This window comes from Gekko japonicus, unplaced genomic scaffold (genome assembly GCF_001447785.1).
Source record: "Gekko japonicus isolate JY-2015 unplaced genomic scaffold, Gekko_japonicus_V1.1 scaffold1595, whole genome shotgun sequence".
Classification (NCBI taxonomy): domain Eukaryota; kingdom Metazoa; phylum Chordata; class Lepidosauria; order Squamata; family Gekkonidae; genus Gekko; species Gekko japonicus.
In genome coordinates, this window is record NW_015165866.1 from 380,509 (window position 1) to 443,519 (window position 63,011).

General features: G+C 46.8%; 2 protein-coding genes across 2 annotated transcripts; both read left to right on the forward strand.

Annotated features, from left to right (window-relative positions):
- Positions 1–1,765: 1,765 nt before the first annotated feature.
- On the forward strand, positions 1,766–23,244 carry LOC107110456 (cytochrome P450 2K4-like). Its single transcript, XM_015411242.1, has 9 exons — positions 1,766–1,948; positions 6,828–6,990; positions 8,832–8,981; positions 10,900–11,060; positions 13,107–13,280; positions 15,749–15,896; positions 19,585–19,769; positions 22,033–22,174; positions 23,057–23,244. The coding sequence occupies exons 1-9, from the start codon at positions 1,766–1,768 to the stop codon at positions 23,242–23,244; spliced, it is 1,494 nt and encodes a 497-aa protein (XP_015266728.1).
- Positions 23,245–30,541: 7,297 nt separating this feature from the next.
- On the forward strand, positions 30,542–53,486 carry LOC107110457 (cytochrome P450 2K4-like). The gene is given in 10 exon segments (XM_015411243.1): positions 30,542–30,664; positions 31,541–31,703; positions 36,932–37,081; positions 41,500–41,565; positions 41,568–41,659; positions 43,264–43,437; positions 46,193–46,340; positions 48,157–48,341; positions 52,652–52,793; positions 53,088–53,486. Coding segments are annotated over 10 exon segments (1,425 nt in total). The 5' UTR covers positions 30,542–30,547; the 3' UTR covers positions 53,276–53,486.
- Positions 53,487–63,011: the final 9,525 nt, after the last annotated feature.

Here is a 63,011-nt window from a genome sequence, read left to right on the forward strand (position 1 = left end):
GTGGCCTAACATGCAAAGGAGTTCCTGCTACAAAAAAGCCCTGGGTTTTGACAACAAACAAGGTAAACAGAATAAGAAGCAAAAGGTGGGTGTGGCTGGATGACCACACTTCTGGTAACATGGGGGTGTGGCCTAATGTGCTAATGAGCTGTGCTGTCAGGGGTGTGGCCTAATATGCTAATATGTTTCTGCTGTTGGGTGTGGCCTATTATGCTAATGAGTTCCTGCTGGGCTTTTTCTACAAAAAGAGCCCTGTTGAACTTTATAAACGTTTCATGCCCTGGGACCAACACATATTTTAAATAATCCTCCACTAGTTCCAATTTTTTTTAAAAAAACCAGGGCCTACTTCATACCCAAACAGTGTACAAGATGAAAACTATGGCAGATAGATGAAGGGTCTTTACAGTGAGGGTGTGAATTGTCCTGCCCCTTGAGGTCTGGTGTTCCACTTCTTTTACTCAGGGTTCTGGTATGCCAGTTACAGGCCAATCACCATACGATTGATTTGACTGCAATAATAACATGCATTGAAAGGGGAAGGGGATGGACAAACTAATCTACTCAACTAATAACTAGTGTTTGGCCCTGTTCATACGAGGCGTTTTGGGCCGGGAGGGGGACGGAACAGGGGCGGAGCAAACGGGCACGATCCCACGGCAACATCCAGGAATCGTTGCCTGCCCGTCCCTGATCCGTCCCTACCGCCGAAAACGCGCACTAAAAAAGAACCACCTACCTAAGTGGTTGTATCCATTAGAGCACCACAAGCTGGGCTGTGGGATTGGCTGGCGCGTCTTTGCGCTGGTGCATCCCGGCCCCCTGCCATACTGCACATGCTCGAGCATGCGCAGTTCGGCAGCCTCCCCCTCCCATCCGACTCTTCCTCCCCGGCATCTGATCGTGCCGGGGAGCGACGTGCCGCGGCTCAGGGGATCCGTGCGATCCCGCCGCGGCATTCCAACTTTGGTGCGGCTCACATTAGCCGCAGATCAGCTGTCCTTTTCTCTGCCGTGTGGCAGGGACCTTTGTATATGTAATCAGCAGAAGCTTTCTGAAAGCACTGCATTTCAAGAGCCTCTTTGTGTGGACTTCATTGTTGTGTACCCTGCCCGCAAATACCTTTCCCCAGCCATTCCCGCCCATCACAGATCAATTTACATAATCCATACAAAAGCATACCATGATTTGCAAGTTAGTCAATTAACACAATGCAGAAACAAGCGAACGCCTTACAATCCCTGAAGGGATTGCAGTGAAGAATTAATAGCAATGAATAGTACCAACAGCAAAATATAGGCAAGGAGTTCAAGGAGAGGAGAATTCAGGCAGTTCTTAACATGCTTACGAAAATTTCGGTTGAGCAGTTGCCCATGAGGATTCGGCAAAGCTACTCTCAGAACTGGTAGAACTAACGAGACGAATCTGCCAGCCAATCCTGAGTGCTAGGTCATCAGAAAGGAGTCCAAAGAGTTAAAACCTGTTCAGCAAAGTTTCCTTCTAAGGAGCTAGATGCCACTCACCCACATAATAAGTAAAGGAAAGACTAAACCATTAAGGATGGATTATATAATTACAGCTAAGAAAGTGGAAGGGGAGGCAGAGGAGATTCTATTACATAGGATAGTAATCATTGATTTACTAGAGGTGTTAACAGGAGGCAAAGCGACTACTTATTCTGCCCCTTTCAGCTGACAGAGACTATCCTAGATCAAATTGTGTTTTATCACATTCGTCGGGATCACTTTAGACCATTTCTCAGGGCATGGATTTATTGGATCCTGTTTCCCTATTCTTGCTGTTTGTCCTTTCCTTGGCATTCTATTTGAAAAGGGGCAATTTCTGGAACACCAGCAAGCCAAATCTCCCACCAGGACCAAGGCCATGGCCCCTCATTGGAAATCTCCACCTCGTGGACCTCAAGAGACCTTACAGAACCATGTCCCAGGTAGACTTTTTTTGTTCTTTCTGTGCCACTCATGGGATTTGTGTGTTAGCTTGATCTTCCTGTGGGCCAGAGAGAACGCAAGTGGGCCCTCCCAAGGGAAGGCAGCTTTGGGTGAAATAAACATAGAAGTCATAGTTGCTTTGTCTTGCTTATTTAATTATTTGGGATTGCTGTGTTTGTATGTTTACTGCTACCTAGTGAGTGTCATGGAAGGAGGAGAGTAGATGGGCTCGCTGGCTGAAGAACAGGAGGTTAAACAGGTCTGTTTATAAGCTGCTCAGAAGCACCTGGTAGACCACTGTTGGACGGAGGCTTCTGCATCTCTCTGTTTAGTACAATAAATACCTTAACTTTTCCTTCCTCCCTTGGACTTCACTCATGTGTTCTTCATTGAGCCCGGGGACACGTGAGCCTCGATTTGCGGAAAAGGATGAATCCTTGATGTGGTCCTTGATCCAGTTCTAGTTCTTCTTTATGCTCTTTAATGTTCTCAGGAGACCCGAAAACTAGGGTCGGGACAGAAGGCACAAGCTCACAGACTGCTGCCAACCAATGCGCCCTCTAAGCTGTGGAGTCCTGTGAGCAAATATTCTACTTTGTGAGCTACTGGCATTAAAGTTCTGAGCGAGCGGTTTGGCTACTGCATGAATCAGTTTGCTCTGGAGCCATCCTTCCTGAGCTGAGACAAAAATGCGTGAGCCAGAGTCTAAAAAACTGTGAGCTATCTCACACTATTTATTTATTTATTTATCTATTTATCTATTTATTATATTTATAACCCACCCTCCCCGCAAGCGGGCTCAGCTTAGAGGGAACATTGCTGCCAACTAATGATAACTGCATTGCTGATCAATGGGGAGTATGAGAAATGATAAAACATTTTAGAAGATGTGCTGAGAGCTTGTTCTTCAGCAGGCATCATGATCCGAAGCAGGGGACAGCTGATTACTCAGGATTATCACCAGATAATTATTACAGTCCCAGAGGACTTCGGAGAGATGTGGAGTATATTGCCCAGCCTCTTCAAATGTTAGCAAAAGTCATTCTCCAGAACAGATGTGACACACGGATGTGACATTCTTAGCAGCACATACCTCACATGAATTCTCGGCACATTACTAACAAGCACTCAGAGGTACCGAACAGGTGTTTGGAGTCAGTAATCACCTGCCCCATTTGGGGAGGAAAGAGTTAAAAGATTCAGCACACCATGCTCAAATTGCTCAAGCTGAACAATGAGGAATGGAAAACAGGACCGTGAAACCGCAGGGAAAATCGGGTGAAGCCGTGGGTCAAAATGCAGCCATGCGGCTTCGAGTGGGAAATTGACCAATAGAACTGGGGCAAAGGGAGGCGCGACCGAGGCGCAGCTCTTGTGTGAAATCGGTCTGTGAGAAGTCTTTATCTTCTTCTATTTTATAAGTTCCAGCAATATTGTGCCCATTTGTCAAGGAGCAATGCTGAGGTAATATCAATGGACAGAGAAAGCAATTAGTGCTTGTGTACAGTTCTGGTCACCACACCTAAAAAAGGATATTATAGCATTGGAAAAAGTGCAGAAAAGGGAACTAGAAGGGTAAAAGGGTTGGAACACTTTCCCTATGAAGAAAGGTTAAAGCGCTTAGGGCTCTTTAGCTTGGAGAAACGACGGCTGAGGGGTGACATGATTGAGGTTTACAAGATTATGCATGGGATAGAGCAGGTTGAGAAAGAAGTCCTTTTCTCCCTTTCTCACAATATAAGAAGTCGTGGGAACTCAATGAAATTGCTGAGCGGTCGGGTTAGAACGGATAAAAGGAAGTACTCCTTCACCCAAAGAGTGATTAACACATGGAATTCACTGCCACAGGAGGTGGCGGCGGCTACTAGAATGGACAGCTTCAAGAGGGAATTAGATAAACATATGGAGCAGAGGTCCATCAGTGGCTATTAGCCATATTAGGAACTCTTGGTCTGGGGCAAGTGATGCACTGTATTCTTGGTGCTTGGGGGGGCAACAGTGCGAGGGCTTTAGTGTCCTGGCCCCACTGCTGGACCTCCTGATGGCCCCTGGTATTTTTGGCCACTGTGTGACACAGAGTGTTGGACTACATGGGCCATTGGCCTGATCCAACATTGGCTTCTCTTATGATCTTATGTTTTTGTTTTTGGTTCTTATGCACATTTGCACACAGCGAATAATGCACTTTCTATCCATTGGACAAAGTAGCTGACTTCATGTAACATCCAGAGACATATTCAGGCTTCTCTAATTTATTGGACAAATGGTCCCCATTTTGTTCCTTCTAAAAGTTATTTTGTTAATTCAAGTTATTATGATTTTATGGCTCATTTGTAATGTCATAGTTATGGATATAGCTTGTCATGGTCTTATATCTTTTTAAAGTGATTGCTTCTCGGTTCCAAGATATACAATTCATGGAAGAGCATTACTTTGTATATGACTACATATGATATTATTTGACTTGATTGTACTATTAATGATTTGTTTTATATTGAGGTTGTTAAGTTTATTGTATATTGGTTATTGCTTTAAAATTCAATAAAAACATTTTTTTTAAATAATGCACTTCCCATCCACTTTCAGTTCACTGTAGCGGTTGTTGTTGTTTTTTTCCTTCTAAAGATCTTAGACCATGCCCATGTAACTGACTCACCGGCCTGCCTGTTTGTTCACACTTGGATTTCAAACTGTGTGTCCAGCAAGAGGATTTAGTTGGGGGCCCGGAGGAGAGGGATAATTTACTCCATGGGCACACATGCATGCAACACCCCACTTTCACTGAGCCAGTCCATGGAAGGGAGTTTTTTTTGGTGGGGAGGGAAGGCAAGTCCAGATGGTGGCAGCAAATTTTAAAGGACAATGGGAGTTGAGGGGGGTAGGATGCCCTGCACATGGGGTCCAACCCATCCATGGACACTGGTCATCCAGCCTCTTGGGGGCTTTCAGCCTAGGAAGGAGACCAGGAGGAGAGGAGAAAGGGATACTGGGTACTTTATGGACTGTCACCTCCTATATGAACCTGGTCTGCCTGATTATTAAGATTTATCTGAAGGGCTGCCAGCCTATAGAGGGGACTACTGACAAAAGACCAGAAACCCGTGAGTATAATAACCAAGAATGTGTAAAAATAACTTGTAAACATTTATCAAATGTTCTAATCTGAATGAAGACGATTATGCAAAATTTATCTGGTGTCAGTTCACTATTGAAAACACCTCCAAGTCCCAACAAATTTCCTATCTCAGTGAAGCAATAAGTTCCCATGTTGATGGAGACAAGGTAATCCTGCTAATGGGGCACCGGTAATATCTTGTTTCCACAGTTCTTCTTCAGGAACAGGTCCCACAACCAAACATAATTAATCCATATTGCATTTAATCTTCCTGCTTCCTAGTTTCTTTGAACATTTTGGAGCTGTTTTATCAGACCAAACTAGGAAGCAGGAAGGTTGGACATCGGACCTTATTGCTTCACTAAGAAGGATGGACTCAATAAGAAATTTGTTGGGACTGGGAGATGTTTTCAATATTGAACTGACACCAGAGATGTATTAGGTATAATACAGATTGGTTGTTCAGTCACACAGTCGAGTCTGACTCTGCGACCCCATGGACCAGATCACGCCAGGCCCTCCTGTCTTCCGCCGTCCTCTGAAGTTTGCTTAATTTCAAGTTGGTTGCCTCGATGACACTGTCCAACCATCTCATCCTTTGCCGTCCTCGTCTTCTTTGACCTTCAATCTTTCCCAGCATCAGGGTCTTCTCCAGTGAGTGCTCCCTTCTCATTTGGTGGCCAAAGTATTTGAGCTTCAGTTTCATTATCTGGCCTTCCAGGGAACAGTCAGGGTTGATTTCTTTTAGGATTGACTGATTTGATCTCCTTGCAGTCCAGGGGACTCTCAAGAGTCTTCTCCGGCACCATAATTCAAAATTGGAACATGTGATAAACATTTACAAGTTATTTTTATACATTCTTCATTATTATATTTATGGGTTTCTGGTCTTTTGTTAGTTTTTCCGTACTGTGAATCCCCAGTTTTTGCTTTGAAACCTTTCGGTGGGGTCTGGAGAGCTCCGAGAATTACAACTGATCCCCAGACAGCACAGATCAGTTCCCCGAGAGAAAATGGCTGCTTTGGAAGGTGGGCTGCTTTGGAGGGAGCTGAAGTCCCTCCCCTGCCCAAACCCCACCCTCCCCAGGCCCCACCCCCCAATTCCCAAGAATTTCCCAGCCGTGACTCGGAAAGCTTACAGAGGCCCCGGTCACACGAAAGGTTTTGGGCCGGGAGAGGGACGGATCGGGGGCGCAGCAAATGGGCGCGATCCCACCGCAACATCTGGGAAACGTTGCACACCCGTCCCCGATCCGGCCCTTCCGGCCAAAAACCCGCATCTAAATTAAACTACCTCCTGAGGAGGTCGTACCTGAATGGCCATGGCAAGCGCGGCCGTGGGATCGCCGGTGCATCCTTCTGCCGGCGCATCCCTGGCTCCTGGCCCAACTGCCCATGCGCATGCATGCACAGCCGGCTGCCTCGGTCTCCCAACCATGGCTTCCTCCCCAGCATCTGATCATGCCGGGAAGCAACGGCACCACAGCTCATGGGATCTGTGGGATCCCGCCACAGCGTGTCCCCCCCTCCCCTTTTGGCAGGGGCCTTAGAAGCCTTGTTGTATGTGCTGATGATGTGATTGGCCACAAAATGCAGTGGTACCATCTCAGATATGGGTACACCTCTGCCTGGCTCTTTTTTGTCAAATGCCAGGTGCCAGTTTTAAACATATCTGTTTACCCAGGCTTATTGTCTTTAAATTCGTACTTAACTGGTGTTTTTCTATGTTCCTGAAGAATTTATCTATCTTTTCCACTTTTCAGTTATCGAGGCAGTATGGTCCTGTCTTCAGCATCCAAATGGGATCCCAGAACATGGTTGTTCTGACGGGCTACGAGACTGTAAAGGAGGCTTTGGTGAACCAGGCAGATGCCTTTGCAGAGAGGCCCATGGTCCCAATGTTTGAAGACTTTGCAAAAGGCTATGGTGAGGACATCTTTGGAATAATAGGCAGTCTTGCTTACCTATGTTTATCCTAGGAGATAAAGCAAAGTATGGTTTTCCCGTCTAACTCTACAGATTAGGCAGGCTTAATCTACAGCTTGAAAGTAGTCTGCCAACTATACAACCCTTATGTATAGATCTTCAGGCATTGGAAGGTTAGAAAGTTTATCACCACGTGTGAAAACATTCACCAGTTGATTTCTGCAGATCAAGCCACTGTTAAGGGAGTAGGCTAAATGGTCACGTGACAGCGCCGCAGCGGGTGTGGTCCCACACCCATGTTGTCACCAATAACACTCCCATTGGTTGCCAGGATGGATTAAAAAGGACAAGTGGTGTGTGGGAGAAGGGAGGATTAGGGAAGTGGTAAGTAAAGGAACGGTGGCAATAGAGAATTGTGGAAAGTTATTAGGAAGGTAGAACCTAGTCAGAAAGGTGTTTGGAGTGTCACTGAGGAATATGAAAACAGAGGCAAAGGTTGTGGTTCGAGGAGGAGGAGAAGAAGAGTTGGATTTATACCCTGCCCTTCATTTGGAGTCTCAGAGCAGCTGACAATCACCTCCCCTTCCTCTCCCCACAACAGACACCCTGTGAGGTAAGTGGGGCTGAGAGAGCTCTGAGAGAGCTGCTCTTGAGAGAACAGCTCTGAGAGAACTGTGACTGGTTGTATGTGGAAGAGTGGGGAAACAAACCCGGTTCTCCAGATTAGACTCCACTGCTCCTAACCACTGCACCAAACTGGCTCGATTAGGCCTATGAGCCTTAGGTGGTAGATCTGGAGGTGGCATCTTCCCATTCTACTGGCCTACCTGTTATATGCCTGCCTCCTTGACCTTGATCTTATTCCCCAGTCTTCTGCTACTACTCTGCCCAGGAGCCATTGTTTATCCTCAACACTCTCCTAAGCCTCTTAAAAAACAGTACAGCACACTGTGTATGCCCTGTAGGGCTTCCCATCCTCTTGTACGAGTTCAGCCATTATTTCTGGTTCTCTGCAGAGAAAAAAGAATGTCAGGAGGGTTCAGAAAGTTCTGTAGTGTACGTGCAGTTTACAAACACAGCTGGGGAGAGGGCAAGGAAGATTAGCTGTCCCACCTCCTGGTTGGAGGCAGAGGTCATGGAAGGAGGAAGAGCAGTGGTGTTGGAGACAGCAAGGTAGAAGTGGTGGCAGCGTTGAGCGTCCTCAGGCAACGCTATGGATGGAGCTGTCAATGTGGCTCTTGATCACATGAAGACCTTTGGCACTCTCCCACATAAAGTCGGGGATGCAGCAAAGGGTGGCAAAACTTCATCCTGGCTTTTTTACTTAGTGGAGGGGGACTCTTGATCCTCGACCCTTAATTATATTCAGGGAATTGCCAAAGGGGGGCGAAAATAAAATGGCACAAATGAAGCTAAGTGTTACAGTGGGGGAAAGCCTGCCCATCCTTTCTGCCATATTGAGGTGGATCCTGCCCCTGCCCTCCTACTCCACAGAACAAAGTTTGAAGCTTTCCTTCTGAGGAACTTTCCTCCAACTTTAGTGTCTCTTCCTCTGGAGCAACAGCCACCTGAGTTGGACAAAGCTTCCTTAGTCTGGAGGAAGACTCCTTGGAGGAGGGTTGGATCCACTCCATTCTGCAGCCCATCTTTCACTGTGGGTGCACAAAGGAGCACACCATGTGTATCAGTAAACAGATCATATTGAGACGCAACAATGCCCATTTTCATCCTGGGTTCCCTCCAGCTTGCAGGACTTCCTTCTACGCACCTCCTGGGTTTCGTGAATACAAACCCATAAGGGTCCTGCCAGTTCTTGAAACAGGCCCTTTGTTTTCTTTCAGGGGTTGTTTTTTCTCATGGTGAGAACTGGAAGGTGATGCGGCGGTTTACATTAACCACGTTGCGTGACTATGGGATGGGCAAGAGGACCATAGAGGACAGGATTGTTGAAGAATGCCATTTCCTACTACAGAAATTTGAATCCTACAAAGGTGGGTTGGTGTTGTCTTCTGCGCTCTGATGGCGTATCTACAAACCAGAGTAGAAGTTGATTGTTGTAATGATTTACTGTCCTGTCTTTACCCAAAGGACTATAATTTGAAAAACACTGACAATTGTTTGTTACATATTGACTTCTAAAACTAGAGTTCCCAGAGTTTCCTGGGGTGTCTCAGTAGCTCAGTGGAAAAGACCCTGTTTTGCATGCAGAAGGTCCAAGGTTCAGTCCCTGGATCTCCTGTTAAAAGAAGCAGGCAGTACATGATGTGAAAGAGCGCTGCCTGAGACTCGGGAGAGCTGCTACCAGTCCGAGGAGATGATCCTGAGCTTGATGGACTGATGGTCTGTTTCAGTATAAGGCCGCTGCGTGTTTATGTCCAGCAGAAGTTCTTATATCATTCTGGTCCTTATTAGCATTGCTGAGTCAAAACAACCCCAACTATAACCTAGTTCTATATAGTACATAGCATCAGCTAGGGATGGGCACAAACCTCAAAAAGGCAGCTCACTTTGGGGGTCGGGGCGGCCCACTAACTAAACTCCAAACCGACCCAAATGAGCCCTGCCTGAACCGAACCTGTCCAGCACGTTCAGTTCCCCCTGAGCCACAGCTGGGAGAAAGGGGGCAGGGACCGCCCTGGAAGGGACTTCCTTTACACCTTTCTCCCTGTTGTGGCTCACTGGGGCCTGGAGAAAGTGGGGGGATTACCCAGGAAAGGACTTCCTTTCCCCCTTTCTCGTGGCCATGGCTCACTACAGCCAGGAAAAAGAGGGTGGTGATAACCCAGGCTGGCAGCCATTTAAACTTTAAGTTTTACTCCTCATTGCTTCAAAGGGGGAGGAGCAAGACTGAAGGGTTAAATGGCTCAAAGCCATTTAAAACTAACAGCTGAGTGGTGGACCCACTGAGCTCTTAGGTTTAAATGCCTGGCCCCAAACAGCCAAAAAGGCAGCTCAGTTCGGGTGTAGGGGCGGCCCATGAACTGAACTCCAAACTGACCCAAATGGGCCCCGCCCAAACCGAATCTGTCCAGCAAGTTCTGTTCCCCATGAGCCACAGCTGGGGGGAAGGTACCTTTCGAACCGGAAGGCGCCTTCCCCAAACATTGGTTCCCGGGCTCTGAACCAACCCAAGTTCGGCCTAAGTTTTGACTCATGGGCCTTTTTGTGCCCATCCCTATCATCAGCAGTGTGAATCCCTTGTGTATACCTCTCCTTTTAGACAGACGTAGATATCTCAAAACTTATTCAATTCCCACGATAGCTGGTTCTTCCTGTTTCAAGTAGATAATTGGCTCTGCAGCATGCAAATTGGCAGGCCCCTGACAATCACAAAAATTGCCTCCCCTCATCTGGCTGCACAAAGGACCAATTGTCTGCACCACAAGACAATGACAAAGGCATCCCCCCTCCCAGTTCACTCTGATCAAAGTTTCAGTTGTCAAAAATTTAGATGGTGTTTAAAAGTAGGCAGGGCTCTTTGTAGCAGGGACTCCTTTGCATATTAGGCAACACACCCCTAATGTAGCCAGTCCTCCAAGAGCTTACAGTAGCCCCCCTGTAAGAAAAGTTCTGTAAGCTCTTGGAGGACTGGCTACATTAGGGGTGTGTTGCCTAATATGCAAAGGAGTTCCTGCTACAAAAAGAGCCCTGATTAAACTGATAGATACGCCAGGCCCTGGGGGTGGTGGGGGTAAACAAATCAAAGGCTTGCCCAAAACATGGGAGGCCTGAAAACCCAAATTAATTTCAAAGCTATGACGGTGTGTCAGGAGAAGAGAAATGACCTGTTGAAGGAGAACTTCCCATGTGCCAAAGAAGACCCCTTCTGTTCTTGGCAAGTTAACATCGAGGCAAAAGCGAAGCCTCTTTCCAAGATAAATGCTAGCTCTTTTTAAAATTTATTTTTAGGAAAACCGTTTGAGACCACTGTAATCATGAACACGGCTGTTGCCAACATTATAGTATCCATATTACTTGGCAAGCGATACGAATACGAAGATCCCACTTTTGAAAGATTACTGAAGTTGGTCAATGAAAATATCCGGCTTGCTGGAAGTCCCTCAGTCACGGTAATTAATTTTTTTGTTTTTTGGGGGAATTTTGCTGCATAAAATGGAGTCAGGGCTATATGTGACTCTACCTTGAATTTGACGGCTCACTAGCCAAAAAGAAAAGAAAATGGTCCGATGGTACTATAGAATCCGTTGTGTTGCTAAGCTGATTCAAAAATATGAAGGAAAAACTACATGGTACAGACATAAGAACGTAAGAGACGCCAATGCGGGATCAGGCCAAAGGCCCACCCAGTGGCCAAAAGACCAGGTGCCATCAGGAGGTCCACCAGTGGGGTCTTCCAGAAGAATTCTGCTTCCATACAGAAGCAGGAGGTCGCACGTGGGATTCATGGCAACTTCTTTAATTGTCAGACCCCATGGTGGCTCAGGCTGGAGACTGGGGGCAGGGACTTGGGGGCAATGTTCCCTCTAAGCTGTGGAGTCTTGTGAGCAAAAATTCTACTTTGTGAGCTCCTGGCATTGAAGTTGTGAGCGAGCAATTTGGCTGCTGCACAATTTAGTTTGCTCTGGAGCCATCCCTCCTGAGCTAAGACAAAAATGTGTGAGCCGGAGGCTAAAAAACTGTGAGCTAGCTCACACTAACTCCGCTTAGAGGGAACACTGCTTGGGGGGGGAGGGCACCATCTCATTAATGGCGTGACACCATTTCTAGGCCAAACTCACCCCAATCATTGATTCAACAGAAACTCTATGCTTTTACCGTCAAATTTATGCTGAGTCGTAGAACAGAGTGATTTAACTGCCAGTTCACCTCAGAAATGACATTGCTCAGTTGACAGGGCAGCAATTTCTGCATTCCCCCCCCCCACCTGCCACTGGCCCACCAAGCAGTGGTGGGGTCACGAACCTCCAGCAGGAGACCTGACAACCCTAGCTCAGACCCAGAACGCAGAGTAATCAGCCTCAAGCCTTGTTCTGTACAGCTGAGAGAGCCGCTAGGCCAATCTACCTTGCACCCCTCTCAAGATGATCGGCTGAGAAAGCACACCTTGGTCGGAGGGATCCTTTGAGTGGCTGGTAGCAGCTCACTGAAGGGTCCAGGAAGGCCTATATGACCCGCAATGCTATGACCCAACTCAGCCTCTGTCAGACTGAGCGAGGAAGGTGGGTCCAGCAGTCACAGGTTCGCCACCCATCTTGTCCCTTTAAATTTTTTGTCAAGAGCTCTGACCCTTACACACCAGGTTCCCACACTTTCTCAGAGACACGCCAGGGAGGGAAGTAATGTTCCCTTTTCAACGGCCCCTTACCCAGATATTTCCCCAAGGTACTGAGTTATGGAATCAAATACCATTTTGTATATATAAAGAGGTGAAGTCCCAGTTGGTTTGCATGTGTAGTGTATTCCCTTGAGACAATTCCCAGTCAGTCAACAAAGATGAACACTGACAATAGCCTCTTGTTGGAAATCACCTCTATCTCCTTCATTATCCGCCTGGCACGAGAAAGTGTGGGAACAATTTGTGATGGCTAAGGTTACTGATAAAGTCTATAGAGCACAACACTCTCAGCCCTCCATTTCCAAATTTGAATCAACCTGGTTCCCATTATTCTCGTTTCTCACTACACATGATATATTACCTGAAAACTCACATTATCATAAATGGTTACTGTTGTGAGGCTCTATCATAACAGTTTGTTGGGAAAGGTCAATATATGTTTTCCTTGCTTAATTAATTCTGTAGACTTAAAGCTGTTGATGTTATACTGAATTGTAGAAGATCTCTTAATTGGAATGTTAAGATTCTCATTGATTCTGATGTAGTCTTTGAACATCGTTGTGATGCATCTCTATGTTACTTTATCTCGATCAATGACTTTTGTGACAAATAATAAATAAATAAAAGTCTAAAAAAGCAAAAAAACCCCCAAAGATGAACAAAAACTTTTATTCAAAACTTTAAAGGACATTGGAGTGTTATAGGCAGAGTAAACAAAGATCTTTCAATTAGAAATGCTTCAAGGTCAGCCTAAAATGCACCATTTAGCTTTGGGGTTTTTTTAAAAAAATCTTTCCCTTCTTTTATGTTATTCTTTTAGCTGTACAACATGTTTCCTGCACTGCGTTTTCTTTCTGGTGGTCGCAAGACTGTCCTTAAGAACAGGGATGAACTGTACGCCTTCATACAGGCCACCTTCATTGAACACCTCAAAGAACTGGATGTGAACGACCAGAGGAGCTTTATTGACGCTTTTCTAATACGACAGGAAGAGGTAACTACGTTTTAAAAAACATGCCGATAATCCAGTAATGCCCCCCCAAGTCCCCCACTGGGGACTTAGAGGGACCTGGCAACCCTAACCTAACATTTGACCAAAAAAAAGTGCCAGGCAGATGTGGTAGAGAGATGTTTCCATAATTATGATCAGGGGTCATTTAATAGAAAAAGAGGTGCAGGAGCTCATTAGCATAACTTATTAGCATAACTTATTTGCATATGCCACACCCCCTGACACCACCGGAAGTGTGTCAGGAGGGAACACCCACCGCTCAGGCTCCACTGGACTGTTTTGGATTGCTAGCTATTGGGGGGGGGGAGACACGCAGATCTGTCCTCACAGGGGAGGGAGAGCTTGTACCTGAAGGCATGCTGGGGGGGGGGCTCTGCAACTTACCTGGCTGCTTCTTGCTCCTCGTGGCCCAACTGAGGGCTGCTTGGAGTAGGGGACAGGCTTGTTGCATGTGCCCGACCCCTGGGCTCCTTACTGCCGGAACTCCGCTCCTGTGCACTCCCGCAGGAAATGACCCTTGATTACAATTGATCTCCAGATGACAGAACATCAATTCCCCTGGAGAAAATGGCTGCTTTGGAGGGTCGAGTCTATTGTATTGCACCCTGCTGAGATCCCTTCCCTCCTCAGCCATGTCCTTCCTTCCAGGTTAGATCACTGTAATGTGCTCTACATGGGGCTGCCCTTGAATCTGACCCAGAAAATGCAGCTAGTGCAAAATGAAGCAGCATGCCTGCTGACTGCGACATCTATTTATTTTTATTTATTTATTTCATTTCATTTATACCCCGCCCTCCCCACACGCAGGCTCAGGGCGGCTTACAAAGGCACAAAGTGCAATAAAGATAGAACAGATGAAAGCAGTTGAAGCTAAAAAATTCACAACTAACAGGATACAGGAAGATTAAAATTACACACTCCCCATTGCATATCAGGAGGAAGTCAGGAGGGGGACTCCATGGGCCACGATGTTCCAGTTGCTCCATCGGCCCAACCCGGTGGTACTGCTCCACAGTTACGCGGTGGTGGTAGTGGCGGCGGTGGCTCCTACTCAAAAGCCTGGCGGAAGAGCTCCGTCTTGCAGGCCCTGCAGAACTGTAAAAGGTCCCGCAGGGCCCTGATCTCTTCCGGGAGCTCATTCCACCAGGTAGGAGCCGCCACCGAAAAGGACCTGGCCCTCATGGTAGCTAGCCTGGCCTCTTTAGGGCCCGGGGTCACTAGACGGTGTTGTGGGCTCACATTCAATTGGTGTTACGCCAGTTGCACTGGCTGCCAATTGAGTACGGGATCCGGTTCAAGGTTATGATACTAACCTGTAAAGCCCTATGCGGTGGAGACTGATATATCTGTGGGACTGCCTCTTCCCCATGTGACCCGTAGACACTTGCGCTCTGCCGAGCAACATCTGCCGGTAGTTCCTGGCCCAAAAGAAGTCTGCTTAGCCTTGACCAGAGCCAATGAACTCTTAGTAGCCTTCCTCCCTAGTTGTGTTCATGTGTTGTTTACATGTCTTCATGTTCTTATTGTATTGCTAGATATTTACATTAAATGCCATTTTAATGTTTTAAACATTTTCATGCCTTGATGTCGACTGTCTTGGAGACCCTATTTTGTGGGAAAGGCAGCATATAAATGTTTTAAATAAAAAATAAATTAAAAAAATAAATATCCCCGTACCTGTTCCAGTATTCTTTCCTTTAATGATACAATTCCAGTATCCCGAACTAGCAGATTAATATGGCAATGGAACTGAAGAGCACTGATGGAATCCAAGCCAGTTTGGTGTAGTGGTTAAGTATGTACACTCTAATCTGGGAGAACCGGGTTTGATTCCCCACTCCTCCACTTGCAGCTGCTGGATGACCTTGGGCAAGCCATAGTTCTGGCAGAGCTGTTCTCTCAAGGACAGTTCTAGAAAGAGTTCTCTCAGCCCCACGTACCTCACAGGGTGTCTGTTTTGGGGAGGGGAAGGGAACACAAACTGACACAAACTGCTCTTTTTCAAGGACAGCTGTGCCAGAGCTTGTGACTGACCCAAGGTCACATCAGCAGGTGCAAGTGGAGGAGTGGGGAATCAAACCCGGTACTCCCAGATTAGAGTCCGCACATTTAACCACTACACCAAACTGGCTTGGATTCATCAGTGTTGTTCAGTTCCATTGCCATAGTAATCTGCTAGTTCAGGATACTGGAATTGTATCACTAAAGGAAAGAACACTGGAACAGGTACGGGGATATTTCTTTTTCATTTTTTAAATTCAATTGCATGATATAGGCCCCAAATAAGCTCCCTCAGGGTCAGTATTGTTTACTTAGCCTAGCAGAGAAACGTAAATTTGACTAAATAAACTGGATCTAATCTGCCTATAGAGACAGAATAAAGAAATCCGATTTTGATTTGATTTTGCTAATCCTTTAGTTTAAATAATTTCTTTCTTCTTATCTCCTAGGAGAAGAACAAGAACCAGACAAATGGATTTTTCCATAACGAAAACCTAAAGTCTGTTGTGGGGAACTTATTCGCCGCTGGCATGGAGACCACTTCGACTACCTTGCGTTGGGGTCTGTTGCTGATGATGAAGTACCCTGAAGTTCAGAGTGAGTGTTTTCCATTGGGTGGTGCCCATTATCCCAAACTATCTGGATTCCAGTTACCCTTAGTGGTGAGAATGTAAAGAACTCTCGGGTTGTCTTTGGAGGCTATCTGGATGAGGGAGAACAGGAAGCACCAGTGAGTTATACTTCCTGTTTTCCCCCAGCTGGTATAATGCTGAAAGCAGAAGGGATTGTGAACTGCTTGAACTTTTCATGTTTTCAGCCTTTGGAGCTCGCACACCTCCCTCCCTGTTTACCTTCCATGCTGTGGTGCTGCTCAGAGTGCATTGCCACATAGCTAAAAGACGGACGACTCTCTCCGCATTGTTTTTATACATGAAATAACGTTTTGGGGATTGATTAATCCTATTGGTTCGGTGCAGTGGTTGGAGTATCAGACCAGGGTCTGGGAGACCCAGGTCTGAATCCCCACTCTGTCCCCGAAGCTTGCTGGGTGCCCTTGGGCCAGTCACAACTTCTCATCCTTACCTACTGCAGAGAATTGTTGTGAGGATAAAATGGAGGAGCTGCTTTCAGTCTCCATTGCGGAGAAAGGCAGTAAATAAACAAGGTAAGCAAACAATAGATAAAATCCTGTTTAATACTTCACGCCTCATTCCAGGTTGCTGTAATCCTATACTGGTTGCATTGGTTTACACTTGGTCAGCTGCCTTGAGTCTCGGTAAAAAAAAAAAAGTCAGACAATGAGTAAATAATTATGCTTGGCGGATGATGGACATGAATACAGATATGCTGACTGTGAGAGGAGTTTGTCTGTTCAATCTTCCTCTCATCCAAGATAAGTGAGAATAAGTTAAGTTAGAGAATAGTGGGTGGAGCACTCCTTGGAGGATGGTTGGAGCCATTCCAATATTCGTAGGGAATAACATCAAATGTATTTTATTATTGATTTCTTAAAAGGTTTAGCATCTGTGATGCCCCGTCTCCACTCAGAAGGAGTGCCTACCACCCTCTGCCCCACTTTCTCTCAGGTTCAGGGTTATCAGTAGGTCAGGCCGTCACATTCACCACCCTTCTTTTTTTTAAAAAAAATATATAGACAGCCTTGACCATTTCCCCTCTCAGGTCTTCTCTCTCACTCACAGAGACATCCGCAGGCAGGGTAGCCCAGCCCCATGTAGTCGCAAGCCCTCACTCACACAGAGTTGTTGGAGTTGGGGGCTGAAAGACTGTTCCATTCACACCCTGCCGCCATTTATTCATATTTTATTACACATGCATACCTACATACCTATAGATAGGCCAAGATATTAAATTGTGTGTTTCTTTCACTTCGACATACAGCCCACAGGGTTAAAGAAAACAAGAAGTTAACTTTGATTTTTGGTATTTGCATAACACTGAAGAAACTAAGGTAGAAGTTACAACACTTCGTCTCCACTGAACTTTTGAACTGTGGACCTGTTCCCACAATTGGCATCCTTTGGTTACAAATTGACTATTTTCACCCGCTCTAAGTAGCTCTTCTCCACAGTTTCACTCAGTCAGACAATCCTCTTTTCCCTCTCAACTTCCCAGCTGCCAACTCCCAACGGCTAACTTAACTGCTGTTTTCTAACTCTCTCTCCCAAACATTTGGTCAGCTCTAATTGGTTGCTCTGAGGGAGAGGTGGAACCTTGCTGGTCTCACAACAGTCTTCAGTTTCTCCCTCATTGTGAGACTAAGTCTGAAACCATTAAGTTTCTTTTGTTAGGTGTGTCATGTGCTATCAAGTTGCTTCTGGGGACCCTAAGAATTCATGATCTCCAAAACGTCATTTCATTGACGGTCTTGCTCAGGTCTTGCAAAACTGAAGGACTGTAGCTTCCTTGATTGAGTTAATCCATCTCCTGTTGGGTCTTCCACTTTTCCTGCTGCCTGCAACTTTCCCAAGCATTATTGGCTTTTCCAGGGAGTCTTGTCTTCTCATTATGTGACCAAAGTATGAGCGCCCCAGTGTCCTTATTTTAGCTTCTAAAGAGAAATCAGGATTGACAAAGAAGAGGAAGAGGAAAAGATATCGGATTTATACCCCACCCTTTACTACCTGAAGGAGTCTCAGGGACTGAGCTCAGACTGGCAGTTTGAAGCGCGAGGGAGTCGTGGCAAAAAATAAGGGGAGCAGTGGCACAGGGGATTTATCCTCTGGTTAAAACATCTGAGCTGAACAGAGCTGCTGTCAGTTCTAGCCCCGTGCTGGTGTGAGCTACCAGCCTTGTCCCCAGCTCGCCGTCCACCCAGCGGTTCGAAAGCTTCGGCGAGTAGATAAAATGGGTACCACTCCTTAGAGGGGGTGGGCACACTAAACCCCCCGGTGGGGGAGGTGTTAGCTGGCGAACGGAAGGTCCAGCACGTAAAAGATCGAAGCCTAGGAAGAACTCTTCGGCATCAAGAAAGCCTGTCTGGCTAGGCGGTGGCAGTGCTGCACTGCAACTGAAGCAGTCCTGGAGAAAGCTGACGACATCAAGCCACGCCGAGGGAAAAATGCCGTTGGAACACGTCTGACCTTACTGCTGAACAAACTCCCCGTCGGCTGTGAACGTGTGTGATTTAAAGATTTATATGTTGTCCTCCCTTACCCCTTTGAATCATTGTTAGTCCCGTGTGTATTTGAGTAACTGTAAATCGCTCAGAGCCAGCAGCTCTGCAGGATTGAGTGATTAATAAATTGAAAGATTGATGATGATGATGATGATGATGATGATGATGATGATGATGATGATGATGATGATTTAAAAGACCTGGAACAACTTGTTCCCCTGGCAGAGGCGCTGCTGTAAGGCGTAGCTTTCTTTTTGGTAATCTGGAGATAAGCGCATAAGTGCACAAGCAGTTGCAGCTTTCGGCGTTCACACTTTGCTGGTGAGGGATGAATGTGGGATGACCGCGCTCTCCGGGGTTTGCTACCACTTTCACCAGGTACTTTTTAAAATCGGGAGGCAAGCGCTACAAGATGTACAGCAGGGCTCTACTGGTAGCAGGAGCTCCTTTGCATATTAGGCCACACCTCCTAGTGTAGCCAATCCTCCAAGAGCTTACAGAGCTCTTCTTACAGGGGCTACTGTAAGCTCTTGGAGGATTGGCTACACTAGGGGTATGTGGCCTAATATGCAAAGGAGCTCCTGCTACCAGTAGAGCCCTGCGTACAAGAGTACGGCTGGGGAACGCCTGACAGATGTGCCTGTGTGAACGGCCCTTTTAATCCGTTGGTGAAACGCTTCTGGCACGTGTCTATCTCGGGCCAAACTGCCAGTCTGAAATCAGCCAGAGTGCTTTACAATCCCTTTCCCTTCCCCTCCCCACAACAGACACCCTGTGAGGGAGGTGGGGATGAGAGAGCTCTCTCAAGAACTGCTGTTGAGAGAACAGCTCTGAATGAACTTATGACTGACCGAAAGTCACACCAGCAGCTGCATCTGAAAAAGTGGGGAATCAAACCAGGTTCTCCCAGATTAGAGTCCCCGCTCCTAACCCCTACACCAAACTGGCTCTCCACAGATTTGATCCAAAACACACTTGTGTGTCTTTTTGGCAGTCCACGGTATCCCTAAAACTCTCCTCCAACATCACATTTCAAATGAATCAAGTTTCTTTCTGTCAGCTTTCTTCAGTGTCCAACTTTTCCATCCAGACGTAGGGACAGGGAATACCATACAATGAATTAAGATTTCTTTTTTAAAATTTTCTCAGATAAAGTCCAACAAGAAATTACGAAGGTGATTGGGTCTGCCCAGCCTCAGATTGAACACCGATCGAAACTGCCATATACAGACGCCGTAATCCATGAAATCCAGAGATTTGCTAATATTCTCCCTATGAATCTGCCACATGCCACCACCGTGGATGTCACTCTGAAAGGATATTTCATTCCAAAGGTGATCAGTGTTCCCTAATTACATAAACTTTGACAGTCTTATGTCATTTCATATCTGTTCATTTGTTGCCTACTACACTTTACAAAGAAGACATTTTTTAGATGCTGAGGAGCTTCAGATAAGCTAGTTTGGTGTAGTGGTTAAGTGTGCAGACTCTAATCTGGGAGAACCGGGTTTGATTCCTCACTCCTCCACTTGCACCTGCTGATGTGACCTTGGGTCAGTCACAAGCTCTGGCACAGCTGTGCTTGAAAAAGAGCAGTTTGTGTCAGAGTTCTCTCAGCCCCACCCACCTCACACGGTGTCTGTTGTGGGGAGGGGGAGGGAAAGGAGTTTGTAAGCCGCTCTGAGACTCCTTTGGGTAGTGAAGGGTGGGGTATAAATCCAATCTCTTCTTCTTCTATTTGTAATCCCCATTCATTTCAATGGGAGATTTCTAAACCCAGAGCTGGTCCACCCATTAGGCACACCCAGGCAACAGGGCTTCAGAGGTGGAGGGGCACCAAATCATCCCTGCTGTCCGCTTGCTCACAGCATCAGGGTCTGCCGTGGCAAGCGGTAGGCCCAGGCGGTGCCTCTGGCCCCAGTGGGCAGCCCACAGAAAGCTTGCTTCTTCCCCATCCCTTCCTTGGGGGGGGATTGAGGGTTGTGGCACCACAGCAAGCCACCGTGTCATCCCCAGACACATCCCGAGTCAGGGCAGTGTCAGTGGGGGATAGCTTCCCCATGGAGCAGGTGGGAAGAAGGAGGGGGTGGCCCTTTCCCCACAATTCAGGGTGGTGGAGGAGGAGGGATTTATACACAACCGTTCACTACCCGAAGGAGTCTCAGAGCAGCTTACAATCTCCTTTACAGTTTGGTGAAGTGGTTAAGTGTGCGGACTCTAATCTGGGAGAACCGGGTTTGATTCCCCACTCCTCCACTTGCACCTGCTGATGTGACCTTGGGTCAGTCACAAGCTCCTCCCATCTGGGGGAGGAAAGAGTTAAAAGAGTTAGTGCACTGAGCTCAAATTGCTCAAACTACAGGCTCAGACTACAGAGCCAGGGACTTAGAATGTTGAGGGAAGTCTTCAACAGTTGTCGTCTGTTTTATAAGTTCCTGCTCTCTTGTGCCCATTTGTCAAGGAGCTATGATGAGGTAATATCACTGCACAGAGAAATCTAGTTAGTGCTTCTTTTTGGCTCTTACGTACATTCGCACATGCTGAACAATCCACTTGCAATTCACTGTAGCAGTTGTTTGCAAGTGGAATTCAGTGTCTCACAGCAAAATTCAGTTCCAGAGTACATTGAAAGTAGATCAAAAATGCCCTTTTTGCCATGTGAGAAGAGGAAATCGTCTGCTATATGTTTCCGACTCTGTATTCTTTCACTGTCAAAAGTGTTTTCTCGTTAAATATTGCCCTTTCATTTTAAAGATTTTAGACTGTGTCCATGTAAGTCACTCACTGGCCTGCCTGTTTGTTCATGCTTGATGTAGTGGTTAAGTGCGTGGACTCTAATCTGGGAGAACCGGGTTTAATTCCCCACTCCTCCACTCGCAGCTTCTGGATGACCTTGGGCAAGTCATAGTTCTGACAAGAGCTGTCCTTGAAAAGAGCAGTTTCTGTCAGAGCTCTCTCAGCCCCACCCACCTCACAGGGTGTCTGTTGTGGGGAGGGGAAGGGAAAGGAGTTTGTAAGCCGCTCTGAGATTCCAAGTGAAGGGCAGGGTATAAATCCAATCTCTTCTTCTTCTTCTTCTTCTTCCCATCCCCACCAATGCTCCCTCTAAGCTGTTGAGTCTTGTGAGCAAAAATTCTACTTTGTGAGCTACTGGCATTAAAGCTGTGAGCGAGTGATTTGGCGACTACATAAATTAGTTTGCTTTGGAGCCATCCCTTCCTGAGCTAAGACAAAAAAGTGTGAGCCAGAGGCTAAAAAAACTGTGAGCTAGCTCACACTCACTCAGTTTAGAGGGAACACTGCTCCCCACCCTGTGAAGTAGGAGGAGCTGAGAGAGCTCTGAGAGAACCACTCCTGAGAGAACAGCTCTGAAAAAACTTGTAACTGACCCAAGGTCACACCAGCCGCTGCCTGTGGAGGGGTGGGGAATTAAACTCGGTTCTCCCAGATTAGAGTCCCTGCTCCTAACCACTACACCAAACTGGCTCTCAGAGGGCAGGCAGCAGCCTAGTCATCGGCCAAGGGCACAAAAAAATGGTTGGGCCGTCTCTGTGGAGTTCAGGATGTCTTCAATTTCTCATTGCTTTGACTTTTCAGGGAACACACATCCTTCCATTGCTGTACTCTGTGCTGTACGATGAAAGTCAGTGGGAAAAACCACTCCAGTTCTATCCGGAGCACTTCCTTGATTCCGAAGGAAGGTTTGTCAAGAGAGACGCCTTCCTGCCTTTCTCTGCAGGTAACTCCTTTTAGATTGAGCACTGTGGGTGTAGTTAATAGGTGAAGTACCCAAGTCCATTGACTTGGAAGACCACTGTCCCAGCTGGCCATTTCTCATTTATTCTTTCCAGATTGCTAATCACTGTGTTATGGTACACTTCCATTTACTTTTGAGTACTTTATGATAAGAGGAGCTGCGGTGGCTCAAGTGGTTAAGATGCTGAACTGCAGGCTGTGGAAGGTCAGTAGTTCAGCAGTTCAAGACCCGAGTGTGCCGCATGACGGAGTGAGCTCCCGTCTCTAGTTCCAACTCCTGCCAACTTAGCAGTTCGAAAGCAAGAAATTGCAAGTAGATAAATAGGTACCACTTTGGTGGGAAGGTAACAGCGTTCCGTGCGTCTTGGTGTTTAGTCATGCCGGCCACATGACCACGGAAAACATATTTGGACAGTGCTGGCTCTTCGGCTTGGAAACAGAGATGAGCACTGCAACCCTAGAGTCGGATTCGACTGGCTTTCGAGCAAGGGAACCTTTACCTTTTTACTTTATGATAAATGAAGTACTTACTTCTCAAGGCCCTTTCTTACACGGCCAGGGAGATGCTGATCACTACTTTGGGGTTAGGAAGCAATTTTTCTCCAGGCCAGTTTAGCCAGGGATCCTGGAGGGGTTTTTTTTGTCATCTTCTGGGCATGGGACAGGGGTCACTGGGGGTGTTGGGGGAGGTAGTTGTGAATTCACTGCACTGTACAGAGGGTTGGACTAGATGACCCTGGAGATCCCTTCAACTCTATGATTCTGTGAAATTGTTTTGGCATCATTTCATGGGGGAAATGGTAAAAAAGTAGTACAAATAACTTCAATAAAAAAGGGCATCCCTGTTCCTTCTGCATTGTCACAGGTCGGCGAATGTGTGCTGGTGAGACCCTGGCCAAAATGGAGCTCTTCCTCTTCTTTGTGAGTCTCCTGCAGAGATTCACTTTCCAGCCAGCCCCTGGGACATCCAAAGAAGACCTGGACCTGACCCCTGAAGTTGGGTTTACTACACCTCCGATGCCCTACCGTTTCTGTGCTTTGCCGCGTTCTTAACATCCAACCATGCTAGCTCCCCCCACTGTGTGCACCACCCTCCTTTTCTACAACTTCTTGCCAGCCAAGGACATTTCAAACTCAATGGAACCAGGCTGCGGTCTTCTCCCAAACCTCAGCACTTCACATAGGAGGAGGAGGAGGAGGAGGAGGAGGAGAAGGAGGAGGAGGAGGAGCAGTAGGAGGAGGAGGAGGAGACTGGATTTATACCCCGCCCTTCACTACCCAAAGGTGTCTCAGAGCGGCTTACAAACTCCTTTCCCTTCCCCTCCCCACAACAGACACCCTGTGAGGTAGGTGGGGCTGAGAGAGCTCTGACAGAAACTGCTCTTTTTCAAGAACAGCTCTTATCAGAACTACAGCTTGTCCAAGGTCATCCAGCCAGGTGCAAGTGAAGGAGTGGGGGATCAAACTCGGTTCTCCCAGATTAGAGTCCGCGCACTTAACCACTACACCAAGCTGGCTCTCTGTGAAAGCCCCATAAGTTAGATCAGAGACTTAGGCTGCGGTCACACTGGAGGCTTGCCGTGATCTGGGCGCACCCCCTAATTGCACTGGTTTAAAGTGTTGTGGGGCAGACCAACCAGACAGCACAACCTGGGGCAGTTTCCCCACGTGCTCGTCTGGTTACCAGATCCAGGTTGGGAAACCCCTGGAGATTTTGGGGATGGCACCTGAGGAGGACAGGATCCTAAGTGATGCACAATGCCATCAGTCCTCCCTCCAAAGCATCCATTTTTCTCCAGGGGAACTGATCTCTGTTGTCTGGAGATGTGCTGTAATTCTGGGGGATCCCCAGGTCCCACCTGGAGGCTGGCATCCCTAGGAGAAAGAGAGCCAAGAATTACAGATACCAACTTGGATCCAATGGGGCATTTCTGTGGGCAGAAGGATTTCCTCTCACAGGGCATGGCTTGGGCTGCATTAGGAGACAAGAAAGGCAAAGTCAGTGGGCAGGAATCACTGGATACCATTGGATACCAGCCATTGACTTGAGCCAATCCACTCAGGCCTATTTCTAGCCTTTTCCCTGGTACAAGATACAAGAAATACAAGTGGAATGTAAATCTTTTCTATAAATACCTGGTTCCGTTGATGCTTTTTCACGGTTTTGACTATTCTCATTAATTGGTCGACTTTCAATCACATTCTTTCTAAGCGACCAACTTAGAGAGCTCATTGAGAGCCAGTTTGGCATAGTGGTTAAGAGTGCGGACTCTAATCTGGGAGAACTGGGTTTGATTCGCCACTCCTCCACAGGCAGCAGCTGGTGTGGCCTTGGGTCACTCACAAGTTCTTTCAGAGCTGTTCTCTCAAGAGCAGTCCTCAAAAGAGGTCTCTCAGCCCCACCTACCTCACAGGGTGTCTGTTGTGGGGAGGGGAAGGGAAAGGAGACTGTAAGTCACTTTGAGACTCCGGGTGAAGGGCAGGCTATAAATCTGATCTCGTCTTCATCTTCTTTTTCTTTGTCTTTCTTTATCCTGTCTTTATTGCAGCTACATTAATGATCCTTGCCACGTAACTGTAATTAGGACTGTCAAACGTTGTGTATATTGAGGCTGTTATTAATGTTCATCTTAATAAGAATAATTCTCAGGATATGACTTTGACTTTGCTTCCCTGTGTTTTATTTATACTAGTAAAATGGCTGCCATAGGTTTATGTGGCTACTGTATTGCTAGTCCTTTACTAACTTCAGACGACAGTTCACGACTTCCACTGACTCTCAGCTAAAAAGGAGAGTTGTGTGTGTCATCTGCCTATTAGTGATATGAAAAGTACTGAGAGTGACGCATCGTTGAGTGATTTTCAGCTCATACTTAGTGATTTCAGGAAAAAAGGAGATACAATGGCTAGCCCACGGGCTGCTTATATGTCCATTCACACCCACACCCATGACACACACCCACACCCATGATAGGCTAAATACAAGAGTTACAACCTTATAGGTCCCCTGTAGAATCCCTACTTGCCGGTTGGTGGGTTTTAAGATCCTAGGGCTCTATCGTTTCTGGTAGCGAAGCTTCGCTAGTTGATCGCGCCACATGGCAGCCTGACCACGTGTGCGGTTCAGCTAGTACACAACATGATACTTATTTGTTCAATTTATATCCTGCCCTCCCCACCGGAGCAGGCTTACATAAATATAAGACACATAGATAATAATTATAAAATTATAAACCCTCTAAAACCATGCAATTTTACACTATTATAAAGTGCTAACAAGATCTATAGTTAGTATTGCTTGAGGAGGATGGTGACGGTTCTATTAGTTTATCCGGGGGTCTGTCGTGTTGGTCAGCTCATTGATCTTTTCCATACAAGCACGGCGGACACAGACTGTAGATGGTGAAACCAGGGAACTGTATCTTCGGGGCTCTATTTCTTCCAGTCGTTGCTGGCGGCAGCTCCTTCATCATCAGGCCACCAAAATCATCAGACCACCTCTTGAAGAATCTTTATGAGCCCATACATAAAACCAGATAAGACAATAAAATCATGAATAATAATAACAGTACAATAATAAAGTGCTTTCTGTAAACAAGATGGTCTTGAGTGGTTTTGATGGTATCCTCAAATCCTCCCCATTGGGGTGACACTGTCCAGTAGATAGTTCAAGCCAATCCCACATTGTCAATGCCATGCAATTTATGGTGGAACTTCCGAGGGCGATTCCTAATCCCGATGGTATCGCCACCATTGGTGGTGGTGGCAGCGGTGGCCCCTATGCGAAAGCCTGGCGGAAGAGCTCCGTCTTGCAGGCCCTGCGGAACTGCATAAGGTCCCGCAGGGCCCTGATCTCCTCTGGGAGCTCATTCCACCAGGTAGGGGCCGCCACTGAGAAGGGTCTGGCCCTGGTCACAGCAAGCTTTACCTCCCGGGGGTCTGGGATCACCAGATGGTGTTGGGTCCCCGACCGAAGTGCTCTTGGGGGTATATGTGGGGAAAGGCGGTCCCTCAGGTAAGTCAGACCCTGGCCATGTAGGGCTTTAAAGGTGAGTACCAGCACTTTGAAGCAGATTCAGTATGCTATTGGCAGCCAGTGCAGCACTTTCAACCCAGGCCGGATGTGCTCCCACTTGGGGAGACCCATCAACAGCCTGGCCGCCACATTCTGCACTAGCTGCAGCTTCCAGATCTGCGACAAAGGCAGCCCCATGTAGAGAGTGTTACAGTAATCTAACCTTGATCACTGTAGCCAGGTCGTCGCAGTCGAGGAAGGGAGCCAACTGCCAAATCTGCCTCAGATGGTAAAAAGCAGATCTGACAGTGGCTGCCACCTGGGCCTCCATAGTTAAGGAGGGATCCAGGAGCACTCCCAAACTCCTAACCTCCAATGCTGGCACCAGAGGCACCCCATCGAAGGTCGGGAGAGGGAGCCCCAACCCCGAACCGTTCCAGCTCAGGCACAGGACCTCTGTCTTCGCTGGGTTTAGTTTCAGCCGGCTCAGCCTGAGCCACCCAGCCACAGCTTGTAATCCCCGGTTCAGATCTTCTGGGTCGGAGCCCGACCGGCCGCCCAACATCAGATAGAGCTGGGTGTCATCTGCATATTGATGACAACCCAGCCCATACCTCTTGGCAAACTGGGCGAGAGGGCGTATGTAGATGTTAAACAACATTGGGGAGAGCACCGCTCCCTGAGGCATGCCACACTCCAGTGGGTGCCCCCGGGACTGCTGTTCCCCTATCGCCACCCTCTGTCCCCGACCTTGGAGAAAAGAAGCAAGCCATTGAACAGCGAGCCCCTGTATCCCCATGTCGGCAAGGCGGTGGGTCAGCAACTGGTGGTCGACCGTATCAAAGGCGGCCGACAGAACTAACAACAACAGTGCCGCCACACAGCCTCGATCCAGATGCCTCCGGAGGTCGTCAGTAAGGGCAACCAGTGCCATCTCCGTCCCATGGCCAGGGTGAAAGCCGGACTGGAGTGGATCCAGGACAGAAGCGTCATCCAGAAAGCTCTGAGGCTCTGTCGCCACCGCCCTCTCAATCAATTTGCCCAAATAGGGCAAATTAGACACCGGCCGATAGTTGGCCAATTCAGCCGGGTCCAAAGTTGTTTTTTTCTGAAGAGGGCAGACCATTGCCTCTTTAAGTGCCTCAGGGAACTGTCCCTCCACAAGGGACTTGTTAACAATCTCCCGTACGGCACCTCGAAACCCCTCATGGCCCGCCTTAATGAGCCAGGAAGGGCATGGATCCAGGCAGCATGTGGTTGGACGCACAGATTCAAGCAATCTGACAACGTCCTCCAGACTGAGTGGGTCAAAACATTCTAAACCCTGCGAGGACATGCAAAGGGCCTCATGTTCACACAGTGTTTCAACTGTGGTGGGGAGATCGCGGCGGAGCGCCAAGACTTTATCAGCGAAATAGCTTGCAAAAGCCTCGCAGCCAATATCCAATTCCCTACTATTTTGTCTGCCTTGTGGCAGAACTGTCAAGGACCGAATTGTTCTAAACAATTGGGCTGGGCGTGAGCTTGTGGACTCAATCGTGGCTGCATAGAATTCTCTCTTAGCAGCTTTGACAGTCATCTCATAGGATCTCATAAACGTCCTATAGGATGTTCTTGATGCTTCATTGCGGGCATGCCGCCACTGTCTCTCTAGCTGTCTTAGTTCCTGCTTCATAAGCCGCAACCCCTGGGTATACCAGGAGGCCAGCCTAGTGCAAGGGCACAGAGGGCGCCGCGGAGTGATCTCATTGATGGCGGTGGAGAGCCGGTCATACCAGTCCCCCACAAGCTCATCTAATGAGCCGCCAGGGGCATCGGAACCCGCAGAGCCATCTGAAGCCTTTCAGGGTCCATTTGGCTCCGCAGGCGAGCTAAAATCTGCTCGCCACCTAAACAGGGTCGGGGTGGGACATTCAGATGGGCCTTCAGGGAGTAGTGGTCCGACCATGGTACTGCCCTTGCAAGTGGGAGCACTGTAATCCCCGCAGCAAAGATCAGATCAAGCGTGTGCTCGGCCTGGTGCATGGGGGTCGATACAAATTGGGAGAGCCTCAGTGACACCATGGACGAAACCAGGTCCGCAGCCCGGCTGGAGGTCGTGTCATCGGCATGGACATTGAAGTCACCCAAGATGAACATGCTTAATGAGAAATTTGACACATTGCACAAGGAACTTCAAATTCTCAAAAAGGTCAACAAGAGACTTAATTCTGAAAGCAACAAGTGGAAATGTTTTCAAAATCCAAAGAGAACAAGTCAAAATCTTAAAAGACATTCCATTTGAGATCAGAAAAAGAAGACAATACAAAGACTTGGCATTGTTCTTGCAAAAGCATAACACCCCTTACAGATGGACAATACCAGAAGGTCTTATTTTCAACTTCAACGGGAAAAGAGAAAAGAGTGACTCTGTTCTAAAAGCAAAAAAAAATTATTGACCAACAACAACAAGCGAAAGATGGACCTGAGAAATTGGAGGATGATAAAGACGCAGAAAAAGAAGAAGACAAAAATGGAGACAGCTCAAAGAACTTCTAACGGATGAATCCTCACACTTTGAAGCAGAATTAGGGACTGCGGCCCCTAAGCCTCCTAAAAATAATAGGGAGCTTGGAAAGAAACGTAGAGGAAGAAAATAAGTATAATAATGTAACTCTGAATGTCTGATACTTATTATTATTTAATAACTTTCAGCTAAAATGCATACACTTCAGTCAATTTTGATTATGAATGCTCATTTATTAATTAATTTATTTAGGACATTTTTACCCCGCCCTCCCCGCAAGCGGGCTCAGGGCGGCTTACAGGGGGCACAAGCCCAGCATAAAACCCACTAAAACAGTAAAATCACAATTGTAATAATAGCAATAACAATAAATAACAATAAAGTGCTTCATTAGACAGATGGTCTTGCATAGTTATCTTCTGGTCGAGATGGTCTTGAGTGGTTATCTTCAGTCAGCCCCATTTGGGTACCACTGTCCAGTTGATCACTCATACCAATACCATGTTGTTAATATCACATCGTGTATGGCTGAGCTTCCCAGGGCAATCCCACGGTCAGATGGTATTGACCATCGTTGGTGGTGGTGGCAGCGGCAGCCCCTATGTGAACGCCTGGCGGAAGAGCTTGTGCAGGCCCTGCGGAACTGCCCAAGGTCCCGCAGGGCCCTGATCTCCTCCAGGAGCCCGTTCCACCAGGTAGGGGCCGCCACTGAAAAGGATTTAGCCCTGGTTGCAATTTTATTGTAATAACTCTCGTGTATTACTACTTTGCTATTAAGGGAATATCGACTATTTTATAATATGTACCAATGATCTCTTGTTACTTGTAGTTTTAGGTTGTTCCCTTCCCCTGATCCTGTAGATGTCTAGTTTAGAAAATGCAAGGAAAATCTTTATATATATATATTAAAAATCTTGGCAACAGGATTGTTTGTGGTCCTTCACAGAGGAACAGTGGACAAGAATATGGAGTTCTATTACACTTCAATTGAAGTGTGTAAATATCAGAGTTCAATCAATAAAAGTTTTCATGACTCAAGGTTTCAGATATTACTCAACAGCAGACTGAGGTCTTCAAGGTTCCAAGCTTCAAAGTCCAAGACAAGGTTTCCAGTCAGCAAGACCCACCAAACAAGACAGCAACCAGGCCTGATGCAATGGTCAACACAGTACCTTTTAGCAACGGCTTTACCACAGCTCTCCTAGCTAGTAACCTTTCACACACTGACACATAGCCTAATGGCTTTACATAACAAGCTACAATGAAAACCTTTTCTTTATGGCCCAGGGCTGGTGTTGCTCTAATTCTAATTAGCCAATCAGGTGTAGAGCAAACGATGTCACCTAACCACCAGACCTGTTGCAAAGGAGATGATCTGGCCAATCAAAGGGGCTTGTCAATTAACCCGATGTTCTGCAGGTGCATTTGGTTCAAATGAAGAGTTTTCAAAGAGGATTAAGCAAAGCCACTCCCTGAACTGGCAGAACTAACCTTCAGAAAGGAGTGCCAAGAGTTAAAACCTGTTCAGCAAAGTGTTCTCTTATGGAGCTAGAAAGATTAAATAATCAGGTATGGTTTAAATAGTTACAGAAAAGAACGGGGGAGGGCAGCTTCTATTGCCCAACAGGATAGTTCTCATTGATTCACTAGAGTTTTCACAGTAGGAAGGACAAATATTTATACTGCTTCTTTTGGCTAACGGAGACTGCCCCAGACCAAATTGAGTGCTACCACTTTGGTCCAAATCACTTTAGACGGTTACTCAGAGCATGGATTTAATGGGTCCTGTTTCCTTGCTGTTCCTATTTGTCCTTACAATAGTATTCTTTTTGAAAATGGGCAGTTTCTGGAAGACTAGTGGCCAGGATCTTCCCCCGGGACCAAGGCCATGGCCACTCATTGGAAATCTTCACCTCTTGGATCTGAAGAGGCCTTACAGAACCTTGTCCCAGGTAAGCATTTTTTTTTTTGCTCTTTCCATGCCACTTGCGGATTTGTGTGTTACTCTGATCATCCTGTGAGCCAGAGAGAACTCAAGCTACCCCTTCCCAAGTGGAGACATCAACATATGAAATCAAACACGTAGAAGACATAGCTGTTTTGCTCTGATTTCTTATTAGTGTTGCGATGGCTGTGTTTGTCTGCTTACTGCTCCTTGATGAGTGCGAAGAGGAAAGGGCAGAGGGGCTGGCGGAAGAACAGGCTTCTGGATTGAACTTTGATCTGATCCTTGCTCTTGTTTATGTTCTTAAACGGTCCAAAGAGAGGGAGAACAAGGATTGGGAAAGAACGCCCAGGGCCCACAGACCCCTGCCAGCGAGTTATGATTGTGCAGCTCAGGGGGGTCAAACTCATTTCTTACGAGGGCTGGATCTGACATAAATGTCACTTTGCTGGGCCGGGCAACAAGAGGCAGGCTCTTCTCTGTGCACCGTTATGGAAACATCTCTCTATCACAACTGCCGGGCACTCTTTCGTAGGGCTGCCAAGCCGTGGCGGGGGATCCGTGCATCTTCACAGGAGCCCTGCCGCGGGGGGACAGCGATACGTGTTGCACCGCCGTCGCCAGGATGTGACGCTATGGCGACGGCGGTGCAATGTGTATCGTTGTCCCCCCACGGCAGGACTCCTGTGAAGACGCATGGATCCCTCGCCGCGGCTTGGCAGCCCTACTTCGGTCAAATGGCAGGTGCCAGTTTTAAATATCTCTATTCAAGCAGGCATTTTGTTTATAAATGGGTACTTACACTGGTGTTTTTCAGTAAGCTGGCCACTGTCCTAAAGACCTGAACTGTTTTTTCCCCCCACTTTGTAAAATTACATGTCAGTTATCCAAGCGGTATGGTCCTGTCTTCCGCTTACAACTGGGATTTCAGAAAATGGTCATTCTTACGGGTTATGAGACTGTAAAGGAGGCTTTGGTGAACCAAGCAGAGGCCTTTGCGGAGAGGCCCAGGGTCCCAATCTTTGAAAAACTTGCAGAAGGCCACGGTAAGTACATTTTTTAAAAAACTAGGCTGGCTTAATCTACAGACTGAGGTCCCGGTCTCATAGGCCAGATAACGCGGGGGGGAGGCATGGCTATTTGCGCTGTCGTTATCAGACTCGGCGGCAGCGAACCGGGGTTGTTTTCGACGGCACGTGTTCCCAGCGTGCTTCAACGCGAGAGGAGCGCGCTGGGGCGATCAGACTTAGGCAGTCCATCTGCTGCCCGTGGCAAACCGTTTGATAGTAGCTTTTGAGAGGCACTTTCTAACTCTGGGTCTTCAACGGTACGCCATGGGCTGGAGACAGGCAGGCAACACTTCCCAGATGTTTCCGTACGATCGCGTCTGTTTAATCCGCCTGGCAGTCGTGCCTCTCGCGTGGCAAATTCTCCATGTGACCAGGACCCGAGAGTAGTTTCCTGATTTTTCCACCCTCATGTATAGATCTGCAGGCATTAGAAAGAGACAACCTTTATCTACATGGAAAACATCCCCCTGTTGATTTCTGCCGATGAAATAACTGTTAAAGGAGTAGCCTAAATCAAGGTTTTTTTTAATTTTGCAGGATTATTTATTTGTTATTTTAAAACGGTGTTTTCTTGTATCATAAAACTCAAGCCTGACGTTGCTTTCGCAGGAGATCTCCCACCTTGTCCTAACAATAATAATAATAATAATAATAATTTCAATTTATTAATCGCTTTCCCTAGTGGGCTCAAAGCGATGTACAGTTACACATTTTAGACAGGGGACTAACAATGTTCATGGGGGATAGGGAAGACAACATATATTCATTTAATTGCACACGCTGTCACTGCACGGTGTAAATGTCTTCTGGCTTGGCTCAGTCATTTTCCGAACGGCTGCTTGTCGACTCTGCAGTACCAGAGAGGAATTTCAGACAGGCGATATATTCCGGAAGAGGAACGGTTCCCAACCGGTTTCTGGTCTGTCATTTCAGACAGAACCATTTGAGAACCAGTTCCCTTCCAGAATATATTTGTCATTTCATACACAATCACTTTTGTCCCGTTTAGGAAACGGGGCTGAAGCGTTTTACCTGTCAACTGCTTCAAAGTACTCCTCAGTTTCCTTTCCCAGTTCCGATGTACTTTTTCCCGCCGTTTTTCGCTTGCGCGGGCAATCTCCAGCTTTTTTTTAACGTTTGCTTTATAGCATTATAGCGCTATAGCGCTATAGCACTATAACAGCATACCATTATATCAATCCCATTGGAGTGCATGGAATGTTTTGTTATACTGCTATAGCGCTCTAAAGCAAACGTTTTTTTAAAAAAGCCGGAGATCGCCCGCACGGGCAAAAAACGGCGGGGAAAAGCGGGAAAAAGCGGTGCAGTCTGAAATGGCAAACCGCTTCAGATCCAGCTCTTTACCAGAAGGGGAAAGCCATGTGTGAAATGGCAGCCCTATACTGGTTCACTTCAAAACTAATCATTACCGGCTTGAAACTGGGTGAAACTGGGTAATGTGAAATTCCCCAGTGTGTTCCCCTGGAGAAAATGGCTGGTATGGATGGTGGACTCTATGGAATTAACACCCTGCTGAGGTTCTTCCCTTCCCCCAAACCCACCACCCCAAGGCTCCATCCCCCAAATCTCCACGTATTTCCCAATGGGGAGTCAGCAATCCTAGTTATGACCCCCCCACCTCCTCTACATCAAGCTTCTTCCCCACTCTTCTGCCGGTGTGGGATAGTGGTACAAATCTGCACTTGTCCCATGGGAACTCTCTGGGTGACTTTGGGTTCAGTCACACTCTCTCAGCCTTCCTTACCTCACAGGTTTGCTGTGAGGATAAAATGGGATGGAGGATAACAATGTAAGCTGCCATGGGTACAAAGAAATTAATTAAATAAATAAATAATCCAGCCACAAAGAAATTAAATAAATAAATAAATAATCCGGCCAGGAGCCACTTTGCTGCGTCCCTCTCCTAAGCCTCTTAATTTTATTTATTTATTATTTATTTATTTTATGAGATTTCTGTCCCACCCTCCCCTGCAAGCTGAGGCTGATTTTACCATAGAGTTTTGCCCCAGAACCAGAGTGTTGCCCGTGACCTCACCAATGTGTCTACATCACTTTCGGGTAGGCTTACCGAGTACCTACCTCGAATCGGCGAGGGACACATACTTCTTGTCAGGAGAATTCCCGCGTGGAAAACAAATGCGCTGCACCATGCTGTCGCCCAGACGTGACGCCAGCACGCTGAGCACGTAGCTGGGCGACGCTCTGGCGACGGAGCTGGAAACTCGATGGTACCATTGCCCAGCTACCATATTGAGGAGCTGGAAACTCGATGGTACCATTGCCCAGCTACGTGCCCAGCATGCTGGCGTCACATCTGGGCGACGCCATGGTGCGGTAGGGGTGCATTACACCGAGGGATGTTCCGGCCGAGAACCATGTGTCCCCCGCCAATTTGAAGGTAGGTACTTGGTAACCCTATTTCCGAGTGATGTAGGCATGTCACGTGACATCACTTCCCACTCCTGGAACATCCCCCATCCCCTCACCGGCATTTCTGACAGACCTGGCAACCTTACCCCTAGGGCTTCCCAGCCATTTGTACGAGTTCAGCCATTATTTCTGGTTGCCTGTAGAGAAAAAAGAATGCCAGGAGAGTTCAGAAAGCTCTGTAGTGCATGTGCTGTTTATAAGCATGGCTGAGAGGGCAAGGAAGAATAGCTGTTCCACCTCCTGGTTGGAGGAGAAAGAAAAGGAGGAGGAGGAGAAGGGTTGTTTTAAACCCCCACTCTTCACTTCCCCAAAGGAAGCTCAGATCACACTACAATCTGTGGTGTCGCAGGGTTCACAAAAAGACAAGACACACGGTTGCTGGAAACTCTGAACTCTCGCCAGGCTGAGCAGAGATATTTATTCAAAATAATTCCTCCATCCCCTCCTTTATTCCTCCCTGCGTAAGGGAATTTTACAGGCATACGTTCATGGCATGGAATGTGTTGATCTCGAAACCTTACATCTTCTTATCTCTTGTCTCTCTGCCAAGGTAGCTTCTCACGATGAACTCAGCAGATGTTTTCTGCCTTGTGCAATTAGTGGGTTCCCAATTTCAAGCTAGGATACCAGGGATCCCAATGCAGGAACAATGTTAACACTCCCGGGCCTGCCTCGCAAGAGCGGACAACATTGCTCCTACAACAATCTCCTTTCCCTTCCTCTCCCCACAACAGACACCCTGTGAGGTAGGTGGGGCTGAGAGAGCTCTTTTGAGGACTGCCCTTGAGAGAACAGCTCTGAAAGAACTTGTGACTGACCCAAGGTCGCCCAGCTGGATGCATGTGAAGGAGCAGTGGGGGAATCAAACTCGGTTCTTCAGATTAGAGTCCACTGCTCTTAACCACCACACCATAGCTGGCTCTTGTAACGGAAGGAGGAAGAGCAGTGGCTTCGGAGTGGAGAAGGCAAGGTAGAAGTGGTGGCAGAGGTGAGAGTCCTCCGGCAACGCAATGGATTGAGCTGGCAATGTGACTCTTGATCACATGAAGACCCCAGGCTCTCTCCCACATGGAACCTAGAACACAGCAAAGAGCGGCAAATCTTCATCCTGCCCTTTTTCTCTAGCTATAGAGGGAAAACTCTCGATCCTCGACCCTTAATTTTAGGCTGCGGTCACACACACGGAATAATCCACTTCCAATCCATTTTTAGTACACTTTCGGAGTCCAGTGTTCCCTCTAAGCTGAGTTAGTGTGACCTAGCTCACAGTTTTTTAGTCTCCGGCTCACACATTTTTGTCTTGGCTCAGGAAGGGACGGCTCCAGAGCAAACTAATTTATGCAGCAGCCAAGTCGCTCGCTCACAACTTTAATGCCAGTAGCTCACAAAGTAGAATTTTTGCTCACAAGACTCCACCGCTTAGAGGGAACATTGTTTCTGACTGGATTTTACTGGGCTAATTGGCAAAATCCAGTTGGAAAGTACATTGAAAGTGGACTATTTGGTGTGTGTGACCACAGCCTTATTCCGGGAGTTGCCAAAGGGGGGGGGGGAGAATGAAATGGTACAAACGAAGCTAAGGCTGCGATCACGCACACAAAATAATCCAGTTTCAATCCACTTTCAGTGCCCTTTCAGACTGGATTTTGCCAGTTCACACAATATAAATCCTGTTGTGAGGTGGACTGAAAGTGGACTATTGAGTGTATGTGATCGCAGCCTGTCGGAGTAGGGGAAAGCCTGCCCATCCTTTCTGCTGTATTGAGGTGGATCCTACCCCTGTCCTCCCACTCCACTGAACAAAGTTTGAGGCTTTTCTCCTAAGGAACTTTCCTCCAACTGAAGTGTCTCTTCCTCTGGAGCAACGGCCACCTGAGTTGGACAAAGCCTCCTGAGGCTGGAGGAAGGCTCCTTGGAGGAGGGTTGGATCCACCCCATTCTGTAGCCCTTCCTTCACTCAAAGGAGTACACCATGTACATCCGTAAACAGATCACATAGAGATGCAATCCACGTCTTCTTACACACCCTGGGGAATGTTGAATCACCACTTTGGGGCAGCCCCGTAGCGAAGGACTTTTTAGGGAGGGGGCCTTGGGAGCCCCCGCCTGCTAATCCAATCAAAGGCTCCAGGGCAAGGGCTGCAGCGGCCGCAGCTTCCCTGCCTCTCCCCCCTCCCCTCCCGCAAGGGCAGGCCTTCCCTGTGGAGCGTCCGGGTCCAGCTCCCTCTCTCCCCTAGGAGCCCCAGTGCCTCTTCCCGCGGCACAGCACCAGGGGCAGCCTCTGGAATCACTGCCCTTGTCCTCCCTGTCAACAGGCTGACCCGCAATCAGGGGGAGTTGGGGTAGGGGAGCCAAGGCTTAGGAAGGGCCCCCATAAAAACTGCTAGGGGGCTGGGCCCCGTGGGCCCCACAGCTACAGGCCTGTTTTGGGGTCAGGAAGCAATTATTTCTCCGGGCAAGTTTGGCTGGAGATCCTGGAGGGGTTTTTTGGTCACCTTCTGGGTGTGGAACAGGGGCCACTGGGTGTGTGTGCGGATGGAGGTATTTGTGAATCTCCTGCATTGTGCAGAGGGTTGGACTAGGTGACCCTGGCGGTCCCTTCCAACTCTATGATTCTATGCTGGGTTCCCTCCCCCTTGCAGGACCGCCTTCTATGTCCCTCCTGGGTTTTGTGAATGTAACCATAAGGGTTTTGCCAGCTCCTGAAACCAGCCCTTTGCTTCTGTTCAGGTGTTATTATTTGTTCCTTTCAGGAGTTATTTTTTCTCACGGTGAGAACTGGAAAGTGATGCGTCGGTTTACGTTAACCACGTTGCGTGACTACGGAATGGGCAAGAGGACCATAGAGGATAGGATTGTTGAAGAATGCCACTTCCTAATACAGAAATTTGAATCTTACAAAGGTGGGTTGGTGTCGCCTTCTGCCAGCGTATCTGCAAGCCATAGCAGAAACTGATTTCTTGTTATAGATCCAGGTGGGGTAGCCATGTTGGTCTGAAGCAGCAAGACAAAGTTCGAGTCCACTGGCACCTTTAAGGCCAACAAAGTTTTATTCAAGGTGTAAGCTTTCGTGAGCATGCACACTTGTCTCCTAAGAAGGGTGCCTGCACATGAAAGCTTATACCATGAATAAAACTTTGTCAGTCTTAAAGGTGCCACCGGACTCGAACTTTATATTGATTTTTGTAACGAGCTACTTGCATGTTGACAATTGTTTGTTACATATTGACTTCTAAAGCTATCATTCCCAGAATTCCCTGGGCAGACACAATTCATATTAACTTGTTTAAGCCTTTAGTGTAGAGGGGCTATGGCTCAGTGGAAAAGCCACTGCTTTGCATGCAGAAGGTCCGGGTTCAATCTTGGGCATCTCCAGTTAAAAGAACTAGGCAATAGGTGATGTGAAAGACCTCTGCCTGAGACCCTGGAGAGCTGCTCAAAGTCTGAATCCTGATCTTGAGGGACCAAAGGGACATTTCAATAAAAGACAGCTGCATGTATATGCCCAGTATAATTCATGTTAGAAAGTATCTCTCCCTTATAATAATTGAATAGCAACGTTCTATTTCGCAACGTTCTAAATTTGGCCCCTTTAGTGTTAGGCCGGAAGAACTGCCACTCAGAAGACACTGGCTGGGTTGACTGGCTGCTTTGTGCAGTCCCGCCCAGCGTTCCAAGGTCATTTGCATGTGGAAGCTGATTGGACTTCACTCCATTCCACACCTCAAACTCACCCCTAACCCCCGGCAAGGCAGTTGGAATTTTCAGTTGCATAATATACCTCATAGGGGAGAGGAGAATGATGTCAGCTGCCCTTTCCCTAGGCAGAGGCTGTGGGGGTGTGTGTGTAAAACTTAAGACGGACAGGCAGATTAAGGTTGGCTGATGGTTGCCAGGAAAGGACATAGGGTTGCCAACTCCAGGTTGGAAACTTCCAGGATATTTTAGGGATGAAGCCTGTTGAGGGTGGGGTCTGAGGAGGAGGAGGAAGAGGGGGACCTCAGACAGATACAATGCCATACTGCCCACACTCCAGACAAGCTGTTGCCAGTCTCCAGCAGTGTTCCCTCTAAGCTGAGTTAGTGTGAGCTAGCTGACAGTTTTTTAGCCTTTGGCTCACACAGTTTTGTCTTGGCTCAGGAAGGATGGCTCCAGAGCCAACTAATTTATGCAGTGGCCAAATTGAGCTGGAGTGGCCGCGGGGGGGTCTGGAGTCGGGCGGCCGCTGGCGGGGGACGCAGTCGCCCGGGCCGAGATTGGGGGGGCAAGGCGGGCGACAGAAGGCCGAGGCCTCCGTCGGCCGGCCCTCTACAGAATCCACCCCCCAAACCTCCAGGTATTTCCCTCCTTAGAGCTGGCAACCCTACATTCCCCTCAGTGCCTGTTGGTAGGCAACTAAGCTTGGTCCTGTCACCTACTTTGGCCTTTGGGAGAAAACACATTGGGGCCAGTCCTGATAGGGTTGCCAACTCCAGATGGGAAATTCCTGGAGACTTGAGGGATGGAGCCTGAAGAGGGTGAGGTTTGAGGAGGGGTGGGACCTCAGACAGGTACACTGCCATAGACTCCACCCTCCAAACCAGTCAGTCCCACATAGGGAACCATTGTTGCCAATCTCCAGGTGAGGGCTGGAGACCACTCAAAATTATAATTGCTCTGCAGAAGGGAGGGCGAAAGTCAGCTGAAGTCAAAGGGGCAGATAATGGTAGGTTGATGGTTAGTTGGGAAGGAGATGGGGTTGCCAACTACATGCTGACAAATTCCTGGGGATTTGAGGGGTGGAGCCTGGAGAGGGTGGGGTTTGCAGAGGGGTGGGACCTCAGACAGGTAGAATGCCATAGACTACACCCTCCAAACCAGCCACTTTGTCCTGGGTAACAATTGCTGCCAATCTCCAGGTGAGGGCTACAGATCACTCACAATTACAACTGCTCTTCAGGTAGCAGAGATCAGTTCCTCTGGAGAAAACACTGGACTCTGTCATTATACCCTGCTGAGGTCACCACAGCAAATTGACACTGTTTGCCCAAAGCCAGAGCACTGCCCCAGAGCCTCTTTCTAGATCTCGTTGTATTGCTTTCACAATGGGCTTTACTGCTAGTATAATATATACCGGTGTAATTTTGGCTGTGGTTGCACACACTAAATAATCCACTTTCAATCCAATTTCAGTGCATTTTTAAAGTGGATTTTGCCAGTTCACGCGGACAGATTTCACACAAGAGCTGCGCCGCGGTCGCACCTCCCTTTGCCCCGCTTCTATTGGTAAATTTCCCACTCGAAGCCGCGCGGCTGCATTTTGACCTGCAGCTTCACCTGTATTTCACCGCGGTTTTGTGATCCTGAGGATCACAAAACCATGGAAAAAATCAGGCGAAACAGCGGGGGGAATGGGGCAAACCGCGGGGAAAATCGGGTGAAACCACGGGTCAAAATGCGGCTATGCGGCTTCGAGTGGGAAATTGACCAACAGAAGCAGGGCAAAGGGAGGCGCGACCGTGGCGCAGCTCTTGTGTGAAATCGGTCACAGTAAAAATCCAGTTGGAAAGTGCATTGAAGGTGGATTATTTAGTGCGTGTGACCGCAGCCTTTTGTTTATAGCATGCAATCGTCCAGCGGGAGTTCTTATAGCATTCTGGTCCCTTTTAGAATTTCTTAGTTAAAAAAACCCAACTATAACATAACAAAGTTCAAGTCCAATGGTACTTTTAAGACCAACAAAGTTGTCTTTCTTGTTGTCAAGGCATAAGGTTTCATGTGTAAGCGCACAAAAGCTTCTACTTTGAATAAAACTTTGTCGGTCTTAAAGCTGCCACTGGATTCTAACTTCGTTCTGCTGCTTCAGACCACACGGCTGCCCCACACAGCAGGGGATAAGTCGCTCAAAGCGCGGCTTTTAAAAGCCGTGCCAAAGTTGAGACACCGCGGCGGGATCCCACGATCCCCTGGGCCGCGGCACCTTTTCTCCCCGGCACGATCAGATGCCGGAGAGAAAACACAGTTCAGACGGGGAGCCTGCCGAACTGCGCATGTCGGAGCATGCGCAGTTCGGCTAGGAGCCGGGGATGAGCCGGCACAAATACGCGCCGGCAATCCGACGGCCCGGCTTGCAGCGCTTCAAGCAGAAGAACCACCCAGGTAGGTGGTTCTTTGTAGTTCGGGTTTTTGGGCGGAAAGGACAGATCGGGGACGGGCAGGCAATGCTTCCCAGATGTTGCCGTGGGATCGCGCCCGTTTGCTCCGCCCCCGATCCGTCCCGCTCCCGGCCCAAAACCCGTAGCATGAACAGGACCAACATAGTTCCACATAGTCCATAGCATCAGCAGTGTGAATCCCTTGTGTTACTCCCCCCTTTTCAGATAGATGCAGAAATCTCAAAGCTTTGTTCAGTCCCAGGATAGCTGGTTCATCCTCTTTCAATCAGATAATTAGACTCAGCAGCATGCAAACTGGATGGCCCTGTGACAAAAACCACCTCTCCATCTGGCTGTGCAAAGGACCGATTGTCTAGAACAGGAGGAGGAGGAGGAGATTGGATTTATACCCCACCCTTCACTACCAGAAGGAGTCTCAGAGTGGCTTACAATCTCCTTTCCCTTCCCCTCCCCACAACAGACACCCTGTGAGCTCTGAGAGAACTGCTCCTGAGTGAACAGCTCTGAAACAACTTGGAACTGACCCAACGTCACTCCAGCAGCTGCATGTGAAGGAGTGGGGAATCAAACCTGGTCCACGCTCCCAACCCCTACACCATACTGGCACTCTGACAATGGCATTCTTTCCCCTAGTTCACTCTGAGCCATGTTTCAGTTGTCAAAAATTTAGATGAAGAGCTTAAAAGGAGGGTTCATAATGAGTATTTAAATTGGTATTTAAATTGACAGACATGCCAGGCAGTAGGTTAATGAATCAAAAGCTTGCCCAAAACACGGGAGGCCTGAAAATCCAAGTTAATGTCAAAGCTATGAAGGTGTGTCAGGAGAAAAATAAGAACCAGCTGAGGCAGAACTTGCCATGTACCAAAGAACACCTCTTCCATTCTTGGCAAGAGTTATTGTCGTCTTATCATTATTTATTTATTCAGATTTTTACCTCGCCCTCCTGGGGCTCTTCCTAGTGAGGCTCTTCCCAAAGTAAATGCTTTCTTCTTCCTCTTCTTCCTCTTCCTCTTCTTCCTCTTCTTCCTCTTCCTCCTCTTCCTCTTCCTCTTCTTCTTCTTCCTCTTCTTCCTCCTCCTCCTCTCCCTCTCCCTCTCCTTCTCCCTCTTCTTCCTCTTCTTCCTCTTCTTCCTCTTCTTCCTCTTCTTCCTCTTCTTCTATAGGAAAACCATTTGAGACCACTGTAATCATGAACGCCGCCGCCGCCAATATTATAGTGTCCATATTACTTGGCAGCGATACGAATACGAAGATCCCACTTTCGTAAGACTACTGAACTTGGTCAATGAAAATATCCGGCTTGCCGGAAGTCCCTCGGTCACGGTAATCTAATCCTTTAAAATGGGTTAAACAATTTTTCTGGAATTTTGCTACATACAGTGCAGGCAGGGCTACACGGGTCTGCCTTGAATTTGACGGCTCACTAGCCAAAAAGAAAAGAAAATGGTCTGGTGGCTAGTGCAGAATTCGTGGTGTTGCTGAGCTGATTCAGAAATATTAAGGAAAAACTACATGGCACAGGCCTCCCAGAAGTATTCCACTTGTGCACAGATGTCAGAGGTTGGATATGGGATTCATGGCAGCCTCTTTAATTGACAGGCCCCATGGGGTCTCAGGCTAGGGACTAGAACATGAGGGTGGGCACCGTCTCATTGATGGTGTGACATCATTTCCAGGTAGGGCTGCCAAGTGGTGGGCGGGTAAACCCCCGCTTTGGAGGCCCGATTTCCACCGCCGCGGAATCGTGCCCCGGGGGAACCCCACCCCCCGAAGCACAGCGTGGCTGCGTCACCAGAGGTGACGCAACCACGTAGAGCACGTTGGGGGCGTGGCCCCGATCGGCAGAGGGAAAACTCTATGGTTTTCCCTCTGCCGATCGGGGCCATGACCCCAACGTGCTCTACGTTGTGTGTCACTTCCTGTGACGTGCAGGTGGCACGCGCTTCGCGCACGCACACACACGTCCCGCAGCGACTCCCGGAGCCCAGGGACAGTCCCCCGCCGGTGAGTATAAACGACTTGGCAACCCTCTTTCCAGGCCAAACTCACCCCAAATCATTGATTCAACACAAACTCTATGGTTTTACCATAGAATTTCTGCTGAATTATAGAGCAGAGCGATGTCACTGCCAGTTCACCCCAGAAATAACGCTCATTGCACAATGGACAGGACGGCAATTTTTTATTTACTTTTTTATTTATTTATTTAACCTTCAACTTTATATCCCGCTCGAATCCTCTTTTTCACAGAGGGTCTCAGAGCGGCTTACAATTGGTGCTAATCACACGAGTTTCCCTAACTAGGGCCACAGAGTTATATGGGGTAGGGGTTACCTATCAGCACCCTTGTGGTTGTGGTTGGGATGTTTCTCAGCTTCGGCACTCGGCGCTTCACTTGGCTTTGGCATTCTGTTCGTTCCGGATAGTTCTTCCTATGGGGTGCACGACTCGCGTCTTCTGCTGGTCCCAGCCACGTCCTTCTGACTCCGCTGAGGCAGCATCTGACGTTATCAACGTGCCCCGTCTCAGCAGCCGTCTGGATGTTTTCCTCTCTCCTGGCCACCAGGGGTCGCCATGTCGCCATGGCGATCGCTGTAGCTTGCTGCTGCTGCTGTTTTCGCCGCCGCCATCTCGCCACGCCACCTCCGATCTCCGAGCCGAGCTGAGTTCTCATTCGCCGCCGTTGCCGCCGACCATCTGACGTCAGGCAGGGTGCCCCCCTACCAAGTGGTGGTTGGGTCAGGATCTTTTCTAAAGGAGAAGACCTGGCAATCCAAGCTTCTGGGTCAATTCTCTGAGCAGGAGGAGCAAAGATATTGTAATTAAAAGTGCTTCGAGGTCAGCCTAAGATGCACCATTAGGCCTTGGGTGATGTTGTTTTTTTTAAAAAAAATAATATTTTCCTTTCTCGTGTGTTATTCTTTCAGCTGTACAACATGTTTCCCGCTCTGGGTTTTCTCTCTAGTGGTCGCAGGACTGTCCTTAAGAACAGGGACGAACTGCACGCCTTCATACAGGCCACCTTCATTGAACACCTCAAAGAACTGGATGTGAACGACCAGAGGAGCTTTATCGACACATTTCTAATCCGGCAGCAAGAGGTAACTGAGTTTTTAAAATGTAATGATTATCCCAATTGAACGTTTTAAATGTAAATTTTAAAAATAAATCTGTGTGTGAATGCTCAGTAAGGAGATAAGTCGAAGAAACAAACAGCTTATCAAACCAGCTGGGATTCCCTAACCTTCAGCAATCCTTATTGTTATTGAAACAACGTGTTATTGGACCTGTCTTGGTAGAGATGCACATTATATGTGGGCAAGAAAGCGAATTCTTCAGACTTGACTCATCTAGTGGGTGTTTAAGAACATAAGAGACGTCAATGTTGGATCAGGCCAAAGGCCCATCCAGTCCAACACTCTGTGTCACACAGTGGCCAGAAATACCAGGTGCCATCAGGAGGTCCACCAGTGGGGCCAGGACATTAGAAGCCCTCCCACTGTTGACCCCCCCCCAAGCACCAAGATGACAGAGCATCACTTGCCCCAGAGCCCCTATCTATACCTTGTGGCGAATAGCCACTGATGGACCTCTGCTCCATATGCCTATCTAATTCCCTTTTGAAGCCGTCCATGCTTGTAGCTGCCACCACTTCCTGTGGCAATGAATTCCACGTGTTAATCACTCTTTGGGTGAAGAAGTACTTCCTTTTATCCGTTCTAACCCGACCGCTCAGCAATTTGGAGTCTGGAGAGGAAAGACTCTTTGCTCTTCTCCATCATGTGTCTTTTCTCCCTGCTTTTTCCTCCATATCTCTCCATCCTTTGAGTTATTTAATTTCTTCCTTCCCTGTGAGAGTTGCCAACCTCCAGGTGTACCCTAGAGATCTCCTTTAATTACAACTGACCTCTTCCTAAAACTGTGGCTTTAGATGGAGTGGAACCCACATCTAGAAGAAGCTGAATCCTCAGTTAGCAGTATTGTCATCCAACAGCTACTCAGGTTTATTGGAACTAATGTTCAGTTATTGGTCCTCAAGCAATCTGGAAAGAAGAATTAGCCTGTTGTCAACATAACGATGACAGATTCTTGGACATCCCCACTCAATGGTTTCACGCAGATATTGAACATCATAAAAGACAATGGGGAATTTCACATTACCCAGTTTCACCTGGTTTCAATGATCCGTTTTGAAGTGAACCGGTATAGGGCTGCCATTTCACACATGGCTTTCCCCTTCCGGTAAAGAGCTGGATCTGAAGCGGTTTGCCATTTCAGACTGCACCACTTTTTCCCGCTTTTAACTTGCCGTTTTTCTCCCGTGCGAACGATCTCCGGCTTTTTTTTTAACATTCGCTTTAGAGCGCTATACGCTATAGCAGTATAACAAAACACTCCATGCATTCCAATGGGATTGATATACTGCTATTCCGTTATGCGAACATAAAAAAAAAGGCCGGAGATCGCCCGCACGGGCGAAAAACGGCGGGGGAAAAGCGCATCGGAACCGGGAGAGGAAACTGAGGAGTACTTGGAAGCGGTTGACAGGTAAATCACTTCAGCCCCATTTCCTAAATGGGAAAGAAGCGATTGTGTATGAAATGACAAATATATTCCGGAAGGGAACCGGTTCTCAAATGGTTCTGCCTGAAATGACAGACCAGAAACCGTTTGGGAACCGTTCCTCTTCCGGAATATATCGCCTGTCTGAAATTCCTCATGATATAAGCTTGTGAGAACCCCTAGCAAGCAGTAGTTCCCCAGTACTACATTCTAGTCCTGGTCCTCTAGACAGAACTGTAACTATTGGAATACTAATGCAAGGGCCTGATGGTTTGTGGTACTAAAACTTTGGAATTTCTTCTCAAGGGAGATTTATGTCTTTCTGTGTCATTGGTCCATTCTGCATCTGGCATTCCCTCCACTTTTTATCAGCACTCGACCTGGTTCCCCCTTGCCCTGGAATATCTGTTTTCATTGCATTGCCTCTCCTGGCTTCTGCATTGGCTAGTGTCAGCTGGCCATCTATTTTGTTTTCAATTCTCCCTCCTGCATTGCTATGCAGATCTTCCTATGTCAGTACTTGCCTCAGCGGTCATTAGCTGCCTGAGCCAAGTAGTTCATGGTGGTGTAATAAATACAGAGAGGGAAATAGGGGTGGGGGAACTGACAGAGATCAATGAAGCCGTGTCAAGTTGTCTGCTTATTGTTCCCTTGGAATTGGAAGCAGAGGAAGAAAAAGGTGCCACTCAAAACCACATTCAGATACCCCAGGGCAACACCGTACTGACTGCAAAGTCTCCCCTGAACGGCCATAAATCTATGCAGAAGGTACCATAAAACCTGATGAACAAAGAAAGTGAAAGCAAGATGCAGTGTAGAGGGAGATTAACTTCCCGATGTGGCTGTGGGAAAACTTTGAGGTAACAGATGGGTGCAGAATCACCCATTGTCCTCTGTCAGAAGGTTAAGATCGAATCAACTCTTACTAGCCTTCCTCACTGGTCGCGTCTGTGCCTTGTTTGCATGTCTGCATGTTGTTATTGTATAGTTGGATAGTGTGTGTGAAACCTCTGGAAAAATCTGTTTCCCTTCAGAAGCCAAAGTGGTTTAAAGAGCCCCTAAGAAAGGGGTCCCTCAGCCCGTTCTGTCTCCATCGATGTCTTAAAATTCTTGAGGCACTCTTTAGTTGCTTGATAATGATCATAAGCAGAGAAACATAAATTTGACTACATAATCTGGATCTAATCTGTCCATACAGACAAAATAGAGTCCAATTTTGATATGCACGCGTGTATTTATTTTACTCATGCTGAACTTTTTAGTTTAACTAATTTCTTTCCTCTTATCTCCTAGGAGAAGAACAAGAACCAGAGCAATGGATTTTTCCATAATGAAAACCTAATTGGGGTTGTGTCAAACCTATTTGCTGCCGGCATGGAGACCACTTCGACTACCTTGCGTTGGGGCCTGTTGCTGATGATGAAGTACCCAGAAATACAGAGTAAGTCCTTTCCATTGGGTAGTTTCCATTATTCTGCTTGAACTCTTCATGTTTTCACCCTCTGGGGTTTCCACACCTCCCTCACTGAATTTACTTTCTATGCTGTGGTGCTGCTCAGTGGAAATAAAGAGTGCATTGCTAAAGGACGGACAACCCTCTCTGCACTGTTTTTATACATGTAATAATGTTTTCAGAATTGATTAATCCTATAAGTTTGGTGCAGTGGTTGGAGTATCAGACCCGGATCTGGGAGAGCCAGGTTGGAATCCCCACACTTAGGGAGAGGGGGAACCTAGACTGTCTCACAACACCCTTCAGTTTCATCCTCATTAAGGGACTAAGTTTGAAATCATGAAGTTTATTTTGTTAGGTGTGTTATGTACTATCAAGTTTTTTTTTTCTGGTTTCTCATAACCCTAAGATTTCATGATCTCCAAAATGCCCTATCATTGACAGTCTTACTCAGGTCTTGCAGTCCATCTCCTCTTCCTCTTTGCCTGCTGCCTTTAACTTTTCCAAGCATTGGCTGCGGTCACACGGAACAGAAGCCACACAAGTGAGACGGAAAACAGGCGGAGTCACCAGCACATCTGGGAAGCGTAGCACTCCCGTGGCTCAACCGAGGCTTCCAGCCGAAACTGCGTGGCAAAAAACTAGTACCTCGGAGGTACTAGTTTACGGAAACTGCGGGGCAAGGGCGGGCGTCTGATCGCGTTTCCGGTGGCATCCGGTGCCCGCCCATGTCCCCTTGCAAATAAGGTGGGGTTTTTTGTCCAAGTCTTTGTGGATGCGCACGCGCACCCAATGGAGCATGCGCATTTGTCATGTACACACAAAACAAAAACAGTTTGCCACGGCGCACACTTCTTCGTTGCGCGCCGGCTTGTCCTGTGATCGGCACCTCTCCCTTGCCATGGAATCTCCGCGGTACCTCCACAGGACCTCCACAGGAGGTCTGATCGCGTAACTGCGCAGTAGTTTGCCCCAGGGCAAACAGCCACGCTTCTCCCCCGCAGTTTCCTGCCCGTGTGACCGGGACCATTATTGGCTTTTCCAGGGAGTCTTGTCTTCTCATGATGTGACCAAAGTATGAGAGCCCCAGTTTCCTTATTTTAGCTTCTAGAGAGAATTCAGACTTGAAGAAGAAGAAGAAGAGGAAGAAGAAGAAGAAAAGGAAGAGGAAGAGAAGAAGATATTAGATTTATAAACTTCCCTTTACTACACGAAGGAGTCTCAGAGTGGTTTATAATCCCTTTCCCTTCCCCTCCCCAAAGCAGACAACCTGTGAGGTGGGTGGGGCTGAGAGAACTCTCTCCAGACCTGCTTTTGAGAGAACAGCTCTGAGAGAACTTGTGACTGGCCCGAGGGCACACCAGCAGCTGCATTTGGAGGAGTGGGGAATCAAACCCAGTTGTCCTAGATTAGAGTCCCCGCTCCTAACCGCTACACCAAACTGGCTTGTCACAGATTTGACCTAGAACACACTTAAGTGTCTTTTTGGCAGTCCACGGTATCCCTAAAACTCTCCTCCTAGATCACACTTCAAATGAATCAACTTTCTTTCTGTTTGCTTTCTTCAGTCTCCAAAGTACAAGAGTCTCAGTTTACTTATTTTAGTTTCTAGAGAATTCAGACTTGATTTGATCTTATGTGTCTTTTTGGCAGTCCATGGTACCCCTAAAATGCTCCTCCTACATCACACCTCAAGTGAATCAACTTCCTTCCTATCAGCTTTCTTCAGTGTCCAACTTTCCCAGCCATACATAGGAACAGGTAATACCATAGTATGAATTAAGACGTTTATTTATTTTCTCAGATAAAATCCAAGAAGAAATTACAAAGGTGATTGGGTCTGCCCAGCCTCAGATTGAACACCGATCGAAACTGCCGTATACAGACGCCGTAATCCATGAAATCCAGAGATTTGCTAATATTGTCCCTATGAATCTGCCACATGCCACCACCGCGGACGTCACTCTGAAAGGATATTTCATTCCAAAGGTGATCGGTGCTCCCTAACTACATAAACTTTTACACACTTACGCCATTTCATATCTGTTCCTTCATTCCCTACTACACTTTACAAAGAGGACATTTTTCCAATGCCGGGGAGCGTCATGTAACCCACTAATATCCTAATATCTGCAGGGAGAGTGGGCAGGTTCAGTCGGTTTTGACAGCGGAACTCCCACCTATGGTTATTAAGAATATGTAACTGCTGTTACTACACATGTACTTAAACACAGACATAAAAGAGGCAATACAAACAATGCACTTTAACATTTAAAATAAACTCTTTATATAAACAAAGCACAGGAGCTGCGGTGGCTCAAGTGGTTAAGACGCTGAACTGCAGGCTGTGGAAGGTCAGTAGTTCAACAGTTCAAGACCCGGGTGCCGCATGATGGAGTGAGCTCCCATCTCTAGTTCCAGCTCCTGCCAACCTAGCAGTTCGAAAGCAAGAAATTGCAAGTAGATAAATAGGGACCACTTCGGTGGGAAGGTAACAGCATTCCATGCACCTTGGTGTTTAGTCATGCTGGCCACATGACCACGGAAACGTCTTCGGATAGCGCTGGCTCTTCGGCTTTGAAACGGAGATGAGCACCGCAACCCTAGAGTCGGATTCGACTGGCTTTCGAGCAAGGGAACCTTTACCTTTACCTTTTATAAACAAAGCATGGAGGTTTTCATATAAATCCTCATTCACTTCTGGTTGGTTGCTATTACTTCATAGCAATGAATCTTCAGGATATTACTGAGTACAGATATCTTCAGCATCCACAAGGATGCACAGAACAGAAAAAAAATACTAAGCACATAGATAATACATATATTGTAGGTCCATATGTTGTAAGCTCACAGATACTGGAACAGCATATGAGGTTTCCAGGCTGTACTTGGGAGGCTGCAGCTCTTCTCAGTTCAGGACTTACCTGCAATAATTCAAGGCGGGCCTTAACACAGCAAAGTCTATATAGGCCTCTCCCCAAGATGTTGCCTCTTTCTGGGCCAGGCTGAACTGCTCATTGCATTAACAAACAGAATACTAAGGAAGATGTTTAAATAGATCAATAACTATAAAATTACATATTTTCACAATCATATGAAATTACTATTAAGTATCTTTTTTAAAAATATATATTTATTGGGTTTTTATGCTTTATAGACATACATACACACAAATTACAACAAACATACTTTTTCTCGATACATCACATTGACAAAAAACAGGAAAAAAATACAGAAATTCAATGTGCAGAATCCAGTTCTAAATTCTCTCTAATTTTAGCCATATCATGTAAAAGCACTCATAATTCTCACTGCTTACTTTATTCAAATTATCCTGTCAACTTTCCATTGCTCCATTCTCCTATCTAAGCATCAAAACACCTTTTTGTAAATTCATCTGCTGTTTTTATATTAATCACTTATACTCATTCCTTCTAGTTATTATAACACACATGGAGTAATCACACTGATCGCATAACTCTTTAAAAACCTCTAATCGTGGAAGCCTATAAGAGGATCATATCTGTCAAGCATCACATCCATTAATCTTAAAGGGTTACTAATGCCACCAATAAATTCCAATTTTATGACATTATGTTCAAGACCAAATTGACACAGTTCCGTTATAATACTGTTCTCCAACACTTTTTTAACATTACCCCCTTAAATTCCCCAACAACAACAAAATTATTACTTGTCATTTCAACCATACATGCCTACCGATATGAACAACCAATTAGTCATAAGCAATAACTTTACATTCTAAATTGTCAAAGCAAAATTTCGAATACACGGATTTTTATGCTCTCCAATCATAACTCCAGCACTTAATTTATTGCAACCTTCTTTACTACACTAAAAGGCAACAATAACAAAGCAAAATTCCTTCACCAACACTGAGTTATATAGCTAAAGATATTTCATTTAATTCTGATAATTATTATTTCCATTACCAGCAATAAAATTCATTTCCAGTTACAATTACATTATCCATTAATCTTAAACAATAATTTCACATTCTAAATTATCAAAACACAGTTTCAAATACACAGTTTTTATACTCTCCAATCATACCTCCAAAACACAAATTATTACAACCCTCTTTACTAGACTAAAAAGTAAAAACGCAGAATTCCCTCACCAAAAATAGGTTACATAAAACATTTCATTTAATCCTGATAATTGTTACTTCCATTACCAGCAATGAAGTTCATTTCCAATTGCATATAGATTATCCAAGCAAACTTTCAAAATAAACAATCATGCCACCAAAATTCATTACAACCCTAAAGTTCCCAGCACCATTACCAAGTTCCATCTCCGGTTAATTCATGGCACAGTTATCAGAATAATATTACCAATACTCTACAATCTCCTCTAGGTTTCTCAGTAACAATATATAGAAAAGGAGAGAGACCTATATAACAAAAAAAGAACAGTTTGTTGTTTTACAAACACAATCCTCATGATAATCCAATTCCTTTCTGTCTTGATTTCCCATGTTCTTCTCCCAATGCCGTCTGTCCTTATACGCCTGCGTTTCCATTTCCAAATTGTCTCCTCCATATTCCCCAGTAATTAGTTGCCTAAAAGCCCTGGATTTCTTTACTTCTTTCTTTAATTTCTTCCCTCTGATGACCTTCTTCCTTCTTTTCCATATCGGGTCTGGCAAAGTTATTTTTTTTTTTTGCTCGTGACTTGATTTTTCTTTGTTCCTTCAAAACATTCTTAATGTTAGCTGCCTCCTGTATTTCTTCCTCTGTAAACAAAGGCTGAGTAACCTGTAATTCTCTCCCCTGTTCTCTCTCCAGTACTTCCTCTTGTCCTTGCGTTCCTTGTACTATTTCTTTATTCCCTTTCTCCTCCAATATTTCTTTTACGGTGTTTCTCAGAACAGTCTCACAAACCGATTTAAATGCCTGCTTGATTTCCTCCGCCAAGATTATTTTGAAATTCTTCCCACGAAAATTCACCAACTGTTATTTCCCCTTCCATTGTTCCATTCACTTCTATGACCTCCATTTCACAAACCGTTTCTCTCACACTCCCAAGCAGATTCAGTTATAGCGTAGTTCTTAAAGGGTAATGATATGCTCCACAAATAGTTACCTCTTACCCCATTAAACTCGTCACTCACAGTTCTCTAGGCAGTTCCCCAAGCGAATTTATTACGGCCGCTTCTTTCACGAAAGGGGCAATATCCATCCGGGGTAGTCCTTCAACTTAAACCTATCACCTTGTCAATACGATGTATCTTCCAAAAAAACCAAAACAACCCCCAAAACTTTAAAAACAGACCGGGTGGCCGCGTCTCAGAAGAACATGGCAGCCATGTTCTTCACCTTCTCTCGTTCTCGCTTCAGGGCGATTCTGGTCACCCCCCCCCCGCATTGCCGAATTATGGGGGGGCAGCAAACAAGCCCCCTGCTTCTGCACTCTCTCCGGGAGCGCAGGTCAAACTCCCCCAACACTGGGGGGCTCAAAAAAGAACAAAAGTGGCTCGGAGCTCAAGCCCGAGCTCCCGCCCGTCATCGTGCCATACCAGAAGTCACTATTAAGTATCTTAATAGTCCCAAACCAACATTTAATAACTTCCCAAGATGTAACTTCACCTTTGTTTGAAAAAGTCTCTAATAATTACATTGGTTAACAGCATTTACCTGCAATAATTCAAGGCAGGCCTTAACACAGCAAAGTCTATATAGGCCTCTCCCCAAGATGTTGCCTCTTTCTGGGCCAGGCTGAACTGCTCGCTGCTGGGAATACCCAGCCTCCTTTAAGAAAGACTACAAGCACTGAGCATGCTCATTAACTATAAAAGGGGGGAAAGGGAGTTAATTGCCACACCACCTATTGGCAAAAGCAGGTGTGCCTGATCCCTGTATGCTGTTAACAGCTACAAAACTCCATTGGTTACATTCAGAGTCAGTCAAATAAGCTATTTGAAATCCCCATTCATTTCAATGGGAGAGTTCTAACCCCAGAGCTGGTCCACCCATTAGGCACACCCAAGCAAAGCTTGCTTCTTCCCTGTCCCTTCCTTTGGGGTGGAGGGTGGGCAGGGCCTTTTCCCAGGGCTCTTTTTGCCTCCCAGTCCACAACTGTTGAGGGGTGTGGCACCACAGCAAGCCACCGTGTCATCCCCAGACACATCCCGAGTCAGGGCAGTGTCAGTGGGGGGTAGCTTCCCCATGGAGCAGGTGGAAAGAAGGAGGGGGTGGCTCAGTATAATTCAATATATCGAACGGCATGTTGACCATCTTTATTTTCTTCAATTACTCATTGCTTTGACTTCTCAGGGAACATATATCCTTCCATTACTGTACTCAGTGCTGTACGATGAATCTCAGTGGGAAAAGCCATTTCAGTTCTATCCAGAGCACTTCCTTGATGCCAAAGGAAAGTTTGTCAAGAGGGATGCCTTCTTGCCTTTCTCTGCAGGTAACTCCTTTGAGATTGATCACTGTGGGTTTAATTAATAGATCAGGTGCCCAAGTCCATTGACTTGGAAGAACATCGTCCCCACTGGCCATTTATCACTTATTCTTTCAAGATTAATGTTATTCTTCAATATCTTTCATCACTGTGTTTCAGTATACCTCAGTCTTTCTTCCCAGTTACTTTTGAGTGCTTTATGGCCAATTGCTTTGGCATCATTCCGTGGGGAAAATGTTAAAAAAAATTACAAATAACCTCAATTAACAGGGCTTCCCTGTCCCTTCCACATTGTCACAGGTCGGCGAGTGTGTGCTGGTGAGACCCTAGCCAAAATGGAGCTCTTCCTCTTCTTTGTGAGTCTCTTGCAGAGATTCACCTTCCAGCCAGCCCCTGGGACGTCCAAAGAAGATCTGGTCCTGACCCCTGCAGTTGGCTTTACTACACCTCCAATGGCCTACAATTTGTGTGCTTTGCCGCGTTCCTAACATCGAACCCTGCTTAGCTCCCCACTGTGTGCACCACCACCTTCCTTTTCTGCAACTACTTGCCAGCCAAGGACATTCCAGACTCAGTGGAACCAGACTGTGGCCTTCTCAGAAACTTCAGTGCCTCACACATGCCTCTCTGTGAAAACTCCACAAGCAAGATCAGAGAGTTAGTTTAGTTCAAAATTTTGCTTCTCAATCCACAACTGTGAAATCCCCTTCACTACCTGAGTTGTTTGCTGCATAGCGAAAAAGCAATCCTGCTTCTGTGTCTGGCGATTTCCTGCATTGACACATCGCAAATCCCTTTGAAACACTAAGGCCATGGTCAGATTGGAAGGTTGGCATGTTATGGTCGCGCCGTTAATCTCTCCATTTCGTTCGGGAATGGAACATCTCCGTCAGACACTGTGCTCTGAGGTGCCTTTACGGCATGCAGGGCCCGTGGCTGATAGTTCACAGTGTTACAGTGAATCATCCACACAGCGTGGTCCAGGTTGTGGTTTTTTAAAAGTTGTCCTGGTGTATGCGCTTATGCACACATTGCAAGTAGGGGGGAAAAACTCACCTGAAATGGATCGGACAGTTCAGACTTCCCATCCATTTTTGTGTGCACTCCCATGCATTCAGATGCATGTGCGGACATCCATAAGCACTGGACTTTTTCTGCTGGCCCTTTACTCCACACAGGAGCCAGATAAGGCTGTGTGAACAAGCCCATTTAATCCATAAGGGAACAGCAACTATATTGGGCCAAACTCCCTGTCTGCCTGCAGCCCAAGACAGCAAAGCCGGGGTAGCGTAATATCCACTTCCAAGTGAGATCCATCCAATCATACCAGCTGTGCAGATAAAACAAATATATTTCATTGCAGCTATGACTTGGATATCAGACCAGCTTCGCAACTATGTCAGGCCTCTGGATTTGCTTACCCGTTCTATTAACTCTGGAACAGTTTCCGCAATTATACTGCCTTAAGTGGCTCAAATGCTTAAGTCACTGAATTGCAGATCGAAAGGTCAGTAGTTCAGCAGTTCGAGACCCGAATGCCGCATGACGGAGTGAGCTCCCGTCTCTGGTCAGTTTGAAAACAAGAAATTGCAAGTAGATAAATAGGTACCACCTCGGTAGGAAGGTAACAGCGTTCTGTGCACCTCAGCATCTAGTCATGCTGGCCACAGGACCATGGAAATGTCTTCAGACAGCGCTGGCTCTTTGGCTTGGAAATGGAGATGAGCACCGCATCCCTAGAGTCGGAGTTGACTGGCTTCCGAGCAAGGGAAACCTTTACCTTTAAGTCTGAGAAGGAGACAGAAAACAAGGCCCTCTGGTTCACTGAATGAGAAAGCAAACCCATCTGAAAAGCACCGTCTGTGGGCAGAAGTCACTGGATCCCAGGGCATCCCAACCACTGACTTGAGCCATTCCACTCAGGCCTATTTCAAGCCTTCTTCTGGTGCAAGATCCAGGGAAAAGCCTCTTTCAGTGAGGAAAGCTTCAGGCATGGCTGAGTGGAACGGTAAGGTACAAGCAAATCTTTTCTAGAAATACCTGATTCTGTTGATGTTTCTTTCATTGTTTTGACTATTCCTTTATTGGTTTGGCTGTTGCGGTCACATTCATCCTTAGCCACCAACTTAGAGAGCGCATCTCTGTCTTTCTTCTTTCTGTCATTTTCATAGTTAACATGATCCTTTCTACATCCCTGTAGTTGCCAAACGTTATGCATATTGAAGCTGTTATTAATGTTAGTCCTAATAAAAATAATTTGTCTGTATATGACTTTGGCTTTGTTTCCCTGTGCTTCATTTTATACTAGGTACTAACCAGGCCCAACCCTGCTTAGCTTCAGAGATCAGACGAGATCGTCCGCTTTCAGGGTGGTGTGGCCGTAGGCCTTCATTTTATACTAGACAAAATGGTTGCCATCGGTTTATGTGGATACTCTGTTGCGAGCCCTTTACTAACTTCAGGAAATAGTCAGGGCTTTCACTGTACATCATCTGCATATTAGTGATACTTCACTCTAAACCATCAGACAACCTCTTGAAGAATCTTTATGTAAACATTGAACAGCATGGAGAGACAGGATATATATCCTTGTACATTCCCCAGACTTTCTGAAACCGGTTGTTGAAGAAAGAGCAGAACCATCAGAGCGTAGGGCTTCCAGTAACCCTTCAGTGAACCACTCCAGAAAGATAGAAACTAAACAATCAATGTGAATAATGGCTACTATGCTTTCTGATGCAGTTACATAACATATAGTCCTTACGTGTTAAGTAGATAACAAAGATAACACAACAATTAACAGAAGAAAAGAGCAAGAGTCCAGCAGCACCTTACAGACTAACAAAAGTTGTGGCAGGGTACGAGCTTTCATGAGTCACTGCTCACTTTTTCAGATCCTGTATGCATTTATTGTTTAAATCTCTGCATTGATACGGTGCAAAGCCTTCTGTTAGAACCGAAGGCTTTGCACCGTGCTATGAAAGGATTAAAGGACTGGCTTGCTTCCAATATAAATGCAGAGTTACAAACAATCGGTAAGTTTATTATTCCATTCAGCTACCTGGTGACCTTTACGTCGTAATGTTCATGGTTAATTCTAGGGAAATAACCCCAGAGGAAGATTTACTAAGGCCCCGGTCACATGGAGCATCAGCCACGCTACAGAGATGGAAGATAGGCAGATTTTCCGGGCGCGATCACAGCGCCACATCTGGGAAGCGTAGAGCTCCTGTGTCTCACCCGAGGCTTCCCGCTGAAGATGCGGGGTAAAAAACTAGTACCTCCGAGGTACTAGTTTCCGGAAACCGCGGGGCAGGGGCGGGCGTCTGATCGTGTTTCCGGTGGCATCCGGTGCCCGCCCATGTCCCCTCGCAAAAAGGTTTCCCCCCCCCAAGTCTCCATGGGATGTGCACAAGCACACAACGGAGCATGCGCACATTTCAGTTTTTTTAAAAAAACCACAACCCCGTTTGCTGCGCCGTCCCGCTTCTTTGCCGCGTCCTGTGATCGGCACCTCCCCCCTAACCACGGGACCTCGACGGGACCTCAACCGGACGCCTGATCGTGCAGTCGCGCGTTATTTTGGTCCGGGGCAAACAGTCATGCTCCCCCCCCCCCGCATTTTCCAGCCCGTATGACCGGGGCCTATGAATATCTTCTGAGGAAGATGTAAGCCCGAAATGGGCTTACATCTGGATGCTTGTTGGTTCATTACAGAAGCTGTTCTATAGCATTACAAGGCTGGGACTTTTCTTAATTGACATTACAGGACCATGTTAATTGTTCTGTTATCTTTGTTATCTGATTAACATGTAAAGGACTATATGTTATGTACCTGCACTATAAAGCATAGTAGCCATTAATCACCATTATTCTTTTTCTTTCCCCCCCCCCCCACTGTGATCCTGGATTGTTTATATGCTCCAGAAGGATGCCATGCTTCTGAAAAAACCAGCAGGTTCCACTTCCACTGTTTCTGTCCTGGTCAGAGTTATCATAGCTGCCTGTGTCCCAAAACCAGACTAAACTGAAAACATCTGAATCAGTGTTCCCTCTAAGCTGAATCAGTATGAGCTAGCTCACAGTTTTTTTTAGCCTCCAGCTCACACATTTTCGTCTTTGCTCAGGGAGGAGGGCTCCAGAGCAAACTAATTTATGCAGTAGCCAAACTGCTCACTCACAACTCTAATGCCAACAGTAGCTCACAAAGTAGATTTTTTGTTCACAAGACTTCACAGCTTAGACGGAGCATTGCTCTGAACAGTTGGAGTTGTTCAGCCCCCAAACCAGGAATATTTATAGGCAAGCAAATGGGCCTCTGTACTATAGGAAAGAGGCATCTAGAGAGTGTCAGCATGGGCTGTAGGCCTAATATAAAGCAACAGTTAATTTTTTATTGATTGATTGGACTTCTATCACGCCTTCCACACAAATGTGCTTAGGGTGGGTCACAACAGAAAACCAATACAAAATTCAACATTACTGGAAGATTTTTAATGGAAGAAGTTAACGGAAGATGACATTGCTTTCTGTTTCAGTTTAAAAAAAAAAAAAAGGAACAATTTGTGAGATGAGGGTAAATTACTTGCCAAAACTTACTGCATGTGAGTAAAAAATCTGTAAAAACATTGAAGAGGTAATGCTCCAGTCCGATCACTCAAAAAAACTAAAACTCAATCAGCACGAAAACTGAAACACTAGGAAAGCAAGTTGCCCACTATTGGTGGGCAACCCCGCATCAGCACTTCCTCTGTCATCCTCAACCACATTGTCCCCTCTCATCCTCTCCAGTTTGGTGTAGTGGTTAAGTGGTTAAGTGCGCGGACTCTAATCTGGGAGAACCGGGTTTGATTCCCCATTCCTCCACTTGCACCTGGCTGGATGACCTTGGGCAAGCTGTAGTTCTGATAAGAAATGTCCTTGAAAAAGAGCAGTTTCTGTCAAGAGCTCTCTCAGCCCCAGCTACTTCACAGGATGTCTGTTGTTAGCCGAATTGCTCTTTAGGAGAGACAATTGGAACAGTTTATTAATCGGGGTTCAGGTCTATGTCTACAGAGGATGGGGTGCACCAATACGTTTCAATGAAGAGACAGAGACAGGAATAAAATTCGCTTTAGTTTACTTAAGTATCATTCAAAGCACACAATAACATACACACACACACAAGAACTATGCAAAAACATATAGATTGGGTAAAGCACTGTTGCATTAGCAGGTATATCGTTGGTGGGAGATATTTACCTCAGGCGATGCGCGGCTCCTAAAGCTTCCAGCGGGAAGAGGTCAGGGAGGGAATAGAAAATATAAATGGGGAAAGAGCGTGTAGTCAGACCGGCTGATGACACGTGTGGCACTCTAGCTGCGCAAACTAGAATGTACAGCGAGGCAAGTGTTTTGGGATAGATAGCTGGATTTGGGGAAACAGCAGACAGACAGAGGTCGTAGGTAGATGGGAGGGTAAGGGATGAACTGGCTGCTCTGTGTTCTAAGTTTTAAAGCTGCTTGCGAGCAGGAGGGGGTGGGCTCAGGCAGCTTACACCTGTTGGCCCTTCCCTACAGATCTGGGATTGGCTAGAGGGTCATTTTCCAATCTATTGATTAACTTGATCATTGGTACCTGGGCGGGGGCAAGATGTACGTGCAGGGGCAACAGTAACGCTGAATCATCACTTCGCCATGTGGATTCTCCATGTGGAATGAAAGTCCATTGTAGTCTGGCAGAGGGGGAATTCAGAAATAAGCCTCTCATGTGGAGACCAAGTGTCTGTGCTAACTAATGAGTTTTTCTGTGTTTGCTGTGTTTGCTGTAAACCCTGTGTTTGCTCACACATGATAAACCAGAGCCACCGGGACACCTCTGGAACAATGTTGGTTCAGCAGATTATCAACTTCAGCTGGAATCTTCTTCTCTGAGTGCCCTCAAGGTGAACTCTCTTTTTATTAGCCCTTTGCCTCAGTTTTATTCATATAACAGCCCAGAAAAAGCCCAATATGAAGCATTTCGGCTAACACTGTTGTGGGGAGGGGAAGGGAGTTTGTAAGCCGCTCTGAGACACCTTTGGGCAGTGAAGGGTGGGGTATAAATCCACTCTCTTCCTCTTCTTCTTCTTCTTCTTCTTCTTCTTCTTCTTCTTCTTCTTCTTCTTCTTCTTCTTCTTCTTCTTCTTCTTCTTCTTCTTCTTCTTCTTCTTCTTCTTCTCTCTCCACTGAGAAATTCATCGTGCAACAGGCTCTTTGTAAAGGGACAATCAAAACCTTACAACAAAGACTATTGCCGTACATGGAAGGAGAAATGCCACATGTTCAAGCTGGATTCAGAAAGGAAGAGGCACTAGCAGCTATGAGTTATGGGCGATTCTCCGCCTGGCATTTGCTCCACATTTTCTCAACACTGAGGAAAAAGTGCAGCTCAAAACCACATTCAAATACCCCAGAGCCAATCCCGTACTGACTGCAAAGTCACCCCCGAACAGCCATAAATCTATGCAGAAGGTACCATAAAACCCGATGGTCAAAGGAAGTGAAAGTGGCATGCAATGCAGAGGGGAATTTCTGTTCCAACGTGGGTTTGCTAAAGCAAGGGAGGGAAAAGCCAGTGCAGAATCACTGATGCCTGCGAGTCTTGCCTTGCTCAAGTGCTGTCTTGATTGATGGGCTTAGCAGGATCTGATAAGAAAGGGGAACTCCTCCGCCTCCTAATAAAGTTTGCCGAAGGGCGCAGCTGTTTACTGTGCTCTGCCTTCCATGCACCCCTAGTGGCCACAATGCAGAACTTCACGAGAAGTAAAATCAGTTGAAATGCATTTCCCGAATGCAGCATGATACTGGATTCAGGGGCTCGATTCTTGACTTGGGCCCTGGGAATTTTGTCCCCCCCCCCACCCTCCCCCTGTTGGCAGCCCTAGGTGCAGTAGTCATGTGGGACTGCACTGTGATAAACCCCTCCAGTGATTAAACCCAAAGATGCTCAATGTTTATGCTAGATTTTACAGTTAACATTTAAAACATTCAGTGTGACCAAGTATTAACTTTTCCAATGATTTTATTATGATCTGATCTGAACTCAATTTTCACCAGGTATTGATGCTCCTTAAAAAAAAAAAAAAAACATAACCCACTCCCTGCTTTAAGACAACACCATCCAGCCATCCATGGGGTCGGCACAAGTTATTTTCGCACCCTAAGCTGCCCCTCCCCCAATTACAAGCAAGACTGCATTGGTTTATAAAACTAACCAAGAACTTGGGCCACTTTTAGGTTTTCTGTACCTATGCTTCATTTCCGTCATATAACTTCAGACTTCCCCATGAACCACAATATTTCATTAAATAAGTGAAGAAATCGGCTAATTTTTTGGTTAGTTCTGTGCACTTTGCACCCCTTATTCTGTAACATTTGGAACATTGATTGATCAAATCCCAAAATTAAAGGCTCTAGTTTAAAGTAAAGCATCAAAGCTAAAACCAAGTTTAGAAAGAGGGAACTTTCCAGAATGGAGGAAGGCCAATCTCATATGATTGAAGGATATCTCTCCTTATATATAAAAGCAATTTCATCTGGCAACGTTCTATGCATGCCAAAATCAGTTGGCCGCATGAACTGCCGCTCAGAAGGCTCTGGCTGGGTTGGCTGCCTGCCTTGAGGAGTCCTGCCCACATTAGCTGTGGCCAGCACTTCTGCCTCACTCTGTTCTGGTTCTTGGACGGGACCGTATGCATGGTGAGCACAGGGACAGGACTCCCCTCAGGGCGTTGCAGCTTTGGCTTCTCCCTGCACACCTTGACGGGGAGGGAAATGCCTCTGGAGGCCCCCCAGCCCACTGTTCCCCACTCGCCCACTGAGGCGGACAGGTGGGGAAAGGCCTCCGGAGGTCCCTGCACCACCTTTCCCTGCTCGCCTGCCGAGGCGGACAGGTGTAGAAAGCCCTCTGGAGGCCCCCGCATGACCTTTCCCTGAAGCAGAGCCCACTCTCCCAGAGCCCCCTCCCGCCCCTTCCTGGCTCACCTGCCTTTCCCCACCCAAGGGAGCGAGGGAGTGGTGAGGCATTTAAAAGCCTCCCCGTTGCTTCTCCTGCCCGCCCGCCAAAGTGGGCAAGCAGGAGAAGGCTCCCAGAGCCCCCTCCCACCCCTTTCTGGCCAGCCCACCAAGGCAGGTGAGCCAGGAAGGGCCCGGGAGGGAGCAGGGGGCATATAAAAGCCTCCCAATTGCTTCTCCTGCTCCCCTCTTCCTAGAAGGTTCCAGGAATACTCTCCAGGAAGGAAATTTCTGAAGACTTCTGGAAAAGCTTCTTTGACCGAGCCTGACCTGGTCAAGGGGAAGGGAAAGGGAGAAGATAAAAACTCCTTGCAGCAAGTTGGAGCTCTCTTTTGTGCTGGGTCCATCAGGGAAGACAGAACTCTTAGCTGAGGTATGGAAGGACTATATGCTAGCCCAGAGAGCTACAGAAAGCTTCAAGGTAAAGGCAACTCTGTAGAGATCTGTAACTTCCCTAGCTTTAGGAGCCTGTCCTATATTTTAACATCTGATAGTGCATGTACAGAGGGAGGGACAGAGGGATTCTGTTTTACCCATTTCTTTTGAACCTGCATTGTACCCTGTTGAGGTCCTACCCCTCCTCAAACCCCACCCTCCCCAGGTTCTACCTCTAAGTTTCCAGGAATTTCTCAATCTGGAGCTGGCAACCCTTGTTGTAATATACCTTTTTACACACCATACAGATTGTGATTGAATGCACTGAAATTAAGGGGAAAGGAGGAGGACAAACTCAAGCTACTCAACTACTAACCAGTGATCACAATCTGCAGAAGTTCTCCATAAGTCTTGCCTTTCAGCAGCCTATTTGTGAAGACTACACTGTTGAACTAACCCTGTCCCCAAATACCTTTCCCCACCCTCACATGGCCATCCATTATGAATCACATAATCCATACGAAACTGCGCCATGATGTGAAGATCTGCCAATTAGCTCTCTATCGATCTCATCAAGAGAATTTAAGCTCAAACCACCAAAGCAGGGCAGGAGTCTTTTATGGCGGAGATGGCCCAGCAGAACAGACAACCAAAAAAGGCTGAAGTGTGACTCCTCGCACTTCAGGGTCAAACTTCCACCAGTCTCCTTCTACTATCCAGTCAGCCAGACTCCAAGGGACAAATTCTCAGGCTTTCTGAGAACTAAAGTCAAGAAAATCAACCTTGCACGGTAGGACACCTTCAAGGCAAGTTTCAAAAACAATGACTTTGGTAGCTACAGCAAAGGAGGACCAAAGTACTGGATTCAGATTGAAACTTCCTGAATTCAAGAACTCTACACAAACTCTAACAAACATTTTATCTAAAATTGTGCAGAAATAAAGCAGAGTAGTGAACAGTGAGGGGAAAAAATAACAAAGCTAAAAGTCTATCAAAACACTTCTACAGATAATGGCTCAGGGTTTCAGATATTACCCAAAAGCAGGCAGAGGTCTTCAAGGCTCCAAGCTTCAAAGTCTAAGACAAGGTTTCCATTCAGTAAGACCCACAAAATAAGACAGCATCCAGGTCTGATGCAATGGTCAGCACAATAGCTTTTAGCAATGGCTTTACCACAGCTCTCCTAGCTAGTAACCCTTCACACGCTGTCACATAGCCCAATGGCTTTAAACAACAAACTACAATGAAAACCTTTTCTTTATGGACCAGGGCCGGTGCTGGTCCGATTCTAATTAGCCAATCAGGTGTAGGGCAAATGATGTAACCTAATCACCAGACCTGTTGCTAAGGTGATGATCTGGCCAATCAAAGGGGCTTGTCAAGTAACCCGATGTTCTGTAGGTGCATTGGGTTCAGATGAAGAAACATCTTTCTCCCACCCATGATCTCAGGTGCTAATGAGATGGAATGCACCCTCCCCTGACTTATGTCTGTGGAGTGACCAGGTCTAATGGAATGACCTTCAGCTGGGTTACCTCCCAACTCTCTGAAGCTTCTAATGTCTTGCTTTATTTCAGAGAGGAAAAACAAATCTTTGTACTGGTTTGCAGGCTCCAAGTATCAGGTGCCAGCAGTCAGACAAGGCAGGGTTGTTCAGTCCAAGGTCAGGTTTCCAAGAATCAGACAAGGCAAAGTTGGTGGCTTAGTATCTATTGTACATGTTGCATCCATGCCTAACAGCCTCTCTTGGCTGGTTTTACAGTCACATGCCTAAGGGTCATATTCATAGCCAGCTGCTCAGGAACAATCCTGCAA

Bases quoted from the DNA above. Each gene is read 5' to 3' on its own strand.
- LOC107110456 (XM_015411242.1), top strand. From the start codon at position 1,766: ATGGATTTATTGGATCCTGTTTCCCTATTCTTGCTGTTTGTCCTTTCC. The intron at 13,281-15,748 runs GTAACTACGTTT...CTTATCTCCTAG, and splicing joins TTCTAATACGACAGGAAGAG to GAGAAGAACAAGAACCAGAC. The intron at 15,897-19,584 runs GTGAGTGTTTTC...AAATTTTCTCAG, and splicing joins GAAGTACCCTGAAGTTCAGA to ATAAAGTCCAACAAGAAATT.